Genomic DNA, 62,518 nt, shown 5'->3' on the forward strand with positions numbered 1-62,518 from the left:
TCTACTCCCATCCATTTCCCCACTCCACCTCCCTCACCAACCCCACCCCCCTCACCTCCCATATTGACATTACATTTTGGCATATCCACCGCCCTTAAAGATTCAGCTTCAACATCGGCAAAACCTCCCCCCATGCTGCATGCCAGCCTTGCCACACTAACCTTGTCATCACCAACCCCTCCACCCTCATCACACTGCCGCCAACCAGCATCCCCTCCCCCCACCCTCGAAAGAAGGCAAGATCCCGCTGCCACCACCACTCGAGCGTGAGAAAGTCGGCCCTCCACTCAACTCGCTGAATTGGCATGACCCCCTCAATAGAATGGAGTTCGAGCAAGCAATACAAATCCTGCTCGCTTGACAACTCTAGGCTGTAAGATTCCTCCCTCCAGCTTTTGAGGTGTGCAGGTGTGCAGGTGTAAGAACCTCCCTTCTGATCTTATAATTATTCCCCTCTCTGAAATAAAAGAAAGATCATGTTTTACCCTGTTTTGGCCTAGAGAGAGAAAATGTCTAGAGGGAGGTAATTCAAAATTGAGATATTTTTGAATATAAAAATCCTCCTAGTGTCTAAAATGGTTTCCCCTGAAATAGAAATTCAAATAGAACTTTCCAATGTGCAATTGGAATTAATTGAAAATAGGTATAAAGGACCTTAGCCTAAGGGTCCAGATTTTCAAAAAAAATTGGATTATGGTCCAATTAAGGTTCCTATGGACCAATAAGATTAATCCAAATGTAGGGAGGAGATAAATTGAAGAATAAAAGAAACCCCCCCCCAAAAATGAGTAGATGCTCACATAAGATGAAGAGTGGACTAAGGACCAAAGAAAACAATTAAAAAACTAAATTTTGACACCTCAGAGTGGGGATCTTCCCTCATGAAGGAGGCACCTTTTTTCTCATCATTACCCCCAATTTTTAATCAATAAAATGAGATATTTCATCTCTCCTCTCTCCTATTTCAAAACTAGATCCAAAAAGTAAGTTGAACTAACCCAAAAATGGTCAAAAATTGACCAAACTGATCTGAAAAATTCTAGAATCAGTTTGCTTGGTTAGAGGTTCACTTTTTCCTATAAATAGAAGCCTCCCCCTTTGTAAAAGCTTAATGCTATTTATGCACTGTTACTCTGCGCTTGTTCAATTGTTTTTGGCCTAATTCTCTCCAAAGTGAATTGGTGGCCACTCTTGCTTCAAACAAGAGTAGAACCCTCAATCCCTCAAGCCAAAGGAGAGCTTACAAGCTCTATGTAAGTTAATTTTCTTACTTGTTTAATTTTAAATCTATGGTTTTCTTGATTTTCATGTTTTACGGTAACTAAGGGATTAATTAAACTCTTCTTATTGTTTACTCTCTTGAATTTAGAAAATTGTGTAGATTAGAGTTCTATGAATCTAAATTGTGTTAATTTAAGTTAAAAATAGAATGATAAAAATGAGAAATGGTCAGCCATACAAAAAGGAGGTTATGGCAAAATTTTCCAGAATTTTGTGGAAAAGAAAGTTTGTTTTTTGTTATTCCAAAAGAGTAATTCCCACCATTTTTGCATCTAAAAGAAATATTCTAATTACTCCATGTACATATTCACCTATGAATATGCATGGATATCACTGATATTCACCTATGAATATGCATGGATATCACTGATATTACTCCATGCATATTCACCTATGAATATGCATGAATATCACTGATATTAATTATTAAATTTGATTTTTATGCATAAAAAGATGCATAAAGGAATTATTTTTATTTCAAAAGTGTTATTCTCATTAAATTTGATTTTTATGCACAGAAAGATGCATAAAGAAATTATTTTTATTTCAAAAGTGTTATTCTTATTAAATTTGATCGATTTGATGTTTCTTTCTCAATATCTTGGGTGTTATTATCTTTTTCTCTCGTATAGTTTTTCAAGTTTATCAAAAGCATTACTTTTTTGTTCATAGGCCTCATATGGATTTAGGATTTTTCACACAACATGTATGCATACAAGACTATAAGGGTATAAAATTTCAATGAATTTAGAAGTTTTAAAAATTTTGTCTTTACTAAAAAAATATAATAATAATTACTCTAAAAATTAGATTACTTTAAACATGGAACGAAGTTCTAGAAACCTTAGGGAATTAGTGAGATGTTGCATCAGAGGGACTCTTATAAATAAGGAAATTACTAAATATAATAAAAATTACTAAAAATTTAAGAGTTATTTATTTTCATTCTATAAAAATATAAATTTAAGTTATATTTTTAGTTTTTGAAGTTATAAATATAAGTTTAGAGTCTTTCGTTTTCATTCTATTCTTGTTTTACCTTCTTCTTCTAAACATGGCTCGCACCTCGCACCACGAAGCAGACTGCCAAGAGGGTTGATCCCGTGAAGGTCAGGCCCCCACCACCGCCCACACATCGCAAACGTCGATGGAGACCCAACATCGTTGCTCTTCGGGAAATCAGAAAGTATCAGAAGACGATAGACTTTCTGATCTCGAGGATGCCTTTTCATCACCTCGTTAGGGAGATTATGGATGATTTGAATGCGAGCCGGCTATCTCGATGGCATCGTTGGGTCAACAATAGTGAGGCTCCCACACGATGGACAGTAGTAGCTTTGGAAGCTCTTCAAGAGGATTCTAAAGCTTTTTTGGTGGACATATATGGTGACATAGTGTACGTAACAGTCCATGCCAAGAGAGTCACCATCACTGACAAAGATATGCGGCTAGTTCTACGCATGGAGGGAAGATTATGGTGATGATGAGCCGCAGTTTAAGGTTTAGGATAATCTCATGTATATTTCACAATAATGTAATCTCATGTGATCATGATGTTAATGCTTTACTTAATGAAAATTATTATTTTTGGATCCTTGCGAAGTGCCTACTTGTATTGTGATTTCAATTTCAAATTAATGATTAAATATTATTTGTTGATTTTAATTTTAAATTAATGATTAAATATTATTTGTTGATCGCATGAATACAACAAAACTTAAAAAATATATTTTTATTAATATAGAAACTGCTACATCATGACATAGAAGCAAGTACGAAAACCCTAAACTCTGCGCCTCCTTAGAACTAGGCTCAGCAGAGTCAGTAGGAGGTTTAAGCGAAGGAATTACAACAAAATTTCCTTCGAGATTGAGCTGGATAGCATGAAGATTAATCTTCCCAGTGGCAAGGCCTAGGCCAACAAGTGAATGAATCTTCTCTCCACGCTGAGCTTCGAATAAGTATAGGAGCTTACAGCGCTTCATAAGCACCACCTTCTCTAAGCTTGATTTCACAGGCATGGACTTGAATGCAGCACCCTTTGTTAAGGCCTTGATCTTCATGAGAGAGACTTATCCATCAGGGGAGCATACTTTTTGAAGGACAATAATGTCCTAGAAGATTTTGCTAATGTACTCCTTCAAAGCTGCATCCTGGACTCTTCCTCCGCCGCCCCTTATTCCACTAGCTCTAGATGCAAACTCATCGACATAGATAATTTCCTGAAGAAAATACTTGCATGCAAAAATAAATATAAAAAATTATTCCAAAATACAATTGCATGAAAAAAAATATTTTCAAATGAGATGAAATTGTTTGTGCGGGCCCTCAGGGACCTACTACGGACCCACACATGTAATCTGAGATACATTAGGGCCCTCCAGGCATGCCAGAGTCGAAGGCTGGCAAGGATGGCCTTGAATCTGGACCCCACACATGTAATCTGGATGGCCTTGAATCTGGACCCCACACATGTAATCTAGACCCCACACATGTAATCTGGATGGCCTTGAATCTGGACCCCACACATGTAATCTAGACCCCACACATGTAATCTGGGATGCATCAGGGCCCTCCAGGCATGCCAGCCAAAGACTGGCGAGGTCCAGATTCAAGGCCATCCTCGCCAGCCTTCGGCTAGCATGCCTGGAGGGCCATGATGCATCCCAGATTACATGTGTGGGGTCCCTAGGCCCCTGAGGCCCCGCATCAAAATTTTTAGGAAGATTTAAAAAAAAATTATGTACTTTCTGAGCCTCATCATTCTATTTCCCATCTAATTCATCTAGGTCTACCCCAGGGATCTCTCTATATCACCATGTACAGGGTCTGAGAGGTCAATGCGTGGTCGAGGTCCAAAGAGCTCCTCCTACAACCTCTCAAATTCTACATCATCTGAGATATCATACTCAAGAGCAGCTTCTGCAGCACTTCTTTGGATGTGGATGATTGCAGAGACATCATCCATGCTCATGCCATCGTATATCGGCCAATCTCAGTTACTTGTGGAGGGACATCCACACAGTGTCAAAGTCAATGAGGTCTTCATCAACATCTCGGACAAGGTGACAGTAGAGCTCTTCCTCCCTCAAATACAAGACCTCAAGGATATCCTGCATGAGCACGTACTCAACACCATCTATAGCGATGGCACTCAATGATGCAAGTTTTGCATTCTCAGTAGGAGGCCCAAGTCCAAAGACAAGCTACGTATTCTCGCTTGTCCAGGACTGTCTCCTCTGACTCCTTCTCTTCATAGGTGAGAAGAGGCACCACTGGCTCCTCATCATTCTCCTCTTCAAAATCAGAGCATAATATATAAATAGCAAAGGAAATATCCCATTCGATGAGATCGATCAGGTTTGCCTCCTTAAAAGTGAGGGGCACAGAGGTAGATCGAAAGGGGGGGAACCTGTGCAAGTGCTCTTTGCACAACCTTTCTATGGTTGTCACCACTCTTCATGGAGAAGAGAAACTCTAGGGGTATCACCGAGCAGTGGAGTCATGGATAAAAAATGTGATATCATCACATCCCGCGTAAAAAAAAATGCAAGCACTGAGCTATCGGGCTCTAAAGTCCTAAATATATTCTCTAGCTCAATACTTTGACAAAACCTAGGATAAATCTGGTCCCACATCTGACTGTATAATGGGTTTCACTCATCCACTATGCAAACGCATCATGAATGAGAAGCCATGGTGAAGGCGTAAAGGGAGTAACAAGCAAGGTGGATAGAAAGCGAGAGATAGAGAATGCAATAGAAGTGAATGAAAATAACCCCTACTTATGCTTATAAATATAAGTTTATATATTATTTCATTAAAACTTTAATAAAGTAATATATATTTTATTAAAATTTTAATGGAGTAATATTTATTTCATTAAAACTCATAAGAGGAGGTGATGGCACTCAATGAAGCTAGTGGTGGGTCATGACTTTGGGTTTCGTAAGACTGGATGGATGTAATTTATACTTATGTTTATTATTGTACTTAAAATATCTATAAACTTATATTTATTTTAATACCTTATGTTTATACTTTAGTAAATAAAGGACACTTCAATAAAATATAATAAATAATAAATCATACTTCTATTTCTTATTACATATTATTATTATTATATTTTATTATTTACAAAGTTACTTATATTATTATTTACACTTAAATATATACTTAAAGTTATATTTATTTTTATACTTATATCCATAGACTTAAAATTAATGACACTTCATTAAAATATAAGAAATCATAAATCATATTTATATTTCTAGGATAATTAATTATATTATTATTTACACTTAAATATATATTTATATTTATATTTACAATTATACTTACTTATACTTATCTTTATTTTCTTACATATTAATGGGTTCGAAACATAGTAAACTTAAAAAAACCACTATAATTTATGAAAATGAAATAAAATTAAATTTACAACACTTTTAGAGAAACAGTTTTTAGTATTCACTTGAAAGAATAAGAATTACATGGACTCTACAATTTCAAGGATGTGTGAAGCAACACACTGCTTGCATGTTTTGCAATGTTCACTTCGACTCCCAACCTTCCTACCATCCAACTTAAAATAAAAATTACAAGGGGGATCATTGGACATGAGTTGGATTTCCTGCCTCAAAAAACTAAGGGGCCAATGACTTTATACATTAACGCTAAAAGGGTCATGACCCTCTCCCAAAGAATATTCACATCAATGAATGCGTGTCATCTCGCATGTCTTGGTCCAAGCTGAGCCACTCTCCTCGTAGAAGTCGCCACCTCCTATACTAATGCACAAAGTTTGTCTTGCAACAATGAAGTACCTACCGCCATAAAAAATAAACAACCAACATAAAATCAACAATCAACATTCAACAATCAATGATCAATAATCAACAATCAACAATCAACAATCAGTGTCTTGCAATGAAGTACTTATGAATAAAAACCATCAACAAATCAACATACACAGTAATTCTACAATCTTATCTAAAGGTAACATCTGACACACTAATTCTGCACTCAATGATATCATCGTGGTGAGTTCTCTTGAGATGCCATGACTCACCCAGTAACTGAGTCATCCAATACTCAGATGGACACTTGCATTGATAAATAATCTTAGTTTTCTTAACTACTTCACAGGATCCAAACAAATGTACAAATAAATAAAGATTGTAAGATATATATATGCTAGATTGTAAGCAACAAATAAATATAATAAATATATATGTTAGATTTTAAGCAACAAATAAAGATTAAAACAACAAGAAATAAACAGCAACTTACTGCTTTGATTTACACAACCTTGTTGCTCCTATGAAATAAACATAAACACATCAAGACAAAACATTAACAAACCCTAAACCTATGATCATTACTCACATTAAGACAAAACATAGACAAACCCTAAACCTATGATCATTACTCACATTAAGACAAAACATAGACAAACCCTAAACCTATGATCATTTGTATTTTATGCCACTTGAAATCATTACTGTGCAGAGAAGATTGTAATAAACAAATAAAGATAAAAAAATAAGAAATAAATAGCAACTTACTGCTCACAACCTTGTTGCTCCTATGAAAATAAACAGCAACATATCAAGAGAAAACATAAACAAATCCTAAACCTTGTTGTATTTTATGCCACTTCAAATCAATACTATGCAAAGAAGATTGAAAGTAACAAATAAAGATTAAAACAATAAGAAATAAACAGCAACTTACTGCTTTGATTTAAACAACCTTGTTGCTCACAACCTTGCTCCTGAGAAAATAAATAGCAACACGTCAAGATAAAACATAAACAAATCCTAAACCTATAATTATTACTCACATCTAGACAAAACATAGAAAACCCTAAACATATGATAATTACTCATAAGAATTTGAAGCCGCTTCATGTCAAGATAGCTATCTGTGGTGCAGAGAAGAGAAAGTTCATGTGAGAAAACGGGCATAACTCACGGACGTTTTGTCTAAATGAGATGAAATTTTAGGAGGAGAGAGCTATGGTGTAGAACAACATGATTATAAGTTTTCATGAAGAAAGAACCAGAGCTGTAGAAGATTTGGCAAAATTGAATTCCACCAAAAAAGGGTGAAAATGAAAAGGTAATGAAATGCAAAAGGAGGGAAAGTAAAAAGTTAAACATAAAAAATGGAAAAAAATAAAATTTGATTTTCAAACTTCCATGTGCTGGACCATAAGGTACATTTGACATGAAAGATATGGAATCTGACATGAAATTTGATATTTCTCTATTTTTTAAAGATATGGGCTCTATTATTTTATTGTCTTAAGAGATTTGGGCAAAGATATAACAAAAAGATCCATGTTACATGGATCTAGAATCCCAGCTCTCATATTGGTCAGGCCAATATTTTTTTTATTCACTCAAGGGGAAAAATGGAGAGTCCATATTTCTCCTAATGATTTGTCGACGTTAGACCTATGCTATCATGTCTAGATGTTTTTCCAAACTTGAGCAAGTGGATGCTTTTTCATAATTCCAAAAGTATATATATGTATATTCCCAAATTTCCTAATACGGTGCTATAGCATGGCAACAACCTTTTTTTGTAGAAGAGGTAATTAAGTAAATTGATCTAAGAAGAAGAGCATGAAAACATGTTAATCTCACCAATACGTGATGGAATAAGAAACTAGAGTGTCTCATCCTCGCCTCCATGAGGGATGTAGTTGCCTCCACATCATGGCCTTAATAAAATCTTGAATATAGCCCTTTGCATACCTCCTTTTCATTCTCTACAACAAGTTATGATTGACCCGTATGCATTGCCACATTCATCCACGGTCCGATTTTCTCCTCCAATATCCAAAAGAGTACCCCCTAGAGGACATAAAAGCTTAATGAATGTGAGCATGAAGAATGAGACAAGAACATCTTCCTTCCATTCTAGACCAAGAAGAAGATGGAAGTGCATCAAAATATATGAGTCCAATCCTTGCTTGAGTTCTTGAGCAATCTATAATGGAGTGGGACTTAAGTTGAGATAAGGGAAAAATCACCATGAATGCTTGCATCCATGACGCCTAAGTGGTTTAGCCTCTCACCAAGAGGAAGGAAAAATAATCATGGAAGATGCATTTGAGCTCTGCATCCATGATGCCTAATTGGTTTAGCCTCTCACCAAGAGGATGGTAAAATCACCATGGAAGCTTGCATCAAAGCTTTGCATCTATGATGCCTAAGTGGTTTAGCCTCTCACCAAGAGGATGGAAATAGCCTTCCATAAGCCCAAATCTATGTAAGCCAAAAGCTCCACGATTATGTCAAATGATAGAATGTCAAAAAGATGTATAGAAGGTACAAAGTGCATAGGCTATGTGCCTTTTATAGTCCCAAGACCACATGTGCCCTAATCCCAGATTTATAGATATGTCCTAATCCCACGTGCCTAGAACCATGCCCTGGTTCATGTGCACCCTAAGTTGTTGCTTCATTACAAACCATCCGTGTTGAGAGGTAGCGATTGGTTGTGCAATGCTACATTGATATGGGTGATGGGTGAGTTGTGGAGCACCTCGATTAAGAGGGGGTATTGAGAGACGTAATCACGGTGTTGTGTGTATGTGGGAAAGCACCCTAAAGGTGCAAGATATTGTGGCAAGATAGGAATGCCACATGTAATATTGAATGGTGTGTGAGTGTTGACCAAAAGAAGTGGAAAAGGGAGTGCCACATGGATGATGACATGTAAAGTGGGATAAGGCTAGAGAGCCTATATCATTGTATGGTTCACTTGAGATATGCAAGAGAATAGAGCTATTGTTGAGTGTGCAATCTCTCTCTCTCTCTCTCTCATGGAGTTTTTAGTGTGGTATAACCCACCTTAATTATGTTGCTTAATCATTGTCTATCACCATGATCAATCCCATTTTTAGATTGTTAACATGGTATTAGAGCTTGGGTGGGCTCTTGCTCATGGTGATTATTTATGTATAGATTTCTTGGTTATGAGTTCTTTGATATTTTCAGTTATTATATGAAAAAAAAATGCACTCATATTATCATTTAGATTTGCATTTGTGAGGATTTGAGAGAGATTTGCAGCTACCATTCTCAAGTTTAAGAGGAGATTTGCAACAAGGAGGTTGCATAGAAGTTGCCCAAGAGTTGCAAATGGGAGTTTTGCAACATGGAAATCTTGCTCATCATCATGGAAGCTGAAAATGGAGATTTTAGCAAGTGTAAAGACTATGGAGTCTTCGATGTCATCAAGGAGAAGCTGCCAAGGAGATTTGTGAAGGTATTTTGATGTTTTTGCCTCTAATTTGGTGTTTGAGCATGGAAGAATGCTCATATTTGAGAAGGGATTCTATGTTGGGATTTGTGAATCCTATGGTTCTTTGCACTTGGGCAAAGAGCATGTGTGGAGGTGCATGCTTGACAAGATAATGGCAAGTGAGATGGTGGACTCAATGGACTTTACATGTGTGTGCATCAAGAAGAGGATGCACTTGTGGATGTTGCTCAAGAAGATGAGCAAAATGGTGTGAGAGCCATTAAAGGCTTTCATGTTGATTATGCACCTACTGGTTTCTAAAGAGAAACCTTGTGAACAGAAGAACCCTTAAGAAGATGGCTGCATGCCAAGAAGAGGAACATGCAAGCTGGAGCTCTATGAGGAGCTATGGTGGATACAAAAAGATGAGACACAAATTAGGAAATTTGGAGCAAGATATGGGTTAGCTTCAGGAAGAAAACCACCAGAAAGGATATCATTAAAGCTTGATTATCGAGATTCAGGCCACTTATGAGGTAAGCGTAAAGGTGCAGCTAGGCACTTGTATGCAATCCGCGATGAGGCATTATAGTTAGGCTAACGTGGCCAGTTTTGGCACACGTGGTTGGTCCAAACTGGTAGCACCACCCACAAGCTTAGAGAAGTACAGCAAAGTAATAGAGAGAGAGGCGACAACCATTAATTGTAGCAGAGTAGAGCTAGGCAGCCAATAAGGAGAAAGAGAAGAAGTTTGAGATGCGAGACAAGAAGCAACAGACATATAATAGAGCATTAGAGCAACGCATCTTGAAGCTCCAACAATGAAAGCTTAGCAGAGAGGAGGCAGGTGAATTCCTTCAGGTACAGTGCAAGAAAATTGGAAGCTTGCAGGCACGAGAGCAAGCGTAAGTGTAGACCAGCAAGCAACAGTCACATTAAATGTTGCCATGAGACCTACAGCAGCTGAGAGGAAGCTGAAGAAGCGAGCGAGGACTGTGGAAGCTACAGAGAAAGCAAGAAGCCATGGTGACAAAAAAAAAGTAGTGGCAAACAAGAGAAGATAGGCATGACAGCTATCTCCAAGCGCATTCAATGTAGCGAGGAAGAAGCCAAAAGGTAGTGGCAAACGGGTCCCAGGAGGGCGCATTCAACGTAGTCACAGCCATGTGCAGGAGGCAGTGTCGTACTCAAGAAAATTTAATTATTCAAAAAATAATAACTATGGTTTTAAGGGAAGATTAACCCACCCTCATTGCAAGCCCCCATTCACACCACCAAGGTATATGCCTTGTTCACACTTTAAAAGGCATTATATGAGAACACACAAATTTTCAAAGTTTTTAAGAAGATGTTCACACACACATCGAGGGTCCACTGCCCGGCTTTGGCCAAAACGCTTTGTAATTTTTACCCATAATTGATGATGGGAAAATCATCCCCGATCCTACGTGCTCAAAACAAAAAATTTTGTAATCACCCATGGTATGAGGGTTGCCCTGCCTGAGCTCACCTAGAAGCTCGAAATGGTTGTCGTGTGATGTGTGCATGAGCAATGCATGTGTGAGGTGCATGCACATGGGTTGGTTCCCACCCGAACTTCCATGTTCAAATCGGACTCAGTGGTTCCGCTGTGAGCGAGTCGGCTCAAAATGGACTAGGTGTCTAAGATGGTAGGCACGCGCACACATGTTTGGTTGATGGACACTCCAATGTATCATTGAGGGGGAGTGTTGAGAGGTAGAGATTGCGGTTGTGCAATGCTACATTGATATGGGTTATGGGTGAGTTGTTGAACACCTCAATTGAGAGGTAGCGATTGCGGTTGTGCAATGCTACATTGATATGGGTGATGGGTGAGTTGTTGAACACCTCAATTAAGAGGGGGTGTTGAGAGATGTAAAGGCTAGAGAGCCTATATCATTGTATGGTTCACTTGAGATATGCAAGAGAATAGAGCTATTATTGAGTGTGTAATCTCTCTCTCTCTCTCATGGAGTTTTTAGTGTGGTATAACCCACCTTAATTATGTTGCTTAATCATTTTCTATCACCGTGATCAATCCCATTTTTAGATTGTTAACAATCCCCACTTATAATGATTTCATCCTTGAAATCAAAGGGTGGTTGTGCACAAAATACACATATATAAGGCTATATACAAAAGCCAAAATCAACCATATTAGGTGATGCTAAAGAAAATGGATGCCAAAAACATGAGTCATGCGATGTCAACACTAAAGTTTCATGACCATCAAAATCACATAAAAAGGAGTCGTATGACCTCTAGGTCAAGTGGAAAGAATAATACTCCCGGTGATGAAGCTAACCATGCACCCATCAGGACTAAGGTATACAAACTCTAGAGCAATGACTACCCATCCACCTGGGTCGAATGGAAGATGTGAGGAATCAAGGTTAATGATGATGAAGCTAGTCTCATACATCGCAGATCCCATAAACCAATGTAGTAATAGCTCTTGGATCAAAGGAAAATCTCATAAGTTTATCTCACTAGGGTATAAATCTGACATCTAGAGTATCCATCAAATGAAAGAGAAACTCATGGATGGAATGTCAAATGACCCTAATACAAAAGAATCATCATGTAGATCAAGACCAAGACATGCACCTAGATGGTATACCACATACTCATCTATCATACATCTCAAATGACATATAATGCACCCAAAGATGAATGTCCCGACTCCAAAGAAAATAGGATCGTTTTGTCGACGACAATCATGGAAGCCAAAGGAGAACATCTCGTGGTCTATATTGTGCAAGAACAAATGTGAATCAATGCCTTTGTCTCCCACTGTAGCACCACTCGAGCAATCAAAGGCATGATCCACTGTATCAATGTGTGTCTTATGGTCACAATTCAAAATATGCGCCAAATCCTCATGTGCAAATCCCTCTATGGGCATGTGATCCTCCAAGGCAAAAGCATGATCAACAATATCATCATAAGAATCATCATCATTGAAGACTAATAATGTCTCCACACATGAGAGATAAGTGGAATCATCCACAAAGTCTCATAGGTAGGGTCTATCTCCATCAATACTTGATCTAAGAAAATGTCTAAGTCAAATGTAAAACTCTCTAGATCCGTATATATAATCATGTGTCTCCTATTGTTAAAACCCTAAAGATCTCTTTAGCTAATAACCATGCAGAAACATGCATGAACCAGGCATATACTCATCCACCCAACCACACCCGAGCCCAAGGGTGCACACATAAATACAATGAAGTATCTCATATCTTACATTAGTCTCCCATACCACCAAGAGATATGACTTCACTCCAGAAGCACTTGGCCCTAGCTTGAAATGGCAAGAGAGTAGACACAATGCTCTACACAAGAGAACATCCCTTGAGAATGCCCCATGTCCCCATTATATAGGAGGGCTCTCAAGTGACACTTAACTCTCCATTTCCATGTGCATCAATTCAGCCCATTTGGCCTTTCTACCTTTCAAGTCCGGTTGATCATGAATGAACTCTAAAGACTGATGATCTGTTAAGACCATAAATTGAGACCCATAGAGATACTGTCTCCATTCCTTTAAAGCATAAATAATTGTATACAACTCTTTCTCCTGAATTAGATATCTAGTCTGTGTATCATTGAGTTTCTTACTCTCGAAGGCCACATGCCTCCCATCCTGGAACAAAGCTGTGCTTACCGCAAAGTCACTAGCATTAGTCTCTACAATGTAAGGCCTACTAGGATAGGGTAGGGCTAACATAGAAGCATCTCAAACTTTATATTTCAAAGTATCAAAATTTTCTTATAGCTTCTCATTCCACTCAATCGGAGAATTAGACTTCTTATTTTTACCCTTAAGAAGGTTGGTAAAAGGCACTGTTAACTTTGAATAATCCTTGATAGATTTTTGAAGAAATACCATGAAACCTAAGAAAGATCTTAACTGTTTGACCGTATGTGGAACTGGCCATTCCAAAACTTTTTGGATGCGATCCAAATCTATACTTAAGCCATCTTGAGAGATCTTATGACCCAAGTATAACAATTCCTTTTTAAAGAAATCACACTTAGATAATTTACAATACAGTTTCTCCTTCCTAAGCCTTCCTAGAACCTCTTTAAGATGATTCTCATGCTCAATCAAAGTTTTATTGTATATCAAAATATCATCTAAGAAAACCACCATGCATTTTCCTAATAGATCCTAAAATATATCATTCATCATATGTTGGAGAGTTGCTGGTACATTAGTGAGACCAAAGGGTAACACTAAAAATTCATAATAGCCATAACGTGTCCTAAAAGCAGTTTTAGGAACATCTTCCTTTGCAATACGGATCTGATGATAACCGGTTCGCAAATCAAGCTTTATGAAATACTTTGTGAACTACCTATCAATAAGATCGTTTGATCTAGGCAATGAGTATTTTTTTTGAAATTGTAACTTTGTTAAGACGTTTGTAATCAATACACATCCGCTAGGTACCTTGATCTTTTTTCTTAACTAAGAGAACTAGTGCACCCCAAGGAGACTTACTTGGTCTAATTTGACCCATCCTCAAGTATTCATCTAGTTGCTTTGTTACCTCATCTTCCTTAGCTTAGCTAAGCCTATATGGAGGAATACCAACAGGTTTTGCACCTAGCACTAGCTCAATCTTATGGTCCACCTCTCGTTTAGGAGTAATTCATCAAGAAATACGTCCTAAAATTTGCTCTTAATGGAATTTAACACTTTACTTTCCCAAACATCCATAGAAACAGTGTTTACATCAAAATGGACACATGAAGACACTGGATCCATAACCAATTGAAAAAGCTCATAGTTAAAAATATTTTCCATTAACTCAAGCGCTCACTAATAAAAGTTTCCTTGGGTACAACAATGTTTCCCTTAAGAGTAACAAGGTTTCCATTGTGATAGAAAGACATTAAATGTTTGAGCCAATCAACAGAAAAATCCTTATTTTTTTATGAAACCATTCCATCCCTAGAATTATGTCTACATGACCCAAGCTCATGACATGAAAATCAAGTCTATTTGAGTACAATTAGATGTCCAACAGTAGTTTTGACACCTTCTTGTCCCAAAATTGGACTTTTCCTCCAACCATCCCTACTTTATACATGTGATCATTCTGTGTGGTTTCCAACTTCATCCTCTGTACCACAATGTTGTCAATAAAATTGTGAGTACTACTAGGATCAAACAAAATATGAACCTGATGTCCATTTATTGATCCATAAACACGAAATAATTCATTTGGACCAAAAACATCTTTACTGAAAGTACAATTTGAACATTGGTTTCCTTCAAGATATGTGATATTAACTTCAAAAAATTTACCTTGAAGTTCTATAATGTGTACAGATTTCTTTGGTATGAACTTCTTTGGTGCCACCTTTTGTCCAGGTGCCGAAGGTGCTGTAGCTCCATTCAAAGGATAGAGTTTCTTCGTGTGTCCCGTTTCCTTGCATTTGAAACATGTGATATTATCCTTGCTCACAAATTTTTGCTTCTTGCTTGCATTATCAAATTTTTTTTGGTTTTGGTGTGAAAACCAACTTTTTTTTTTGTCCACCACTATTTGAAAAAGTGAATGTGGATTTCTTTTCATTAGACGATGATTTTGAAGTGTTGGCACCGACCATAGTCTTATGAAAAACTTGAGCTGCTTGATAGCATCCCAGCTGTTTTGACCTTGTATTTCTTTACCTTATATTGATAATCATGAGCTAGGCCATTGATGAAAATCCCACACAAGTATGACATGAGATTTGTCTTTGGCAGCCAACTGTCTAAAATTCTACACAAAATTATCAAAAGACTGATTTGCCATGCTATTTTTAACAAGCTTGGCAATTATTTCAAATTCATCCTCTGGTTAGACAAACTCTTTCTTAAAAGCTTCCTCAAATCTTTGCCAAGTAGTGGGAATGGAATTATCTTTGAGATCCTTCCACCAAGTTAATGCCTTTCCTCATTGATTTTGATTTTATGCATAGAAAGGTGCATAAAGGAATTTATTTTTAATTCAAAAGTGTTATTCTCATTAATTTTGATTTTATGCATAAAGGATTTATTATTAAAAGAAAGAAAATTCTATCATTTTATATTCACCGCGATTGTAAAAAGAAAATTCAGGAGATCTATCGAGATTGAAATATTCAAATAAATGATAAATTTATTCTTCATTGGAACTCGTAATTAATTTAGAAATCAGTTAAGTGAATTTTTTCAAGGAAAGAAATTCGGTAAAATAGTAACTGGATTATCAAGACTTTTCGAGGAAGCTAGTTCAGGAAAAATCTTATCAGACTCAAACCTTGAATCAAACTATGACCAAGACCAAACTCTTTTAAGAAAATAAGGTGTGACCAATTTAGAAAAATACTCACAAAACCCTCACCAAATCTGAATCTAAGTTGAGACCCTTTGTAATAATATGGAATGTGAATGGATGTGATGTCATGTGAATGAATGATATGGAATGTGAATGGATGTGATGTCATGTGAATCGGGATGTGAATGAATGATATGGAATTTGAATGGATGTGATGTCATGTGAATCGGGATGTGAATGAATGATATGGAATTTGAATGGATGTGATGTCATGTGAATCGGGATGTGAATGAATGATATGGAATGTGAATGGATGTGATGTCATATGAATCGGGATGTGAATGAATGATATGGGATGTGAATGGATGTGATGTCATGTGAATTAGGACGTGAATGAATGATATGGGATGTGATGTCATGTGAATCGGGATGTGAATGAATGATATGGGATGAGAATGGATGTGATGTCATGTGAATCGGGATGTGATGAATGTGATGTGATGTGATGCGATGTGATGCGAATCGGGTAAATATGAATGGATGAGATGTGAATGAATGTGATGTGATGAGATGTGGATATGGGTAAATGCAAGTGGATGAGATCTGATGAGGATATTTGAGGAAAGAAGTGATGAGATGGAAAATGATGCGATTGAATGAGAATGGGAATTTATATGAAATGAAGGTGAATTAAGTAATGTTGATTAATGTGAAAAGACGAGAGTTCATTATAGAAACTGTATTTATGGCGTGTTTTTAAATGACTGTTTTATGTCAAGAATGTTGGGAAATCATTTTGACCGTCTTGTGATTAAGGTCGTGGGGAGACCTAGCTGATAAAGTTACAACAACTGACGGATGTCTCGTGTAGCAAGGTCGGCCGAGGTCTTGACCAGCCTCGGTTCGATTTAAATGGTGAGCTTCCGGTACGGTGGATGAGGGACCAAGGAAGCAGCCTATGAGTGAAGTGCTAGGTCACCTACAAAGGATCCTAGAGGGTGCTGACCATATGGTGCTCAGGCTTTGGGTCATTGACGATACCCACACGTGCATCGTGGAAGATATTGGAACAAGGAGTAAGAGTTGTTTTCTCAATTCGGGCATGGATCTGGTTGATTGACCTTGCTGGTCCTCAACGGATGAGTCCATGGCTCTTTTATATGGATCCGTTGGTTGATCTTGCTGATCTTCAATGGAGATTCCATTTTTGATATGTGAATTTATTGCCGGTTACTACTATGAGCTAAGAACTATCGAAAAGGCCCCTGAGTGGTCAGGTGGTGAGCGTTCTAGTTGCCAATGATGCCATAGATACACCGATGAAGGAATGATTGGAAATAAGGATTCAACCGGAGATTTTAAGGATTATGATCAGTGAGACAATGGTTTCATTAAATGTTTGTTTTTAGAAGATGCTGATTTTATGAAAAAGGCAATTTCATATTGGGTGTGTAAGTGGTGTGACTAGTTTTAAGTTTGCATGAATATCCGGCTAGGGGACCTAGGAACTCTTTTCCCTGGTACCCGAGACAAAACCTAACCAAATTCTTAATTGGATCCCATCACTACAGTGGTTGGGCGGTTGGCTAACCCCCACGGGAGTGGATGGGGTTAGGCTGGACTGATGGATCCCTAAATTAAAACTCAATTCTGTTGTGGTACGATATATGAGGTAAATCCCGGACAAAAATTGTTCTATGGAAAACAATCAATGGCTATGTCTCTCAACTGAGGAAAAAAGCACTAGTCTCTATGATCCAAGTGCAATATTTTCCCTAAACTGACTTGGGACTTACGGGTTTGGTCAGATCAGTTCAGTTAGTTAAGGCTTTTGACTACGTTAGAGAAAAGTTATCCTGGAGGAATCGCCCGTGCTTTCCGGGCAAGGGAAGTTTTTTCAGGTTCGGTTTTGGAAGAACCGATGGATTAGTCTCTTGTCCGGATATTCGTGGGTGAGGCCCCGAGTGTGGGACCCTGCCCCATGCAAGAAGTGCTACTTTTGCTGCTAGCACCCCAAAATTCATTGCACGGTGGGGACAGGGATCTCACAGTTGGTATCAGAGCAATTTGGCTAAAGTGGATCAATCGAGAAGCCAAAAATGTCATAAATTTATGAAGTAGCAGAAAAAGGTTAGAATTGTGTAATGAAACTCATACAAATTGATATTTAGAATGAAATTCTTAAATTGATAATTGGGTCTTCAGATCGAAGTACTGCAATTGTATGGAATCTGTGACTTGCTTGAGGCCTAGACATGATGGTATTTACCTTATAGTTCCAAGGACCATGACTGCCCGTATATACCGAGGGTATAACTGTGGGGAGACTGAACAAACCTTTGAATATTTTGGTGAAGAACACTAAGCCAGTTTCCATGGCCGAAGCAGTGCGGATGGCGAAGGATTTTTCCAAGGCCTTTGATGTCAAGGTCCCACCAAAGCTAGCACCATCACCTTTCAAAAGGTTTTTAGTTCTAGAAGATGATTCCAGCCTTCCACTGCCTAAGAGATATCAGGGTCAAGCCCAGGATATGGGAAGTTCCAGAATGGAAGAAATGTCCTTTTCCCGAAACTCAATCCCCTAGAATTCAACTTCAGAGATTCCACCCTTGAACAAGGGAGTGAAATGCTATAACTGTCAAGGGATTGGACATTACAGTATGGATTGCCCAACTCCTTTTGGATCAAGGTTTTCAGTGCAGGGAAAGGGATCAAGATTCCAGACTCCAGCTCCTTCCTTCCAAAGTAATCAGGTTTATATCCGCCAAAATCAGGGAAATCCCAGAGGTAGACCCTCTAACCAACCCGCAGTTTCAATCCAAAGTAATGCAAGACCTCTGTCTCAGAATAGGGGAAGTCAAAGAGAGTTCTTCCCAAATCGACCGTCCACTTCCAAGGCAGTAACGCTGCAAGTGATTGAAGAAGAAGAAGATGATCATGAAAGAGATCATACTCCACCTGCGAGATGAGGATATCTCACGTTTTTTAAGTGGGATAAGATGTAAGATTCCTCCCCTAGACCCTCAAGATGTCCAGCTTCTCTCCCTCCTGTAATCGATTCCCTTTTCAGAATAATATCAGATCTTATTTCTATCTGTTTTGGCTTAGAGAGAGAAAATATTCTAGAGAGAGATAATTTAGTTTCTAGATATCTTTGGATAGAAAAATATCCCCTTCTTATTAAAATGATTTCCCCTGAAACAGAAATTCAAAAAGAACTTTCCAGTGTGCAATTGTTGGAATAAATTGAAAATAGGTAAAAAGGACCTTAGCCTGAGGGTCCAGATTTTTTGAAAATTTTGGATTAAGGTTCCTATAGACCAATAAGAGTAATCCAAACGTAGGGAGGAGATAAATTGAAGAATAAAAGAAAATCCCCCAAAAATGAGTAAATACTCACATAAGATGAAGAGTTGACTAAGGACAAGGTTATTAGTTAAAAAAGAGGAGATAAATTGAAGAATAAAAGAAAATCCCCCAAAAATGAGTAAATACTCACATAAGATGAAGAGTTGACTAAGGACAAGGTTATTAGTTAAAAAAGAAGAGATATTTAGAAGAAATGATGCATTTTTGACACCTCAGTGTGGGGAATTTCCCTCATGAAGGAGGTGCCTATTTCACATGTGTGGATGAGTTTTAAACTCACAAATAATGGGATATTTTCATCTCTCCTGTCTCCTATTTCAACTAGATCCAAAAAGTAAGCTAAACTGACCTAAAAATGGTCAAAAAGTGACCAAACTGATCTGGAAAATTCTAGAATCAGTTTGCTTGGTTAGAGGCTCACTTTTTTCTATAAATAGAAGCCTCCCCCTTTGTAAAAGGTTAATAGTGTTTATGCACTGTTACTCTACTCCTCCCCAGAGTCAAATACATTGAATTCACTTGATAATTCAATTGTTTTTGACTAAATCCTCTCCAAAAGAACTAGTGGCCACTCTTGTTGCAAACAAGAGTAGAACCCTCAATCCCTCAAGCCAAAGGAAAACTTATAAGTTCCATGTAAGCTTAATTCTTACTTATTGTGAATTTAAAATCTATGGTTTTCTTAAATTTTATGCTTTGTAAATGTTTGAATTAAAATCTGATGCTATGCCTTGATGGAAAGGCCACCCCCTTCTCTTCTTTACAATTCAGCCCTTCTTATTACTAGAAAGTTTAATTAAATGATTGATTAAACTCTTTTCATTGTTTACTCTCTTGATTTTTAGAAAATGGAGTAGATTAGAGATATTAGAATTTAAATTGGATTAATTTAAGCCATAAATTAAATGTTAAAATTGAGAAATGGTCAACCATACAAAGGAGGTTATGGCAAAATTTTCTTAAATTTTGTGGAACTAAAGTTTATCATTAGGTTATTCTACAAGAGTAATTCCTTCCGTTTGTGCATTCTAAAAGATTTATTTTTATATCAAAAGTGTTATTCTCATTAATTTTGATTTCATACATAGAAAGATGCATAAAGGAATTTATTTTTATTTCAAAAGAGTTATTCTCATTAATTTTGATTTTATGCATAGAAAGATGCATAAAGGAATTTATTTTTTATTCAAAAGTGTTATTCTCATTGATTTTGATTTTATGCATAGAAAAATGCATAAAGGAATTTATTTTTAATCCAAAAGTGTTATTCTCATTGATTTTGATTTTATGCATAGAAAGATGCATAAAGGAATATTTTTTAATCCAAAAGTGTTATTCTCATTGATTTTGATTTTATGCATAGAAAGATGCATAAAGGAATTTATTTTTAATCCAAAAGTGTTATTCTCATTGATTTTGATTTTATGCATAGAAAGATGAATAAAGGAATTTATTTTTAATCCAAAAGAGTTATTCTCATTGATTTTGATTTTATGCATAGAAAGATGCATAAAGGAATTTATTTTTATTTCAAAAGAGTTATTCTCATTGATTTTGATTTTATGTATAAAAAGATGCATAAAGGAGTTTATTTTTAATCCAAAAGTGTTATTCTCATTGATTTTGATTTTATGCATAGAAAGATGCATAAAGGAATTTATTTTTATTTCAAAAGAGTTATTCTCATTGATTTTGATTTTATGCATAGAAAGATGCATAAAGGAATTTATTTTTAATTCAAAAGTGTTATTCTCATTGATTTTGCTTTTATGCATAGAAAAGTGCATAAAAACATTAATTTTTAATTCAAAAGTGTTATTTTCATTGATTTTGATTTTATGCATAAAAAGGTGCATAAAGAAATTTATTTTTAATTCAAAAGTGTTATTCTCATTAATTTTGATATTATACATAGAAAGATACATAAAGGAATTTATTTTTATTTCAAAAGTGTTATTCTCGTTAATTTTGATTTTATGCATAAAAAGATGCATAAAGGATTTATTATTAAAAGAAAGAAAATTCTATCGTTTTATATTCACTGGGATTGTAAAAAGAAAATTCAAGAGATTTATCGAGATTGAAATATTCAGATAAATGAAAAATTTATTCCTCATTGGAACTCGTAATTAATTTAGAAATCAGTTAAGTGAATTTTTTCAAGGAAAGAAATTCGGTAAAATAGTAACTGGATTATCAAGCCTTTTCGAGGAAGCTAGTTCAGGAAAAATCTTATCAGACTCGAACCTTGAATCAGACCTATGACCAAAACCAAACTCTTTTAAGGAAAGAAGGTGTGACCAATTTAGAAAAATACTCTCAAAACACCCGCCAAATCTGAAACTAAGTTGAGACCCTTCGTAATGATATGGAATGTGAATGGATGTGATGTCATGTGAATCGGGATATGAATGAATGATATGGAATGTGAATGGATGTGATGTCATGTGAATCGGGATATGAATGAATGATATGGAATGTGAATGGATGTGATGTCATGTGAATCGGGATGTGAATGAATGATATGGAATGTGAATGGATGTGATGTCATGTGAATCGGGATGTGAATGAATGATATGGGATGTGAATGGATGTGATGTCATGTGAATCAGGATGTGAATGAATGATATGGGATGTGAATTGATGTGATGTCATGTGAATTCATTGACAAAGGTAATTTCATATTGGGTGTGTAAGTGGTGTGACTAGTTTTAAGTTTGCCATGAATATCCGGCTAGGCGACCTGGGAACTCTTTTCCCTGGTACCTGGGACAAAACCTAACCAAATTCTTAATTGGATCCCATCACTACAATGGTTGGGCGGTTGGCTAACCCATGGGACTGGATGGGGTTAGGCTGGACTGATGGATCCCTAAATTGAAACTCAATTCTGTTGTGGTACGATAGATGAAGTAAATCTCGGACAAAAATTGTTCTATGGAAAAGAATCAACGGCTGTGTCTCTTAATGAGGAAAAACGCGTTGGTCTCTATGATCCAAGTGCAATCTTTTCCCTGATCTAACTCGGGACTTATGGGTTTGGTCAGATCAATTCAGTTAGTTAAGGCTTTTGACTACGTTAGAGAAAAGTTATCCTGGAGGAATCGCCCGTGCTTTTCGGGCAAGGGAAGTTTTTCCGGGTTCGGTTTTGGAAGAACCGATGGATTAGTCTCTTGTCTGGATATCCGTGGGCGAGGCCCCGAGTGTGGGACCCTGCCCTGCGCAAGAAGTGCTACTTTCGCTACTAGCACCCCTGAATTCATTGCGCAGTGGGGATAGGGATCTCACAACTGCTATTTCGCGGATGGATGTTTTGACTACTATTTCCACTGCTTTTACGATGACTATTTCGACTACTATTACGAGATGATTTTTTCGACGGATGCAGGAAACTTTCGACGCTTTTTCAACGGATAGAGGAAACTTTCGACGCTTTTTTCGACGGATGCAAGAAACTTTTGACTTTTATTTTGGCGTGTGCATGTTTTTTTTTGGCATAATGGTGCATCCAGCTACAATCTTGTAGTTGTATGTACCATTATGCCAAACTTATAGAGTACCAAAGGCAACTATACTCTGATGTGAAGAACGAAGCGAATTTGTTGGAAAAGTTGGAGTGCCATAACATTTTTGACATTACAAAGTAGGTACATTGTACATAAGTGCAAATAATGGCCAAATTATATTACAAGATGTAAAATTTACATATCAAAGACCATATTACAAGCTCTGACGAGATAAGCCAAAATTGCATAAAGTAGTTTCATAAAATTGCATATACAAGCTATACTCGATGACCAAAATTACATAAAGTAGTTGCATACAAGCTATACAAAGTAGTTGCATATACAAGCTATACGTTGCATACAAGCTATACAAGCTCAAACAAAGATGTGAGCTGACCAAAATATGTATGTACAAGAGGAAAGACATGGGCAAGGCCACTCTATGCGGAGCCCTCACTCAAGGTCAAGTATTGGTCCCTGCAAAAACCACACAAGACGCTTTTTTTTGTATACAAAACAACGATTTAACATGACATGGCAAAGCAAGTATACAAATCATAAGGTTAAGACTTTCCACACTTACCATATCTGCAATGCACCCCCAATTGAGGTTGGCGCCTTCTCGTTCAAGATTCTCCAAAAGAAAGTACGTGTTATGGCGGTGAGCAATGTCCTCCTCTTCTCCTGTTGCCGGTCGACCAAACCACTTGATTCTAAAAGTACCAAAAAAAACAAGATAAGCGTTGTAATTACAAAGTAGACATAACATCAAATGAAACATATAAGATAAGCATTGATACTTATAAAGTAGACATGGAATGCGTCCCAACCGTCGCTTCCAAGGTGAGAGCTTCCTACACTCTCCATTCACGCTATGTGGTCCTTTATCCACCTTATGGGGATGACATCACTACCGACGGCCGACTTGTACTCATCCTTGATTTGATTAATGACTATCTTTCTTAGCTTTATCCAACTTTGGCCATAAAGTCATAAAGTCATTAGCAAAGACAATGTGGCAAAGCTCGCGGTGGCAGATGCGGCTCTTCATCTCTTGCCCGCCGACATTATCCAAAACCACATTGCCATTGACAATTATGTAATATTTTTTCTTATCGGTGAGTATGGGCTTTGTGTCGAAACGTCACGATGATCACGAGCATGGAGTGCGTCTGGAACTAGATGGGGAAGGAGGCTCACGTGGGGGCATAGACCCATCCGTGCCCCCACTTGAATAATAACCGCCTCCACCTCCACCTCCACCTCCACTCACCCATTGATTAGGGTCGAGATGACCAGTAAAATGCTTGGCGACTTAGAGCAACAGATGCAGGCAATTCATAAAGATATAAACGCTGCCCAGGATCGACAGAAACAATATACATATAAGAAGAGGACAGTTAGAGAATTTAAAGAAGCAGTTATGGTCTTCATTTGAATACAGACCAAAAGAGTTTCTTTATCTCTAGAGGAGTATAAGTAGTTATCCCCCAGATATTGTGGACCAAGAAAAGTAGGTGACAGCCTACGAACTTCTTTTATCTCCTCATCTCAAAGTTCTTAATGCCTCTTATAGAATGTAATATTCTCCTCCAGCCTTCGAGGTATACAGGAGTAAGAATATCCCTTTTTGATCTTATAATTATTCCCTCTATAAAATAAAAGAAAGATTCTGTTTAAAAAAAGGAAGACCCTTTCCCTAGAATACTTCTCAGGAGTCACGCCTGTTTTAAGGATTCAGAACAATGAGTTCAAAAGTGAAAATCGGTGTTTTGGATACCAAGGTTTTGGTTTTCATTCAAGTACGGCCCAAAAGAAGTTCTTTATCTCGTGGGGAGTATAAGAAGTTATCCCCCAGATATTGTGAGCCTTATATCTGAATTCAGTGAAAGTAGGTGACTTAGCCTACAAGCGTCTTTTACCTCCTCATCTCAAAGTTCTTAATGTATTTCATAGAAATATGTGCCAAACCCAAATCATGGAAAGACGGTAAAACTTCAGTGACAAGATACCGTTGGCTTCTCAGTTACGCTAGCTCCTTCCTTTATATAAGCCGTAACTTTTACCTGTCGCTCACAGTAATCTTACTTCCATCGATCTCCCTTCTTCTTAATCTCCTTCATGGCTTGGCAACAGGAATTAGTTTTATCCATGATGATTTCTCACCTTCAAGACGCAAGCGAGTTTGTGAAGAAAGATTTTATAGAACAGTATGAGCGCTCACTTTTTCCTCACCTAGGAACTTCTGTAGCTCAGACCAAATGGCAGACCTATCAAGATATAACTAGGGTAACACCCTGGGTGGGGGGGTCAGCAGCACTTTCGTAACAATGTCCGCTTGGCCATGGTTATTGAAGCCTTGGGTTTGGGTCCCCGATACTACTGTGTCATGAGATCAAGGCATCTTGGGTTTTCTGAGCGAGTCTTCTTACTGGCGTGTTTTCTTCCTCATCAGAAGATATGCCTTTACCCCGTTTTGTTGGCTTGCCTCTCAGAGGTCCTTTTGTTAGATCACCTCATACCACTGAGATAGGTGCGGCAATAACCAACAGAATTATTCCCATAGATGAGTTACCTTATACGTGCGCAGCTTGTGAGTGCTGCTTTTGTGATCATATGATGGACGGGCTTATGGAAGTGTAAAGAGTTCTTCTATCTTTACTGTATATGTTCCAAGAATGAATAAAGTTTAAATCTTGTTCTTGTCTTGACCTTACTCTCTTTGAGACTTTTTTTTTATGGTTAATCTTAATTAATTTTTCTCTAAGTCTCATATTCCTGCATCTTGCGAAATTATCCCAAGTTTGCGAGATGAGGACATCTCGCGTTTTTCAAGTGGGAGTGAATGTAAGATTCCTCCCCAGCCTCTCAAAATGTCCAGCATATTCCCCTGTAATCAATTTCCTTTTCTAAAATATAAGAGATCTTGTCTCTGCCTGTTTTGGCATAGAGAGAGAAAATATTCTAGAGAGAGAATATTCAGATTTTTAATATTTTTGGATAGAAAATTATCTCATCTCTTTAAAATAAGTTCTCCTGAAACAGAAATTCAAAAAGAACTTTCCAATGTGCAATTGGAATTAATTGAAAATGTGTATAAAGGACCTTATCCTAAGGGTCTAGATTTTTAGAAATTTTTGGATTATGGTCCAATTAAGGTTCCTATGGGCCAATAGCATCAATCCATGTGTAGGGAGGAGATAAATCCAATTTGTAAAAGAAGATACCCAAAAATGAGTAAATGCTCACATAAGATGAAGAGTTGAAAATGTACAAGGTTTATTAGTAAAAAACTATGAGCAATATTAAAAATATGAGATATTTTGGGTATCCAAAAATGAGTAAATGCTCACATAAGATGAAGAGTTGAAAATGTACAAGGTTTATTAGTAAAAAACTATGAACAATATTAAAAATATGAGATATTTTGGGTATAATGATTCCATTTTGACACATATGTAAGGAAGGGGAGTTCTTTAAAGGAGGTGCATATTTCACATAAGATGAAGAGTTGAAAATGTACATGGTTTAATAGTAAAAAACTATGAGCAATATTAAAAATATGAGATATTTTGGGTATAATGATTCCATTTTGACACATATGTAAGGAAGGGGAGTTCTTTAAAGGAGGTGCATATTTCACATGCTTGAATGAGTTTTAAACTCATAAAAATTGAGATATTTCATCTCTCCTCTCTCCTAATTCAAGTCTAGTTACAAAAAGTTAGCTCAACTGACCTAAAAATCGAATGAGTTTTTCCTATATAGCAAATAACATTTCCTATATAGTATTATGAAGTTTCTATATAGTAAATGATAATAACCATATAGAAAACCCACCTCACAACTAGCAAAGAAATGAAGTCTATACAGCAAATTAGAATATCTATATAGGAAATTTGACTTTCATCTAGTAAACCAGTGATATATACATAGTAAAAATTATAACATCTGTATAGCTGAGAACTCATGGTGTATATAATTATGTGGTCTTTAACTAAAGATTTTAATCTTTATAAAAGAAATCGAGTATATTAGTATTAAGAAAGCAATCAATATACATAAATCAAATATTGATTATATTTTAAAAAAGGTTTTAAATTTATAATTAACAAGTTAGATGTAAAAAACTTGTATTTTTCTTGTAAATAATATGTATGCAAATACAAGGAAGGATACTTGACTTCATATAATCATGAAAAGAGGACTTCCTACCATATTCTAGGAATTATCATCCTAGATTAATTGAAGATATTCATTGTAATCATAGAGAAATTGATTTTTATATTATGCATAATTGATTTTCATGCATAGAGGTATGCATAAAAGATTATTATTTTAACATAAAAGTGTTACTTTTATCATAATTAAATTTCATGCATAGAGGCATGCATAAAAGATGAATATTTTATCATAAAAGTGTTGCTTTTAGCATAATTAAATTTCATGCATAGAGGCATGCATAAAAGATGATTATTTTATCATAAAAGTGTTGCTTTTAGCATAATTGAATTTCATGCATAGAGGCATGCATAAAAGATGATTATTTTATCATAAAAGTGTTGCTTTTAGCATAATTGAATTTCATGCATAGAGGCATGCATAAAAGATGATTATTTTATCATAAAAGTGTTGCTTTTATCATATTTGAATTTCATGCATAGAGGCAAGCATAAAAGATGATTATTTTATCATAAAAGTGTTGCTTTTATCATATTTGAATTTCATGCATAGAGGCAAGCATAAAAGATGATTATTTTATCATAAAAGTGTTGCTTTTATCATATTTGAATTTCATGCATAGAGGCAAGCATAAAAGATGATTATTTTATCATAAAAGTGTTGCTTTTATCATATTTGAATTTCATGCATAGAGGCAAGCATAAAAGTTGATTATTTTATCATAAAAGTGTTGCTTTTATCATATTTGAATTTCATGCATAGAGGTATGCATAAAAGTTGATTATTTTATCATAAAAGTATTACTTTTATCATATTTGAATTTCATGCATAGAGGTATGCATAAAAGTTGATTATTTTATTATAAAAGTGTTACTTTTAACATATTTAGATTTCATGCATAGAGGTATGCATAAAAGATATTCTTTTTATACTAAAAGTGTGATTTTCATCATAAATGGATTTTATGCATAATTTAGATGCATAAGAGAAATTCTTTTATTCTAAAAGTGTAATTCCTACCAAATTGAATTTATGCATAAGAAGATGCATAAAAGATTGATTTTTAATTTAAAAGTGTCATTCTCATCTAAATTGAATTTATGCATAGGAAGATGCATAAAAGATTGAAATTTAATTCAAAAGTGTCATTTTCATTTAAAATGAATTTATGCATAGGAAGATGCATAAAAGATTGATTTTTACTTCGAAAGTATTAATCTCCTTAAATAGAATTTATGCATAAATAAATGTGTAAAGAAATCTTATATCAAATATAAGAATTCTCTTGTATCCTATAAATAGATATGAGATGTGATCGGATGTGATAAGAGGTGTATAAGATGTGATAAGAGGTGATAAGGTGCTTATGAAATAATTTAGGAGGTGATAAGATGAATTAAGATGTGTATGGGATGAGGTAAGAAGTGTATGTGATAGGATAAGATGTATATGGGTTGTGATAGGGCGAGAATGGATGTGATGTAAAAGATTAAACGTGAAGGCATATGGGGTTATATGAATGAGAATGTGGAAATGGATGTATGTATGTGGATGTGTGGATGTGGAGATGGAAGTGTGGATGTATGAATGTGAAAATGGATGTATGCATGAAAATGTATAATCATAGATGTGAATGTGGATGTAGATGTGGATGTATAGATATGAATGGGAATGTGGATGTGGATGTGGATGTATGAATGTGAAAATGGATGTATGCATGAAGATGTATATGCATAGATGTGAATGTGGATATAGATGTGGATGTATAGATGTGAATGTGGAATGTGGATGTGTATGTATGTGGATGTAGATGTGGATGTATAGATGTGAATGGAAATGTGGATGTGGATGTAGATGTATAAATGAGGATATGAAAATGGAGGTAAGCATGTAGATGTGGATGTATGGATGTGAATGTGGATGTGGATGTGGATATGGATATGTATGTATGAATGTGGAGATGGGATGTGGATGTAAAAATGGATGTATGCATGTAGATGTGGATGTATGGATGTGAATGTGAATGTTTATGTGAATTAATGTGTCGTCGATATGAGGAAATGGATGAGAATGAGTACACATTGAATGGAATGTGGAATACGTAATGTGGACTAAGGAGGGATAATGTGGAAAGACGAGCATTCGATTTAGAAACTGTATTTTGTGACTGTTTGTAAATGACTGTTTTATGTCAAGAATGCTGGGGAAGCATTTTGACCGTCTTGTGGATTAAGGTCATGAAGACCTAACTGTTAAAGTTGCAACTGCTGACGGAGAGTCAATGGAGGACGTCTCGCGTAGCAAGGTCGATCGAGGTCGTGACCAGCCTCGGTTCAATTTAAATGGTGAGCTTCCGGTACGGTGGATGAGGGACCAAGGAAGCGGCCTATGAGTGAAGCGCTAGGTCACCTGCGCGACGAAGGATCCTAGAGGGTGCTGACCATACGGTGCTCGGGCTTTGGGGTCGCCGAAGATACCCACACGTGCGTCGTGGAAGATATTGGAACAAGGAGTAAGAGTTGTTTTCTGAAACCGGGCATGGATCTGGTTGATTGACCTTGCTGGTCCTCAACGGATGAGTCCGTGGCTCTTTTATATGGATCTGTGGGTTGATCTTGCTGATCTTCCACGGAGATTTCATTCTATTATATGAATATATTGCCGATTACTATGAGCTAGGAACTATGGAAAAGACCTCTGAGTGAACAGGTGGTGAGCGTTCTGGTTGCCAATGATGCCATAAGTATACCGATGAATGAATGACTGGAAATAAGGATTCAACCAGAGACTTTGAGGATTGTCATCGGTGACATAATGGTTTCATTAAAGGATTGTTTTAAAGTTAGCTGGTGCTAAGAAAAAAGCAATTTCATATTGGGTGTGTAAGTGGTGTGACTAGTTTTATGTTTGCATGAACTTCCGGCTAGGGGGCCTTGGAACTCTTTTCCTTGGTACCCGGGACAAAACCTAATCAAATTCTTAATTGGATCCCATCTCTACAATGGTTGGGTGGTTGGCTAACTAACCCATGGGCTGGATGGGGTTAGGCTGGACTGATGGATCTGTAAATCGAGACTCAATTTCTATTATTACGATAGGTAAAGTAAATCCCGGATAGTAATTGTTCTATGGATAAGAATCAACGGCTGTGCCAATTGATGGGGAAAAAAGCGTTGATCCCAATGATCCAAGTGCAAGTTTCTTCCTTGATTCGACCGAGTATCTTTATAGGTGCAGTCGGATCAGCGTGATCAGTAATGATCTTGACTACGTTAGAGTAAAAAGTTATCCTGGTGGAATCGCCCGTGCTTTCCGGGTAGGGGAAGTTTTTCCGGGTTCGGTTTTGGAAAAACCGATGGATTAGTCTCTTGTCCGGATATCCGTGGACGAGGCCCAGACTGTAGGATCCTTGTCCCCACCATGCGATGGATTCGGGGTACTAGCAGCGGAAGACATAATATGAGATTTTTTGGGTATCCAAAAATGAGTAAATGCTCACATAAGATGAAGAGTTGAAAATGTACAAGGTTTATTAGTAAAAAACTATGAGCAATATTAAAAATATGAGATATTTTGGGTATAATGATTCCATTTTGACACATATGTAAGGAAGGGGAGTTCTTTAAAGGAGGTGCATATTTCACATAAGATGAAGAGTTGAAAATGTACATGGTTTAATAGTAAAAAACTATGAGCAATATTAAAAATATGAGATATTTTGGGTATAATGATTCCATTTTGACACATATGTAATGAAGGGGAGTTCTTTAAAGGAGGTGCATATTTCACATATGTAAGGAAGGGGAGTTCTTTAAAGGAGGTGCATATTTCACATGCTTGAATGAGTTTTAAACTCAAAAAAATTGAGATATTTCATCTCTCCTCTCTCCTAATTCAAGTCTAGTTACAAAAATTTAGCTCAACTGACCTAAAAATGGTCAAAAATTGACCAAACTGAGTTGGAAAATTCTAGAATCAGTTTGTTTGGTTAGGAACTCACTTTTTCCTATAAATAGAGGTCTTCCCCTTTGTTGAAACTCAACAATGTTTAATGCATTGTTACTCTACTCCACCTAAGCCAAGAACTGTGAATTCATTAATAATTCACTAGTTTTTGACACTTCCCTCTTTCTTCAATCCCCATTGGTGGCTCCATCAACATACTAAACCAATTGATTGGTTGGGGACCTATACCGTGAACAAAGAATCAAGCAATTGTAAGGTAAATAGTGAATATTGATCTTTTCTATAATTTCTCAATGTTTCTCTCTTCTCAACCCCTCTCAAGCTTGAGAAGCTTAATTGGTATGGTTTTTAAATGTTATTGAAGTAATAGTAGTGAAGAGTTACATAATTTGATGAATGCTATTGAAGTTAATTGATTAATGATAGTAAAGAATTACATAAATTTTCATTTATGTTTAAATTCTAATGGTTTTTATGTAATTTCTCTCTCTCACTCAAGAAATGGTCATACTCATGACCCATTCTCAATCCAAATAAAGCTTTTCATAAAGCTTTTCCTTAATCCAAGATTAATCTATGCTTGAGACCAAATTAATGGTTTTTTTTCTATGCTTTTAGTTTATGTATTTCATGAATATTGATGATTCAATCCATTATGGATTATTGATCCAATTAGGGATCATTCTAATTATTTCTTAATGATAAGCTTTATCCCTTAGAAAAATTGAGATTTATCAGTCATAGCAGTGGAGCTATGGTAAAATTTTTATTAAAAAAATACGCATAAAATAATTTCATTCAAAGCATGAAAAGAGGACTTCCTACCATATTCTAGGAATTATCATCCTAGATTAATTGAAGATATTCATTGTAATCATAGAGAAATTGATTTTTATATTATGCATAATTGATTTTCATGCATAGAGGTATGCATAAAAGATTATTATTTTAACATAAAAGTGTTACTTTTATCATAATTAAATTTCATACATAGAGGTATGCATAAAAGATGATTATTTTATTACAAAAGTGTTACTTTTAGCATAATTAAATTTCATGCATAGAGGCATGCATAAAAGATGAATATTTTATCATAAAAGTGTTACTTTTAGCATAATTGAATTTCATGCATTGAGACATGCATAAAAGATGAATATTTTATCATAAAAGTGTTACTTTTAGCATAATTGAATTTCATGCATAGAGGCATGCATAAAAGATGAATATTTTATCATAAAAGTGTTATTTTTAGCATAATTGAATTTCATGCATAGAGGCATGCATAAAAGATGATTATTTTATCATAAAAGTGTTACTTTTATCATATTTGAATTTCATGCATAGAGGCATGTATAAAAGATGATTATTTTATCATAAAAGTGTTACTTTTATCATATTTAAATTTCATGCATAGAGGTATGCATAAAAGTTGATTATTTTATTATAAAAGTGTTACTTTTATCATATTTGAATTTCATGCATAGAGGTATGCATAAAAGATGATTATTTTATTACAAAAGTGTTACTTTTAGCATAATTAAATTTCATGCATGGAGGCATGCATAAAAGATGAATATTTTATCATAAAAGTGTTACTTTTAGCATAATTGAATTTCATGCATAGATGCATGCATAAAAGATGAATATTTTATCATAAAAGTGTTACTTTCAGCATAATTGAATTTCATGCATAGAGGCATGCATAAAAGTTGATTATTTTATCATAAAAGTGTTACTTTCATCATATTTGAATTTCATGTATAGAGGTATGCATAAAAGTTGATTATTTTATCATAAAAGTGTTACTTTCATCATATTTGAATTTCATGCATAGAGGTATGCATAAAAGTTGATTATTTTATTATAAAAGTGTTACTTTTATCATATTTGAATTTCATGCATATAGGTATGCATAAAAGTTGATTATTTTATCATAAAAGTGTTACTTTTATCATATTTGAATTTCATGCATAGAGGTATGCATAAAAGTTGATTATTTTATTATAAAAGTGTTACTTTTAACATTTTTAGATTTCATGCATAGAGGTATGCATAAAAGATATTCTTTTTATACTAAAAGTGTGATTTTCATCATAAATGGATTTTATGCATAACTTAGATGCATAAAAGAAATTCTTTTATTCTAAAAGTGTAATTCCTACCAAATTGAATTTATGCATAAGAAGATGCATAAAAGATTGATTTTTAATTCAAAAGTGTCATTCTCATCTAAATTGAATTTATGCATAGAAAGATGAATAAAAGATTGAAATTTAATTCAAAAGTGTCATTTTCATTTAAAATGAATTTATGCATAGGAAGATGCATAAAAGATTGATTTTTACTTCGAAAGTATTAATCTCCTTAAATAGAATTTATGCATAAAGAAATGTGTAAAGAAATCTTATATCAAATATAAGAATTCTCTTGTATCCTATAAATAGATATGAGATGTGATCGGATGTGATAAGAGGTGTATAAGATGTGATAAGAGGTGATAAGATGCTTATGAAATAAGTTAGGAGGTGATAAGATGAATTAAGATGTGATAAGATGTGTATGGGATGAGGTAAGAAATGTATGTGTGATAGGATAAGATGTAAATGGGTTGTGATAGGGCGAGAATGGATGTGATGTAAAAGATTAAACGTGAAGGCATATAGGGTTATATGAATGGGAATGTGGAAATGGATGTATGTATGTGGATGTGTGGATGTGGAGATGGGAGTGTGGATGTATGAATGTGAAAATGGATGTATGCATGAAAATGTATATGCATAGATGTGAATGTGGATGTAGATGTGGATGTATAGATGTGAATGGGAATGTGGATGTGGATGTGGATGTATGAATGTGAAAATGGATGTATGCATGAAGATGTATATGCATAGATGTGAATGTGGATGTAGATGTGGATGTATAAATGTGAATGTGGAATGTGGATGTGGATGTATGTATGTATGTGGATGTAGATGTGGATGTATAGATGTGAATAGAAATGTGGATGTGGATGTATGTATGTATGTGGATGTAGATGTATAAATGAGGATATGAAAATGGAGGTAAGCATGTAGATGTGGATGTATGGATGTGAATGTGGATGTGGATGTGGATATGGATGTGTATGTATGAATGTGGATATGGGATGTGGATGTATAAATGAGGATGTAAAAATGGATGTATGCATGTAGATGTGGATGTATGGATGTGAATGTGAATGTTTATGTGAATTAATGTGTCGTCGATATGAGGAAATGGATGAGAATGAGTACACATTGAATGGAATGTGGAATACGTAATGTGGACTAAGGAGGGATAATGTGGAAAGACGAGCGTTCGATTTAGAAACTGTATTTTGTGACTGTTTGTAAATGATTGTTTTATGTCAAGAATGCTGGGAAAGCATTTTGACCGTCTTGTGGATTAAGGTCATGAAGACCTAACTGTTAAAGTTGCAACTGCTGACGGAGAGTCAATGGAGGACGTCTCGCGTAGCAAGGTCGATCGAGGTCTTGACCAGCCTCGGTTCAATTTAAATGGTGAGCTTCTGGTACGGTGGATGAGGGACCAAGGAAGCGGCCTATGAGTGAAGCGCTAGGTCACCTGCGCGACGAAGGATCCTAGAGGGTGCTGACCATACGGTGCTCGGGCTCTGGGGTCGCCGAAGATACCCACACGTGCGTCGTGGAAGATATTGGAACAAGGAGTAAGAGTTGTTTTCTGAAACCGGGCATGGATCTGGTTGATTGACCTTGCTGGTCCTCAACGGATGAGTCCATGGCTCTTTTATATGGATTTGTGGGTTGATCTTGCTGATCTTCCACGGAGATTTCATTCTATTATATGAATATATTGCCGATTACTATGAGCTAGGAACTATGGAAAAGGCCCCTGAGTGAACAGGTGGTGAGCGTTCTGGTTGCCAATGATGCCATAAGTATACCGATGAATGAATGACTGGAAATAAGGATTCAACCAGAGACTTTGAGGATTGTCATCGGTGACATAATGGTTTCATTAAAGGATTGTTTTAAAGTTAGCTGATGCTAGGAAAAAGGCAATTTCATATTGGGTGTGTAAGTGGTGTGACTAGTTTTATGTTTGCATGAACTTCCGGCTAGGGGGCCTTGGAACTCTTTTCCTTGGTACCTGGGACAAAACCTAATCAAATTCTTAATTGGATCCCATCTCTACAGTGGTTGGGTGGTTGGCTAACCCATGGGACTGGATGGGGTTAGGCTGGACTGATGGATCTGTAAATCGAGACTCAATTTCTATTATTACGATAGGTAAAGTAAATCTCGGATAGTAATTGTTCTATGGATAGGAATCAACGGCTGTGCCAATTGATGGGGAAAAAAGCGTTGATCCCAATGATCCAAGTGCAAGTTTCTTCCTTGATTCGACCGAGTATCTTTATAGGTGCAGTCGGATCAGCGTGATCAGTAATGACCTTGACTACGTTAGAGTAAAAAGTTATCCTGGTGGAATCGCCCGTGCTTTCCGGGTAGGGGAAGTTTTTCCGGGTTCGGTTTTGGAAAAACCGATGGATTAGTCTCTTGTCCGGATATCCGTGGACGAGGCCCCGAGTGTGGGTCCCTGCCCCGCGCCGCATGAAGTGCTACTTCCGCTGCTAGTACCCCGAATCCGTCGCATGGTGGGGACAGGGATCCTACATCCATTATGAGGAGCAAACGCCCGACTGGCAGGGAGTCCACACAGAGACAGATTACTGACTTCTTTAGAGGGACTACTTGGGAGGACACACAGCCAACAGCCCAACAGTGGGCACCCCGTGGGACTCTAGTTGAGAGAGCTATCCAGTTGGGCAGATCCAGATGCCCGAGGGTTCGCGGATCCTTACATCAGAGACGGTGCCTACACTGGGGAGGATTCAGAGCATCATTGCAAGGCATCGGGCTCGTTCGACCAGGCATCTCACTATGGCAGATATCCAAGCCATTCGGCAGAGACCCATGCTAGAGCTCCTAGGATGATTACCACTCCAGCCATATACTGTTGTACTCACTGTCACTTTTGTACTCCCCCATATTCATGTATTCATGTATCCATGTACTCATGTACCCCATTTTGACTAGTAGCATTAGCTTCCCACTCTCCCTAGTTGCTGCTTCCGGATGCTCCCTACTGATGTATTGTAAGGCTAGATACTTACCTTCAATCCTTTCTTTTCTTTTCCAGATAGTGTATCAGATATCATATGGTTGTAACTTTGGTCTCATAGGTCACTTTGGCCTTTTGAAGACGTTAATATAATATTTTATTTCTCTCTCTCTCTCTCTCTCTCTCTCTCTCTCTCTCTCTCTCTCTCTCCATCCATATATATATCATCATTATCATCTCAGTAGAGCTAGAACTTATAAAAAGATAATAGCACTGTCACAAATATTAGAAAAACATTATAAAATCACCATCCAATGTCCTTTCATTATACATATATGACATAACCAATATTAGAAAACTCTCTCTTTTCCTTGCTCTCTCTCTCTCTCTCTCTCTCTCTCTCTCTCTCTCTCTCTCAGACAAAAAGGACCATCATTATTATTCCAGTACTTAGAGCCCAAAGTTACAAAAAGATAATAGTATCATAAGCATTACAAAAGGATCATAAGACTCCCAACTAGCAAACCAAACCAAGAATTACATTTCACGTGTTTGCAATCTACGACTCGTTTTGTTAAGTAAACAATGTTACTTTAAGACTTGATACTTCCATTCCAAGTTTATCAATATGAGCACTTAACTTGTCTTGTTGCTCTTTTATAACATGAATTGTCTTTGGACAACCAACATCACAAAGATATGCTTCTTTAAAAGCACCACATGTATCCACTACACGAAGGTAGGTAGCTTTGACAATATCCTTAATGATCTCGTAACTTCCACTTACAATGGCATGAACTGATTCTTAAGTTGAACTCCTTTCCCCACTTTCATGATTGCTTATGCGCTGGACCAAGATCAGCAATTAAGCTCTCCGCATTTAACACATGAGATTTTGTGTCGTTGACCAAATGGAGTAACTTCTTTGACGTTGAGTTTATTGTCTTCTTCCCATTTCCAGTCTTCTTATCGTTGAGTCGCACCCACTTAGCAAAGGTTTTTAGTTTCCTTTGGCATAGCTTAAAAACATGCATTATTTGTTGAGCCTTCTCATTATCTACTTTTGTATCAAATTGTTGAGGTTCTGATTACTCAGCACGATGGCATCTATCCTCAACATCCATGGAACACCTCACAACGATTTCATCGCTATCGATACTATACATCATTAAGAAATAGTAATGAAACATTTTTTAAATTCTACTTAAGCTATAAGAAATTATGGGTTGCAAAAGTAATCCAAATGGTGAATCACACATGGTGAATCACAAACCCAATCACACATGGGTTGCAAAAGTAATCCAAATGGTGAATCACAAACCCAATCACACATGCGTAGAATAGATTAAGACCCAACTACACTTGAGTGAAGAATTATTTGTTTGATTGAGCATTCTTCTAAATTTCCTAAGTGGTAACCTAAGTAGTAGGCTCAAAAGCTCTAGTAGAAGGTCTATGTCGAAAGGTAAGCAAAACGACCATCGACAATGCTAATCATCTTAGCAGGCTCATAGACCCATTGGGTCTTTTGTAGACGCTAATAATCTCTCTCTCTCTCTCTCTCTCTCTCTCTCTCTCTCTCTCTCTCTCTCTCCCCATAAGAAATTCTTTTCAAATAAACATATATCAATACATAATAATAGCACATCAAGACACTGTATATTCTATTCTATATATTAATGACTCATGAAATCTCCCTCGTCCCCCCCCTTCTCTCTCTCTCTCTAAAGTAATTTATTATCTCTTTATTTTTATTTTAAAAAAACATAAATGAATGTCAAAGAGGTATCCACATGAATAGATATAGGATTTTATTGATACATAGAAACTTAAATAAAAAACATAAAACCCCATTGTCCCATTTTATGTAAATTTTTGCAAATAAGCAAGCTCCAAAAATTTCAACTATCTTTTTCCAAAGTGTGCAGTGTTTGGTTGGTGTGAGTTAAGTAGGGACTTAGATTGAGGACATCTGTCAACTAATCAAAACCCACATTTTATTGATTATGTGCTCACAGAGTTGCAGCACACTGCTCTCTCTCTCTCTCTCTCTATGGTTAACACAGTGGTCTCCGATTTTTATCCCCCAGTATGAAAAGATTGCTTTTAGGGATTGGAAATCATGGTTATTATGAGTATGGATACTTCTCTCTCTCTCTCTCTCTCTCTCTCTGTCTCTCTCTCTGTCTCTCTCTGTCTCTCTCTCTCTCTCTCTCTCTCTCAATTGCCCCATTGGGCAAGTCCCACCACTACCATCATCGACCATGGATGATGGTAGAACAACCCAAGCCATAGCCATCTTGATGATCATACCTATAACACCGGCTAGTTGCTGGGCTGTGGAAGGGACTTGTTGAGACTTATCCTGTTCACTGTTGTCTATAAAACAACTTATCATCGGCTTTAATCTCAGGCTACGCTCCTTTGGCCATTATTATATATCTCTCACACAACCCACTCCATGCATTTCAATTTCTTCCTCCCCCAATTTCTTCCCTCCCCCCCCTTTTTCTAGAAGCGGACACTACGGTGGCAATTCTTCTTCATGTGTTGTGCCATTTTGCCACGGTTTTTTTGCTTGCTTTGTTCCATGTTAATGCCCCCTTAATACACACATTGTAATCACTTACCCAAGGTGTCAACCATACATTGTAATTAGAAAAAAAAAGTACTTACTTCAGACCATGGCAGAAGTGCAAAAAATGCATGTATAAAAAGTAAAATAAAAAGAGCATTAGCATTAGCAATTGATTCTTGAACAGTGTTCACGAAAACCTTGGGTTTAGTGTAATGTGAAGTGTTAAAATTGAGATTTAACCTGAAAAAATATAATTAGAAGGTTTTGATGAATTATAATTTTTAGAGGTATATAATTATTTGACCTTTATTTAAAATTTTGAACATTTAAAAAATGTTAAATATTCAAGCTTCAAAGAGTTTTAAATTGTTAATATAATTCTTATAATTTTTTAATCGATACTATATATATATTAATTAATAATTATTAGTTAAAATTTACTAATTAAACTAATTAATAATTAGTAATTTCTAACTTACTAATTAGTTAATAGTAAATTAATAAAGCCTTTGTTAATAGTGAATTAGTTAATGTGTTCACTTACATTACTATTGTTAATAGTATGCATAATGCCTTAATTTTTAAAGCCTTTGTTAATGGTTTTCATGGTGCCCTCTGCCTAACGGTCACTCACCCATCCTACTTAATTTCACTTGTATTAGTTTTATTGACTTTAATTGTTAGGACAATAAAAATTTTAATTTCTTTTCTTTGAAAATAAAAAATTAGTCTTTTTCAGGGAACCCTATGTATTCGACTCCTCCATAGTCGAGATCTCTCTCTGCGCAGTGTGTATTCTACCACTCTATGTCTCGACTCCCTCTGTGCAGATAACACTCTTCGCTACCTGCGTGGTGTGCTCTGCCACCCCTCTGTGTAGATAACACTCTTCGCTACCTGCGTGGTGTGCTCTGCCACCCCTCTGTGTAGATAACACTCTCCGCAACCTATGCAGTGTGCTCCGACACTGTCCACCACCTGCCTCCGACTCCCCTCTATGTAGATCAATGCCTTTCGCCAGTTTTGCCAACTGATCAATGCAGACCTTCCGCTACTCCTACCAGCCACCTAGTGTGTTGACTCATTTTGTCGTCCTCTGCCACCTGCCTGTTTACATTTCTCCTATTGGGTAACTGCAGTCATCTTCTCGTGGCAATCATCTTCTCATGATCCGGCATCTACTCGTGGTGCCAGCGACTAGCGCGTCATCTTCTTTGTCCAAACTCTGACGTCTACTCGTGGTGTCGGCACGGGCAACACTTTGGAGTCCGTTCTACAGTTAATATAATTTTTAAGTTTGGACTAGTAGGTCCATTTGATATTAACTAACTAGTAACTACTAAGTTATTAACACGTTAACTAATTAATTATATTAAAATTTATATAATTCTTAATTATATTAGCTAAAGCTTAGCTAATATAATTAATATTCATATAAATTTTAATATAATTAATAGTCATATAAGCTACCTTTCTCATGAGTCATGCACGATGGCGGCCATCTTCTCTGTCTACTCTCACGACACACAGGTCATTTGCCAGCACTTTGAAAGGTCCGTCATGGTGTTATTAAAATTATATTTAGCTAAAATAATTAAAATAATTAATATTCATATAAAAGTTACCTTCTCATGCATGATACTAATGTAGAATTCTTCCATGAAAAAAAAATATATTTTGTAGTCTAGGCAACAACCGTGGGGTGAATGACCTCATTTGTGTGGCCTATAGGAGTGTTCTAAGGAGCTGCATCCCTTCTATTAATTGTCAGCTTGCTTTGTAACTCATGGTTCAAGTTTTTCACATGCTAGGGGATCAGGCAATGGTTATGGATGGTAAGCATTTTTCTTTTTGTCTTGATGATCCACATGGTATCTTGATGCATGATTATTGATAACGTTGATAACGTGTGCATTGTGTACATGCCTTTTGCAGATTGTGGATTCTGATAGATGTATGTGATGTGCAAGATTTTGATGTTGTTATGGTTTGAATGGAATTTTTTATGATACTTATGGGTAAGAGGGAAGGTTTGATGATTTTTAGCAGCTGAATATTGTAATATTTTTGGAGCTTGAATATTGGTGAGGAATCATGCATGGTGAACAGAAAACACTCCTTAATGCTGGGTTCACAAAAACCCCTAAGCTTTCATTCAAACGTAAAAAAAGTGTCAGTAGTGTTGATACTGATGAAGTGGAAGAAGAGATTAATGAAAATGTGAGTGCAAAAGAGGGAACTAGAATCCAAAAAGCAAGGAGAAGTTGATAGAAGCATGGGGGGTTGTTTTTTATTGGGCTTATTTTGATAGACAAAGTGGAAGAGTGTTTTGCACTATTTGTTAAAAGCAAAAAAAAAAAACAACAGTGAATATGGGACTACTGGTTCAATCAATGTACAACTGAGTGCCATTAAATAACATGCTGATTCTAGAACACATAAGTTTGTTGCATATGCTCAAGGACATGCTCAAAAAGCCTTGGAAAGAAGGCAGGAAAAAACAAATGAGGAATGTTGAAGACAGTGCTGCATGCATTTTTCGAGTTGCATATTTCTTGGCAAAGCATGACATTGATTTTTTGAAGCACCCATACTTGTTAGAATTGCTTTGATGTTGTCGGGATCCTAGTGTGCCAGAGCAACTTTATAACAATGATAAGGTTGCTGTAGTTTTTGTTGGTTTTATGGTAGATTCTATAAAAAAGAAAATAATTTATAGGCTAAAGCAAAGCCCTCTGTTTGGCATCTATGTGGACGAGTCTACAGATATTTCAGATGCAGAGCACTTGATAGTTTATGGTAGCTATATGTGTTGTCATGAACCACATGCATCTTTTCTATGTTTGTTGGAGGTTGAAGATAAAACGGCCAAAGGATTGTATGCTTTGTTGGATGCTTTCTTCAAACTGCATGAAATAGATGTGTTAAAATTTGTTAGCTTTGGGTCAGACGAGGCGTCTATCATGGTTGGTAAAGATAATGGCCTTGCAACACTTTTAAATAACAAGTCTATCCATTGTGTAGCACATAGAACCCATTTATATGCAGGAGATGCAACAAAGCATAGTGATTATGCTCGTAAAATTGATGCAACTTTGAATAATGTTGGCTCATTCTTAAAAAAAAGTCCCACTCATATTGCCAAATTAATCAAATTGGAAGAAGAGTTTCATTGCCCTACATTGCATATGAAGGGTATTCATAAAGTTCGTTGGCTAAGTCGGCATAGTGTGATGTGTACTACAATTGAGGTTTTGGAGCCTTTGCTAGAATATCTCAAGGTTGAGAACTTTGCTCTTTTCTAGAGTGCACATTTGAGTTCATATATTGTTTGCACTTTCTTTGCGACTTGCTAGAGCATGTTACATACTTGAGTCTTGAAGAAATGAATGCATTGGTTGACTTTTATGCACGGCCAAAAGAGACAATTAATGGAGAAATGTGTGTAAACCTTGTGGAGGATGAGAGACGCATAAAGAAAGAATTTCAAGTGTTCAAAGTGCAAGCAGCTTTGGATTGGAAAAATCTCCCTTTTGCGTGAAACTTGGACACACATAAGTTGGAATACTTTGTTTAAGGAAAAATATGCAAACTTATTGTGCTTGAGTCAAATTGCCATGATCCAGTGCTCCAGTACAACAATTTGTGAAAGGGGTTTTTCTACACAAAATAACATCAAAACACGTTTAAGAAACAAACTTGACACAAGAAGTTTGAAATCATTGTTGCATATATCAATTGATGCTCCAAATGTCGAAGATTTTGATATTGTTGAAGCTATGGGGAGGCATGGAGGAATGCTTGTAAAACATCAAGGCATATCTATGGAACTACATAATACTAGTGAGTATTATTGGAGCAAGATTAACATTGGGTTTTTTTTAACAATATAATTTGTATATTCTTACTTTTTTCTTTATGCAGGATATCGGTTTTTTGACCATGAAGTTGGAAGAAAATCAAATCCTTTTTGACCATTGATTGTTGAACACGGTAATGTAAAATGATCTTATAATCTTACACTAACCTATAATAGAATGCATTAATTTTTTAATCTTTATGCAGATACTACAGAGTCAATTGATGAAGTATCACAATATGTTCCACATAGTATTTTAATCTTTCCCAAAATTTTGTATCCATGGTATGTATGCTTTTTAGAATCTCCTATGGACATTGCTACTTTACTTTGCCTATCGAAAGCTATCATGGAAGAATGTTATCTTTTTGCTTATCCATAGTAGTTTAACCACTCTATGAAGCCTTACCTTAAAGGATGCCAAATGCCTTTGTATGAGCTCTGTATGAGTGAAATTTTGATATTAATAAACGACTGTTTGGTTGTTTATATTTGTCATATAATAAACTTTTTGAATGTTTATGTTTTGAAATGCAAAGCTAATGGTAGATATTGGAAAATAACTTTTAAAAATGGTTGATACTCAAGCTAAAAAAGTTTTAAGTTTAAAATTTTGGAAAAAAAGTTTTGAATTATTCATCTAATTGAAAAACCTTAGCATAGTTAAAACCAAAGGTTTTTGTATTGGATGTAAAAAATGTTTTTGGTGAACAATGTGTTCTTGAACCAAGGAGGTTGCTGTGGAAGTTGGTTCAAACTTCATCATCACGCAACGTGTTTGCAAGGGCACGGCGACGAGGACCCGTGGGAGGAGACATCCTGATTCCTCACTCAGTCTGTTAGCAACAGTCAAATCTTTGACCTTTTGTGCACGATGACAGCACCCCGACGAGGACCCCGAATAATCTTCTAGAAGGAGATAAAGCTTGCACCACGCGGCAGATAAAGCTTGCACCCCACTGCAGAAAGCATCGTCATCACACAACCCCTCCCCCTAAACACACACACACACACACACACACACAAAAAACACAGAGAAGAGAGTAGGAAAACCCACGCTTGTGCAGACGACGATGGGGTTTGCGCTGCCCGAGATATTCTGTTACCGAGATGTAGTGCTTTCGCTGCTGGTGGTGCTGGGCGCCCCCCTTGTTTACACGCTGTGGACGAGCGTGGTGGTAGGCATGTGGTGGCGGCCTCGGCGCATCAGGCGGATGTTTGAAGCGCAGGGGGTGAAGTGCATGCCCGGCCGCTTCCTGTATGGCAACCTCCCAGAGTATGTGGCCATCGGCAGAGATGCCCGCTCCCTCCCCATGCCTCATCTCTCCCATGACATCGCCCCCCGCATCCTGCCCCACTACTACAACTGGTCCAAAACATACGGTAAGCTTCATTTTCTTTTAACACTATCAGATAGATATTACTCTCAGTTGTCACCCTGCCCAACTCGTAAATAGGGCCTGCAAGCATCTTAACAATGGGTGGCGAGTCTCCTCTTGTCATCTTCTTCCTCTAGTTCCTGGTCATCCTTGAGAAGGGCTGCCCTCTTCACTTCCTTGTTTCTTCTTCTTTTGCTGCTCCTTGTCCTTCTAGGGTTTACTCTCAGTTGGTTTCTTCTCCTCATTCAAGCTTGTTTATTGACGGCTTGCTGGCTTGTAATATGGCTTCATCATTGCTCACCATCACTCAGTCCAACCCCCATCTATTGATTGATATTGTTCACTGAATAACTTCCATAGTTTGGCTAATTACACCATTGCCCCAGTCCACCATGTTAGATATCGATGGGAATCTCACCGCTTCAAGACCTCATGAAAGAGGGGGATGTTTGACAGTCCAAAGTTGTGTACATAGCTCAATATTCTATAATCCACACACCCCTCAGCTCTAGCCTCTATACACACATACACAGTTTTCTTATTGTTGCTGGTTTGCCATCATTACAGGTGAACTCTTTGTGTATTGGTTTGGTTCTCAAGCTCGAGTCACCCTAACAGAACCTGATCAGGCCAAGGAAATATTGTCCCACAAATTTGGGCATTATCAGAAGAGCAGTGGAAGGCCTGATACTAAAGATTTGGGGGGAAATGGGCTGACGGCTTTGGAGGGCGAGAAGTGGGCTCAACATCGGCGCATCATGAACCCAGCCTTCTTTCTTGAGAAGCTGAAGGTAGGCTTTTTTTAAAGTGTGTAACTCTACTTGTAATATATGCAGTAAGTTCTGTGATGGCGATAAGATACATGTCGTCTGCCATGTATGCCATTATACGTGACACATCGCATGTGACATTACATATGACATATGAAACCTGATATATATCACTTGTGTTTTGAGGGTGAGTGGAGTGCAACATTGTAAATACCTTGTATGCAAGGGTTTATTGAGCCTAACATCATGGTTGGGATCATGTACAGTGCATGGCTCCTACGATGGCTGCATGTACGGTTGCGATGATGGAAAAATGGGAAGCCCGAGTGGAGAAAGAAGAGGAGATTAATGTTCATGAAGACTTTAGAACTCTGACAGCTGATATTATTGCTCACACTGCATTTGGGAGTAGCTTCGCACAAGGCACGCAAGTGTTTGAAATGCAGCATGAGCAGCAGATCCTCTTAGACGAGGTCAGTCGCACTGTATATATCCCTGGATCAAGGTGAGAAGCTGAGAGCAGAATTAATGGCTTTCCAGTTCTCAATGTCCAGAATGTTCTAAACATATGCATTTTGACCTTTCTTTGAGGCAGATTTCTCCCAACTGCGCGAAATCGGTACCGCTGGAAGCTCAGCAATAGAATTGCCAAGGTCCTTGGCCAACTCATTGAAAAGCGCCTATAGTCCTCTGATATTGGTCGTGGAGACATGTATGGCAACGATTTGCTTGGCCTGATGATGGCTGCTAACAAGGGAGAGCTCCAGGGAAACCAGAAGAACCTGAGTATGGGGATTGGTGAAATCATTGATGAGTGCAAGACCTTCTTCTTTGCAGGGCATGAGACGACATCGACGCTGCTGACATGGACATTTCTACTGCTTGCAAGCAGTCCGGAATGGCAAGAGCGTGTTAGGGAGGAGGTGCATGCGGTGTGCGGGACAACAGAGCTACCGACAGCCGAGTCAGTAAACCATCTGAAATTGGTAAGTGGCAGATGATCAGCCTAGTTGACCGTGGCTTGAAAAACAAGAAAAACTGAGAATGTAATGGCTAACAAAGCATCTTTGCTTGCAGGCAGGTATGGTGCTGAATGAGGCACTGAGATTGTACCCTCCAGTAGCGGCCATGCTTAGGAAAGCAGGCGCTGATATGAAGCTGGGGAAGATCGAAGTCCCAGCAGGGACGAGGTTGTTAGTGCCAATAATTGCTTGGCACCATGACCAGCGGTATTGGGGTCCGGATGCTAACGAGTTTCGTCCTGAGAGGTTTGGGGGGGGTGTTGCCAAGGCAAGTGCAGTGGCTGGGGCTTTTATGCCATTCTCCATGGGGCCACGCAGCTGCATAGGGCAGACATTTGCCATGCTCGAGGCCAAAGTGGTGCTTTCCTCCATCTTGCAACGTTACAGTTTCCGCGTCTCCCCTAACTACCGCCATGCCCCCACCACTGTCATAATCATGCAGCCGCAATTTGGAATGCCTCTCATCTTTGAAAAGCTCTAAAAATCAACATATGAGTACAAACTTTATAGGTACACATAATAATAATAGAACTATTCTGTCAAAGGTTACATACCATCTTGGATCTATGAACCAGAATGCGAAACACCTGGGGTATAGTGTAATCTTGCATTTGTGAAAATATACGAAGAAGTAATCAATGAAGGGGTCAAGGCCCGACGCCCAAAAGTGAAGAAGAAAAAGATTGTTGTATTTCTCTATCAAACTATTAAATCTCTAATAGATCTGACTAAATGTTAATATCATGATGTAATCAATTATAGCACTTAGCTTAGGATGCAACTAGGGTGAAGCACAACACTTTACAAAAAATTGCTCGAAGAAATGTTTTCATGCATTCCACATTTCATCTCATCCATATGCATTAGCTTAGGATGCAACTAGGGTGGCAGATGATCAGATGATCAGCCTAGTTGACCGTGGCTTGAAAAACAAGAAAAACTGAGAATGTAATGGCTAACAAAGCATCTTTGCTTGCAGGCAGGTATGGTGCTGAATGAGGCACTGAGATTGTACCCTCCAGTAGTGGCCATGCTTAGGAAAGCAGGCACTACTGATATGAAACTGGGGAAGATCGAAGTCCCAGCAGGGACGGTGTTGGTAGTGCCAATAATTGCTTGGCACCATGACCAGCGGTATTGGGGTCCGGATGCTGATGAGTTTCGTCCTGAGAGGGTGCTTATTCTGCATCTTGGCCATGTTTGGCGGCTGTTTCGCCTTGGATTCTGGTAGGGATTCCTGTGTAGAAGCCCTCGAGTAAAATCAGCAGTCATTGGGTGGAAGCGGGGATTTGTCAAAGCCCCCCACAGGCGCGCCAGGATCGCCTGTCAAATACCATGTAGAAAAACTGAGAAAGCACGATCTCTCTCTCATCTTATATCAGATAGTATACGCAGAGAGCATAGAAACAGTTATATTTGTGTGTGTATTATAAAAGCCTACATAAATATATATGAGTCTTATGCCCCTTCAGACACGGCAGCCATTCACACCTCATGGCGGACAGTTGGCATTATCATCCAACACACCACACTCCTCAGCTCTAGCCTCTATACACACACACATGCACATACACAGTTTTCTTATTGTTGCTGGTTTGTTATTATTACAGGTGAGCTCTTTGTGTATTGGTTTGGTTCGCAAGCTCGAGTCATCCTAACAGAACCTGATCAGGCCAAGGAAATATTGTCCAGCAAATTTGGGCATTATCAGAAGAATCGTGGAAGGCCTGATACTAAAGACTTGGGGGGAAATGGGCTGGCAGCTTTGGAGGGCGAGAAGTGGGCTCAACATCGGCGCATCATGAATCCAGCCTTCTTTCTTGAGAAGCTGAAGGTAGGCTTTTTTTTTTAAGTGTGTAACTCTACTTCTAATATATGCAGTAAGTTCTGTGATGGCGCGATAAGTTACATGTCGTCATCCATGGCATGTGACACATAAGATTTTCCATAACATGGGACACATAACGTATGCCATTATACATGACGCCTAGCATGTGACATTACATATGACATATGGAACCTGATATATATCACTTGTGTTTTGAGGGTGAGTGGGATGCAACATTGTAAATACCTTGGTATGCAAGGGTTTATTGAGCTTAACATCAACAGTCCATGACTCCTACGATGGCCACGTGTACGGTTGCGATGATGCAAAATTGGGAAGCTAGAGTGGAGAAAGAAGAGGAGATTAATGTTCATGAAGACTTTAGAACTCTGACAGCTGATATTATTGCTCACACTGCATTTGGGAGCAGCTTCGCAGAAGGCAAGCAAGTGTTTGAAATGCAGCCTGAGCAGCAGATCCTCTTCAACAAGGTCAATGGCACTATATATATCCCTGGATCAAGGTGAGAAGCTGAGTGCAGAATTAATGGCTTTCCACTTCTCAATGTCCAGAATGCAGTAAATGTTATATTACTTACCAATGTCCAGAATGTTCTTAATATATGCTTTGACCTTTCTTTGAGGTAGGTTTGTCCCAACTGCGCATAATCGGTACCGCTGGAAGCTTAACAATAGGATTATCAAGGTCCTTGGCCAACTCATTGAAAAGCTACTAGAGTCCTCTGATATTGGCCGTGGGGACGTGTATGGCAACGATTTGCTCGGCCTGATGATGGCTGCTAACAAGGGAGAGCTCCAGGGAAACCAGAAGAAGCTGAGTATGGGGATTGGTGAAATCATTGATGAGTGCAAGACCACCTTCTTTTTGCAGGGCATGAGACAACATCAACACTGTTGACTTGGACATTTCTACTGCTAGCAAGCAGCCCAGAATGGCAAGAGCGTGTTAGGGAGGAGGTGCATGGGGTGTGCGGGACGACAGAGCTACCAACAGCCGAGTCAATAAACCATCTGAAATTGGTAAGTGGCAGATGATCAGCCTAGTTGACCGTGGCTTGAAAAACAAGAAAAACTGAGAATGTAATGGCTAACAAAGCATCTTTTGCTTGCAGGCAGGTATGGTGTTGAATGAGGCACTGAGATTGTACCCTCCAGCAGTGGCCGTGTTTAGGAAAGCAGGCACTACTGACATGAAGCTGGGAAGGATCACAGTCCCAGCAGGGACGGTGTTGGTAGTGCCAATAATTGCTTGGCACCATGACCAGCGGTATTGGGGTCCGGATGCTGACGAGTTTCGCACAAGGAGCTTTTCTTCATTCTCTATATAGGAAAAAAAAAGCATTCACTAGATAATTTCCTAGATATAAATGAACATATCTAGGAAAAGTGCAAACTAGAGAAAATGAAACACTTTCCTATAGGCTAACTAGGAAATATAGTGCATACATTTTCTCTATATAGGAAAATTCACATACACAGGAAAAATTTTCTATGTAGATAAATTTTCCTACATAGGAAAAATTTCCTATGTAGGAAAATTTTAGTACATAGGAAAAAATTTCCTATATAGAGAAATGTATGCACATGTCCACAATATCTACAATCTTTTCATGTCTCTTGAGTACACCCTGGAAATCTCCAAATTTCACATACAATGGTGAGATCTTGAATATACCATCCCCAACCAAGCTTCATTACAACCATACCCAAAACAATGTAGGGGACAGCTCTGTTCACATAGGTGTTCAAAGGAGCAGGATCGACCATTGAGAGACATGCCTACTATTGATCTATAGCAACAAAGTGAGGGTTGAGAGGGTGTCAATGGTCCACCAACAAACAGGTCTTTGTTGTTGATTATAATTTGATGTGGCAAACTGATTGTAAAGGTTGATTGGCCATAAGTGGCAATAGTATACTGCATTGACTAAAAGTTACCATCCTAAACAAAACAGAAATGAGTGATTAGCCATGCTAAATGTCACAAAACAAACTAGGTACTTGCATTTAAGAACCCGTACTAGATAAGCACGGATGCTAACAATCACATAATGCCTCAATGTAGCAAGACAGCATCATAATTGAATATGACTTGTAAAACAATGATCTCTCAAGGAGAACCCATATACCCCCCCAACCCCCCAAAAAAAGCTTACAAAACATTATGTGAGATTGTCTATACCACTAATCTAGTGGATGAAGCACTGTTAACAGGTGGAGGGCTAGACACTAAGGGAGTGCCATGTGTGTTTGGTCCTAAACATCACAATGCAAGGAGGTTATCTCTTCGAGCCTATTGCCTTGGCTTCATGCCCTGAGACCACCTACAAACAAATGATATTCGTAAGCGAAACATGTGCATGTATGTATATATAAATGTGTGACCACTTGTACTTACAATTTTTAGATGGTTCACAGTTTCCCAGGATGAGTGGCATTATTCTCTCTCTCTCTCTCTCTCTCTCTCTCTCTCTCTCTCTCTCTCACACACACACACACACACACACACACACACATGCACTACACATACAAGCAAAACTTAATGAGTCACATTTGGCATACACGTCGACCAAGATGCTCTTAAGACATAACTTTTTCAAATTCATTGTACACAATTCCTGCGTCTATCTCTATAGGACTTTGCCTATGGATCCTATGCTAATACAAGCTTTCATAGTAGACATAATGGTCATATCACTGGGATGATTGCATCTTCTCAAAATAGGTACAACTTGAGATTCTGTTAGCTTTTGAGAGGCGGCATAGCATCCAGGTTCAAAGGTTCTCCGTCCTCCTCCAAGCTTGTGCTCGTCTTCAATAGCTCAAGCCAGGTTATGCCAGTAAGTTTTAATGGCTAGCCTGGGCAGGTGTACCATAGACTCTATAAAGGTTACCAGGCCGACAAACACCGCCATGACAGTCAGGCATGCTTGATATGTCCAACGACGATCAGGTTGAAAGTTGTTCTCTTAATTAAACTTTGATAACATACACACTTAGAAAATAAAAGAAGCTCGTCGGTTACCTCATATTGGTGTCATGACTTGGCTGGTCGGATGCCCTGGAAGTCGCAGGTGGCGCCTGCTTTCTTGTGAGCCTGCCAGTAGGCATTGAAGGCATAAGATGCGTGGGAGGACAGGGTGTCAGGCTCGAAGCAGGGCTGGCCACGCATGACTGCCTCGCAGAACTGGGAGTTCATCGTGCAAGCGTAGAACAAACTCGCTGTTGTTGCTCTCTGCTCTAAGAGAAGGAAGCGATGTTGATGAGAGGAGGAGGCGATCGTGTTGCTTTTACTTGCATGTAGCATCGGACGCGCTGAGTTTGAAAACCCTTGAAAGTGCAGGGTTTCTTCACACCCAAAAGTAAAAGAACAAGCGGGAAATATCTCTTTTAATTTTTATTCAATTATTAAAAGATTTTTTTCAAGCCTCTTCATATTTATTTATTGTGTCAAATAAATAGATACTTATTATCATTGTGAAGGCTCTTGATATTGATTCATAGTGCTAAAGAATTAGATTTTACCATTATAGATATTTTATTAATTTTACCTTTACAAATAAAAATATAAGAATAGATATATATGTATACTTTTTAAAGGCCTTTATATTGGTATATATGTATTTAAATATTTAAATAAAAATTATCGTGATGCTATACCATATATAAATTTAATATAACCATAAAACACCATAAATAGACTACGATACACATAGACACATATGTATATATTATATTAAATCAATACAAAAAGGGGCTTCTATTCTAGCATCTGCTTTGTAAAAATACTCCTCAGCTATGCAAATTTTAGCTTGGTTGATTGGATTTGATCGAGACAATATCTATAAAAGATATTATAATCAAGCAATTTTAACATGTGTACTATAATCTAATTAGCGTTTGTGTGTGTAGTATACATCATTTAATATTACACACTAGTCGAATAAAGCAGGGGGTACATAGCTAGTAGAGCATTAATTTGTTGTTGTAGGTCTTAGATCACAATCATCTCTAATAATCTCTTTGTAGTCTCACTCGAACCAATAAGAGCTCATATGAGATGATAGGAAATCTTATCTGAGTATATTACTTATAGAATCTCATGGGAGCCATTGTGTCATGGAAACTCTTATAATCATGTAAGATCAACCAATTGAGCATAGAGGAGCATGAAGGAGCCACTTATTCATATGATTAGAATCACTAATATTTTCTCGTCATCGTCAAGAGTTCATATGTGACCTTATGAACTCTTCTAAACCCCTATGTGATCCTATGGACTTGTAGTGGGTCTTATGATCTCATTAGATCTTTAACAATATTTTTTTGAAATTAGATGTGCTCTTACATGAATTATATGACCTCTTAGTTCTCAACTTAGGTTCTAGTGGGTGTTAGGTAATCTTATCTTTGATCATCTCAAGATCTTGTAAGAACCTATGACTGAGGTATGACTTACTCTCAAACCCATCTTAGGTCTTAGATCACAATCATCTCTAGTCATCTCACATTGACTAGATCTCTAGTCATTTCCAGTAACCTTAGCAAGATTTCTCATTAGCTCTCTAACAATATTTTTTGCAATTATATGAGCTCTTACATGAATTATGAGATCTTACATCAATTATGAGATCTTAAGAAAGATCATAGCTCATGTATGGTCTTATGAGGTCTTAAGAGCATCTACCATACACTATGTGGTCATAAAAGCTCATCTTAGACATTAAAGATGATCACATTGATCTAAGAAAGTTCATGAGCTCATATATGGTCTTATGAGCTCTTAAGAGCTTCTACCATACACTATGTGGTCATAAAATCGGATCTTAGACATTATAAGATGATCACATTAATCTAAGTTGTATACATGTAAGAAAAATCATTTATGAGACTACCACTCCAATATGGAAAGGAAGAAGCATAGTGGCAAATGTATATTAAGTTTAAAGAACTCTTATGATCATAAAGCAACTCTTGTATCCACTTTTACCTTTCTACATGATTCCTAGTCACATACACTTTCGCATAAGAAGCTATCTCAAAAATAAATACACTACCCATTTATTATCTTTTAAAAAAACACTATCCATTTATTATCTTGTATGATGAACAAAGAACTTTCAGCTGATCCTATCACCTCTAAGGTTTTATGCTATCAAGAAAGAATATCCACAAATATTATTTCAATGTATATCAATAGAAAATGAATGTTGCGGCTAGTGCATCATAGTGGCTATGAGTTTGCACTTTATTTGTCACCTTGTAATAAGAGTAGTTTAAGGCCAGCGGTCCTCTAAAAATGCAACTCATCTTGCAAATAGAGCAAGAACGTTGTTTTTTTAGAGCTTAGATGCAGGCACTGTTGGAAACATAGATCCTCCCACTTCCTGAGAGGTCACCCATCCCAGTTGTGTTCCTGCAAAAGCGCACTTAATTGAGGTATTCCACAAAAAGAGTGCAATATCACATTCTGCAAATGCCTTTCTAACATGCCCCTTCTTAATCATAATATGCACATATTTTGGAGACTTCGATTGAGCTCATTAAAGGAAAAAAATTTATGCAACTAAGTGGTTTATGTGCGCACATAAAATAGCCATAATCATGACCATACATATTGGGGATCCTCCATTTATACTTTCTTCTCTTCAAGAATAACCATCCATAGTGGGAATGCTCTATCTTTCTTTTGTTCTCTTTAAGCACCATTTACAGGTTGCTACCATGCATTCTTAGAAAAGGACATGTGATCAAGAGGTAATAATTTATCATAAACTTTTTACTTTTATAATTGCAAAGTAAAGATAGTCTTCTACATACCTTCTTTCCTTAGTTGATATGTCTCGATGCATGTCACTCATTTCTTGATATTATAATACCTATTATAATGAATTACTCTTTGAAAATATAGTTGAAAGTCATGGTCTTTTGTATGAATGACTCTTTGAAAATATAGTTGAAACTTTCTATTTAAAAAATATTAAATTAAGCATAGTTAGGATCCTATTATATATCATAAGATTACACAAAATCTTCTAAGAGTTCCTATAATCCACTTGTGCTAATCATGTGATCTCTTAGTAGCCCATTGGAACTCACAAGATCTTGTAAGCTCTTGTAGAAACTCATTATTAAAAGACCTTGCAAAAGCTCATACAAGCTTATAAAAGAACTTATTAATCTCACAAGATAGCATTAGATCCAAAAAAGAAGAAGCAAGTCCTAACAATGTGCAAGAGCAAATTGGATTCTCATTAATCTTAACATGCAACTCAAGGTTTTCAAATCTTGTGCTTACTCAATTTGCTAATCAACTCTCAAGCCTTGCATACAATTTTAGATAATCCTTACACAAAGGAGCTCTATAAAATTTATGAACTTAAACAAACTTTTTTGCATATAACATAAACCTTTTAAAACAATCTACATGCATCTTTAAACTAATCTTTAAAAGCTATGTAGATAGCTTCTACATACATCTTTAAACTAACCTTTGAAAGCTATGTAGATAGCTTCTATCAAAACACTCACTCTTTCTTATCATTCCCATGTTTGTAGGTTCTTATCGTTTTTGAACTCCAAACTTATGAAACACTTGCTATCCTTTTGAAAATAAGCCACATATAGGATTCATAACGATCAAGGTGCTACCAACAAAATTTTATTTTTCATCATTTGGCAATATCAACACAAATCTGTTGTCCTCTTTGCATATATTTTAACTTAACATAACATTAATATAAGTCACACTAGAGTTGGTAAAATCATTCTCTTACTTTTTGGTGTAAGATGAGAGCATATGCCTACATTTTAACATGTCATATTGAGTTTTTCATGTGTGTGTGTGTGTGTGTGTGTGTGTGTGTGTGAGAGAGAGAGAGAGAGAGAGAGAGAGAAGAGAATTTTAATATTTCATTTTATAATAATATTGATGCATGATTAATGCCATTTTTGCTTTTTTCACTAGCTTACTTCCAAACTGGCCAGCCCATACCACAGCTCATTGGAGGGCTCATAGCACGCATTGTAGGCATTTTTGGCTTGAGGTTTGCTCTAGGGTTTTGTAGATTAGGTCATTGCTAAGCTCCATGGCCCATCAATGCCTCTGAATAGCCACCAAATCAGCCTGTTTTTCTGCTGCTTTGTGGTCGTACGGTCCATACGCATTGCTTGTGCACAATTGGGACAAACCCTCTTACGTGTAGGGGCGCCATGATGTGTTGAAGCTACCTCTAAGAGGGTTGGTGGACCACAGAAGGAGAGCCAAGCAAAAGAGCAGGCTGTTGTCCAGAGGTGCCATAGCCAAAGCTCCAAGTTTTAAAGTAAATTTTTAATAAACCAATTAATTATTTATGGTTCAATTCTCTATATAGGCAATCCATTCTCTATATAAAAATTTGAATTATCTAGATAATAGCCCATATTTCTTATTCATTCTCTATATAGGAAATTGAATTACCTAGATATTGGCCCATATTTCCTATATAGGAAATTGAATTACTTAGATATTGGTCCATATTCTCTATATAGGAAATTGAGTTATCTAGATATTGGCCCATATTAAACTGAATTATCTAGATATTGGCCCATATTTCCTAGATATAGAGGATTGAGTAAATGGAGAATTCCATTGTCTAGTTATATATAGGAAATTTCCATCTATCTAACTAGGAAATCTCTCAAAATTTCCTATGTATCGTGAAGTTTACTATATAGGGAACCACCAAAAGTTCCTTGTGTCGTCCTGAGAGGTTTGGGGGGGGGGTGTTGCCAAGGCAAGTGCAGTGGCTGGGGCTTTTATGCCATTCTCCATGGGGCCACGCAGCTGCATAGGGCAGACATTTGCCATGCTCGAGGCCAAAGTGGTGCTCTCCACTTACAGTTACAGTTTCCGCGTCTCCCCTACTAACTACCGCCATGCCCCCACCACTGTCTTGAGCATGCAGCCCCAATTTGGAATGCCGCTCAGCTTTGAAAAGCTCTAAAAATCACCTAGCTTCGCTTTACCAACTTTCTTCTTTGGGATGTGCCTCTACGATAACCCAACCTCGTTAAAAGGGACCATTACCCCTCCATGACCAACTTGAGGGGTCCTTCATAAGCAGGTTCTGCTAATGTATGTGAGTTTTGTCACGTTTATTTTGTATCCATAATTTCCTTCTTTGTATAAATTTTAAACTACTGTTCTTTTGCATTTGTAAATTTAGACGTTTTGTTTGTTTGTTTGTTTGTTTTTTTTTGGAAAGCTCCTTTTCGAGGGGATGTAGCCAAGCTAGAAGCTACACCACTCACACATATAACTCTATGGTGTCAATTATGTCTTGGTTAGGGTGGGTCGTGATGAGCCGAGCCACTCGGGCAAGTGTTTGTTGACAACCTTTCATGAACAAAGATAATATATCTTGTAATGAGTTGTTTAGGTACAAACTTTACAGGTACATAAAAGAACTATTATGTCTAAGTCTACATACCATCTTGGACCTATGAACCAGAATGCGAAACACTTGGGGGTACAATGTAATTTTGCATTTGTGAAATTTGAAAATATTTACAAATTTGAGAATCAAATGGGTGCAAAAAAGTGTTATTTGCACAAGTGAAATATGAAAAATACCTGCAAGCTTGAGGGTTCAAGGATAAAAACTTGTCAAGTTTTCGGAATATTTAGCTATAAATACCTTCAAATCATCCAAAGTTAATAAAAAAATGCCTCCAATGCTTTTTCACCACTTGGTTGGAAAAGTTTCTTATGCACATTGGCTATGAACATTAAGGCAAAAGTTGCAACAGGCAATTACGTTGGCAATCAACCTGAAATGATTAAGAGCTCCATACCACCTATTGCAACAGGTCTAGCAAAATAATAGGTCAAGTTTCTTAAAAAAACTTTGAATCAACAAATCTCAATTTGAAGACTTCTATAAATATTTTGAAGCTTTTGAAGACTAATATGCTGATTGTGATGGAGCCAACGTACACATGGTGCTTCTTTTCTCTCCCTTGCTCAAGAGAATTGGAGATCAAAGTCGAGAAAAGAAAATAAATGAAGAAGTAATCAATGAAGGGGTCAAAGCTCATGATGGTGTTCCGAAGTACATGTTTTGCACTTATTATGTCGAAGAGGTGGGGATGAAGCCGCAACAAGCAAAAGTGAAGAAAAAAAAAAGACTACCCTATTTCTCTATGAAACTATTAAAGCTAGACTAGTTATGGCTAAATGTTATCATGATGTAATCAATTATAGCACGTAGCTTAGGATGCGACTAGGGTGAAGCACAACACCTAACAAAAAATTATGTTCATACATTCCACATTTCATCTCATCCTATCATGATGTAATTAATTACAGCACCGTAGCTTAGGATGCAACTAGGGTGAAGCACAACACAACTAAGGTGAAGCACAACACTTCGTACATTCCACATTTCATCTCATCCATAGGCATTAGCAAACTCCTAAATCCTCTTGAATTTTTGTTTGAGAAAATGGGGGGAATGTAGGAATGTCTGCTTGTGAGTGTGAACGATTCTTGCCACCTGGCAGATCATCTCAAACGTCTCATGCAACCGTCATGCAAGATCTACATATGTAACTCCTCATACAATAATAAAAAACATGTTAATTTCTCTATATCACATCTTTGCGTTTCTACATCTCTGCGTTTATGGCATTATAGCATGTGCGCTATATATTTAGGAAGTCTCTTACAAAAGTCTCAAAGTTGGAAGTTGGACAAGCCACACCTTCCTCCTCAAGTGGAGCAAGGCTTTGCTTCCCTATGCATTTAAGTGGAGATTGAGAAGACCAAGACTAGAATTATCCAAGTTCCATATGACCCAATCAAAAGACCCAAGTGTTGTACACAACTTGTGTATTTAAGTGAAGATTGAACCAACCTACACTTGTCTTTAAAGTCTTCAACATAACAACCATCAGGGTTAAACTAAACCTGCAAACCCTGCTCAATCATCTGGCCAACTGAAACCAGATTCTTTGTTATGTTTGTTCGAAACATGAAGTACATCTGCAAGGTACTTCACTTTGCCATCCTGCATAGACAATGGCACATCTCCAACATGGGCAATTGGATGAGCAGTGTCATCCCCTGTTTCCACAAAACTTGGTCTTTCAAGGTTTTTCATCTCCTTGAACCACTCCCCATGACTTGTCATGTGGTTAAAAGCACCTGAATTAACGTACCATACATCATCTTTATGTGATGCTTCAACATTTTCAGACATGGCATTAACGACATGTTGCATAACAAATAACCTTTCATTATCCTCATTGTTTCTGCTCAAGGATGCATAGTTGTTTTGCTGCAATTTTCCATTTTGCATGTCAGCCTACTTCTTATAACAATCTGCCTCTGCACATGTCCAGGCTTAACATAATAAAAGCATCCACGTGTATCATTATAATACCTTTGTCAATTTCCACGACCTCTTTGACTCCCCCTGCCTCTGAATTGGCCTCTTCCACCTGCGTGTTGTTGTTGTTGTGAATTCTGGGACTGTTGTGTCTGCTGCTGGCCATAATTCTGATTACCTGTTCGGCCACCTCCTTGGCCGCGTCCACGGCCTCCTCTACCTCGTCCTCTTCCTGAACTTGTGTAGAAGGCCTATTGCTCTGAACTGTTTTTGTTTTGTGAAGACTGTTGGTCTTCACCCAAGCTCTTATCTTCTATAGTCAACATAGACACCAAATCTGTGAAATTGGGAATGTTTTCCCGAGTCTGAATAGACATCTTGAATGCCTTGTATTGTGGCCCGAGACCACGTAGACAGACTTCCACCTTATCATCATCATCTATTGAAATGCCAATAGATGCAAGAGATTCCACAATACCCTTGATCTTCAATGCATAGTCATTCATAGACATACTCTTTTTCTCCACAGTATGAAGTTCATTCTTCAACTGTATCTTTCGTGCCTTGGTATTCGTTTCATAGAGTTTTACCAAGGTGTCCCATGCCTCCTTGGGGGACTTGGCATCCTGTATGTGCCCAATCATGGTGTCCTATATACTGATAGAGAGCCAATACATAACTTTTTTGGCTCCTTGGTTTCAATCCTTGAAGTCTTTCACATCTGCAGAGCAGTCGAATTGATGTCCAGTATCTCCGGTGCCTCTTCATGCTCACCTTCTATGTAGTCCTAGTAACCCTTTCCCATCCCAAGCATGGAAGTTGTTCTTATCAAGCTTCTCAGCAACAATCTGGTTTATGCCATCATTTGACATATTGCCAAACTCACAAATTTACCAGAAACAGCACTCTGGTTTGTCCTGCGCACAAACTGCTATATTTTCTGCAGCGATACTGTACTACACTCAAATGTCACAACCAGTGACCTCAATATGGATACATACACCCAATGTCAACTGTTGACCTCCTTGCAGCACACACAATGTCTGCACAACCAATCTGTCTTCCTGCAGTTCTTAAAACAGAGTTCTGCATAGAATCGATGACTTACCCGCACAGTGCCTGCTTTCTGAAAAACAGAGATCTTAACGCACCCGAAACGCGTTTCTAGCCCAAAAAACTCTGTCCAATAGGACGGTATAGTTGCCCTATAGCTTTACTCCCGCTCGCGAAGAAAGCTCCTCAATCAGAGATCGTTTGCCGGTGCCTCCCGTAGAGCTCCCGACAAGGGTGTAGTCGCCAACACAAATAGGGAAGAATAGATGAAGCTCTTACCCTCGTACCGCTTCCTGTCCTTCTCGTGCTTGCAGCTCAATCCTTAGCGTGAACCAGGCTCTGATACCATGAAAAGATGTAGGGGAGAAGAGAGCTTGAGCTCTTGCAAGCACACACACACTCATAAAACCCTAAAAGAGAACACACAAGGTGAGAGGCTAAAAATCTTCTTCTTCTTCACACAACACTCAACACACCATATACAAAGATAAGAGTACACACAATATGAAAAAGTACTCAACCAAATACATACTAGGGTTCTCTATAGTGTGAACCCAACTAAATGAGTTGGCGCTATAACTATGCTAGTCTCTAGAATGGCTGTCATATAGCCTGTCATCCCACTGGCCGCATAGCACCCATGATCTCACGAACCATGCCAGTGGTGTAAGTGTGGGGTCTATCCCCCAGGCGGGTCATCAGTGTCCACCGCCTCACTAGATGAGTTCGATATCTCAACATGGTTGAATCTATTGCAAGAACCATTGTAACTAGAGGGCATGCTACTCCGACAATAGCTCCCATAGCTCCCAAAGAAAGAGAACATGACAGAAGAAATTAAGGGGTGTGGAGTATCTCCAAGTCTATGATAAATTTAGTGGTTCATAAGATGCTCATGGGCATCTTGAAACCTTTTAATAAGTTTGTGAACCTTAGTGGTGATTGATGATCCCACTAGGATTAGTACATTTAGATTTACACTTGTTCATAAAGCTGCAAAGTGGTTTCAAACACTAGAATTAGAAAGCAAAGCAACATACAAAGATTTGAAACAATCATTTTTTATTTCTTACACTAAAATTGGTGCCAAGTGAAACCAACTTAATATCCTCAAGCAAAAAGAGGGAGAGATGATATGTGAGTACATTAATTGAGCCAAGTATCTCTATAGGAGATGCAAACCTAAGGAGAGACCCAGCTAAAGCCATTTATTTTTTAAGAAGGTTTATAAAGCAAAAGCTTACATGATATGTTTTATGCCCAAAAATGCAAGAGTTTTAATGAGTATGCATAGAAAATATTATGATAATTCCATGAGATGTAAACTTAGTATCTCGGTCACACTAACTATACAATGGGGAAGACAATGCAAACACACAATCTTCTTAAGAGGGAATAATTTGGAAATCTTGATAGCTAGAAAAGGTCTTAAGGTATTCTTAATAAGGATGAGGTAAGCAACCTTGGTCAACATGTCCACCCCATAACCACCATGATCAAATCATACCCACCTTGAACCTTGGGAAGTCCTATAACAAAGGCCATAGTAATAGATTTCCAAATCATTTGTGGCTAGAGAGATCAATGTAATTTAATTCTCTCTGCTTTAATCTTTTGACAAACCAAACATTTCTTGAAAAAATCTAGAGTATACTTCTTTATTTTCTTGAAACTCCTTCTCAAGGAAGAATAATTCTTATGGTGACCTAGATGAGCAGCTAATAATCCTTCACCAGTTTCTGTAAGAATTTCTCTTCAGTTCCTAATTGTCAGGGACACATAACCTTTTATTGAAATATAGATTTCCATATTCCTCAATATAACCATCCAATTTAGATTGATTAGTTCCCTGGGTTATCCTTGTAATGATAGGACGACCCAAATATTGATCCTTGGCTATACTCCTAGTCAAGTTAGGGAGAGTGCTAGATAGCATAGAATTTGCAGATACTATCTACTGCTATATTTTCCTTGCCTAGTCTGAACTTAATTTCAAACTCATACTCGTGCAACACCTTTGCCTCATGTTCAACTCTAGTTGAGTGAAAATCCATTTGAGACTCTTATGATCTATGACAAGTTGATGTTTATTTCCCAATAAATAATGTCTCCATACCTTGAGAGGTGGATCATTGCTAATAACTCCAAGTCATGAGCAAGATAATTCTTCTTATGAGGTCGAAGTTTCTTGGATTCATACGCCACTAGGTGACCTACTTGAACCAAAATTTGACGAGTGGCTTGTCCACTAGCATCTACCACTACTTCAAATGGTTAAGAGAAATCTAGAAGTTTGATAAGTTGCCAAGGATAACCTTCAACTTTTTAAAACTGCCATGACATTGTGGAGTCCATATGAAATATAAATCTTTTTGAGTCATTGTAGTTAAAGGAGCAACAACCTTTGCATAGTCCTTCATAAAAAATTTGACACCCACTTGTAAGACCCAAGAAATTACGAACACCCTTGACTTATTCAAGATTCAACCAATGAACCACAGCTTCAACTTTTTTTGGTTTGAGAGTTAGGCTTTCTCTAGCTACTAAAAATCCTTGTCAACATGTTAGCAAGAATACACATTTTATCTTCTTGGCATATAATTGATTCTCTCAAAGTATCTCTAAAGATTTTCTAACATCTTATTCATGTTCTTTCTCATCTTTGAAATATACAAAAATGTCATCAAAGAAAATCATTATATATCATTAAATTGATCATGATAAACATCGACCATAAGCCTGTTTGAAAGTAATGGGGGCATTGGTTGACCCAAATGGTATCACTTCAAACTCATAATGACCATACCGTGAATTAAATGTTGTACCCTGATTTGAAATCTATCTTAGTAAAGTACTTAGCCCCATGAAGACAATCTAGAAGTTCATCTATGTGAGGTATGGGGGGTACTTGAGCCTGAGACTTCCATCTTTCTTCTTTTGCAAGATAGGAGCATCGAAGGAGATACACTAGGCTGAATAAAACCTTTCTCCAACATCTAATTTAATTGTTCCTTTAATTCCACTCCTTTAAGGACAAACATCTTATAATTTCTCATAGCCACGAGTTTAGACCCTGGTTCTAACTCCATTTCACGATCAACTTTAGCAACCATCTCGTCTATCCTTCAATTTAGCTTTAGCAATACATTGGTCAAAAGAGCCTCCAATCCATTAATAAACCTACTAAGCAATTGTTCCTTGTCATGTGTCAGAAGGAGCGTACTTGGAAACTCGTATAATCAACTCCTCTTGATAATCTTCGATCGGTTTATTCCTTCAAGTGTGCAGACACAAAACTCCTTCATCTTTGCTTAAATATGAGTCAACAAGATAGCGATTCAGCATCTCCTAAACTTGTGTGTTCTACAAGCAAGCTTTCACCAACACTTAGTAGGTCCATTGAGTTTCAACATTGCATCATAGCTTTATTGGTGTTTGAGTAATTAGCCAAGTCAAAGTATTCCTCCATGGGGCTGATATCCATTCTTTGAGGGTTTGCCTACATTGCACTTATTCCCCAAAAATGGTCCATGTTTTGAGATCTTAGAAGAAGATATTATTGGAGGTCTTTGTCTATAGCCCCATGTGAGAGAATACAATGTGCCATGTATATA

General features: G+C 37.4%; 2 protein-coding genes and 1 pseudogene across 4 annotated transcripts; all 3 read left to right on the forward strand.

Annotated features, from left to right (window-relative positions):
• The first annotated feature begins 43,455 nt into the window (after window positions 1-43,455).
• Window positions 43,456-45,342, forward strand: LOC147609869 (cytochrome P450 734A1-like). Of its 2 annotated transcripts, none has more exons than XM_086787101.1 (4): window positions 43,456-43,845; window positions 44,409-44,632; window positions 44,878-45,116; window positions 45,207-45,342. In XM_086787101.1, the coding sequence occupies exons 1-4, from the start codon at window positions 43,536-43,538 to the stop codon at window positions 45,295-45,297; spliced, it is 864 nt and encodes a 287-aa protein (XP_086643227.1). In that variant the 5' UTR covers window positions 43,456-43,535; the 3' UTR covers window positions 45,298-45,342. The 2 variants fall into 2 exon arrangements, with proteins under 2 accessions (XP_086643227.1, XP_086643228.1); XM_086787102.1 differs by having other exon boundaries at window positions 44,878-45,084; window positions 45,207-45,331.
• Window positions 45,322-46,247, forward strand: LOC147609870 (7-deoxyloganic acid hydroxylase-like). Its single transcript, XM_086787103.1, has 2 exons — window positions 45,322-45,597; window positions 45,689-46,247. The coding sequence occupies exons 1-2, from the start codon at window positions 45,322-45,324 to the stop codon at window positions 46,112-46,114; spliced, it is 702 nt and encodes a 233-aa protein (XP_086643229.1). The 3' UTR covers window positions 46,115-46,247.
• Window positions 46,248-46,618: 371 nt separating this feature from the next.
• On the forward strand, window positions 46,619-49,801 carry LOC147609871 (cytochrome P450 709B1-like; annotated as a pseudogene). Its single transcript, XR_015264197.1, has 5 exons — window positions 46,619-46,807; window positions 46,865-47,467; window positions 47,746-47,984; window positions 48,109-48,501; window positions 48,594-49,801. The product of XR_015264197.1 is annotated as a cytochrome P450 709B1-like (transcript).
• The last annotated feature ends 12,717 nt before the right edge of the window (window positions 49,802-62,518 follow it).

This window comes from Cibotium barometz, chromosome 50 (genome assembly GCF_041138505.1).
Source record: "Cibotium barometz isolate CiBa-2024 chromosome 50, ASM4113850v1, whole genome shotgun sequence".
Classification (NCBI taxonomy): Eukaryota; Viridiplantae; Streptophyta; class Polypodiopsida; order Cyatheales; family Cibotiaceae; genus Cibotium; species Cibotium barometz.

Bases quoted from the DNA above. Each gene is read 5' to 3' on its own strand.
- LOC147609869 (XM_086787101.1), top strand. From the start codon at position 43,536: ATGGGGTTTGCGCTGCCCGAGATATTCTGTTACCGAGATGTAGTGCTT. The intron at 43,846-44,408 runs GTAAGCTTCATT...CCATCATTACAG, and splicing joins CAACTGGTCCAAAACATACG to GTGAACTCTTTGTGTATTGG. The intron at 44,633-44,877 runs GTAGGCTTTTTT...GATCATGTACAG, and splicing joins TCTTTCTTGAGAAGCTGAAG to TGCATGGCTCCTACGATGGC.
- LOC147609870 (XM_086787103.1), top strand. From the start codon at position 45,322: ATGTATGGCAACGATTTGCTTGGCCTGATGATGGCTGCTAACAAGGGA. The intron at 45,598-45,688 runs GTAAGTGGCAGA...CTTTGCTTGCAG, and splicing joins CAGTAAACCATCTGAAATTG to GCAGGTATGGTGCTGAATGA.